The sequence below is a fragment of the Peromyscus maniculatus genome, chromosome 8 (assembly GCF_049852395.1).
Source record: "Peromyscus maniculatus bairdii isolate BWxNUB_F1_BW_parent chromosome 8, HU_Pman_BW_mat_3.1, whole genome shotgun sequence".
Lineage (NCBI taxonomy): Eukaryota > Metazoa > Chordata > Mammalia > Rodentia > Cricetidae > Peromyscus > Peromyscus maniculatus.
The window spans coordinates 81,588,800-81,657,674 of NC_134859.1; the positions used below are offsets into that span (position 1 = coordinate 81,588,800).

The window sequence follows — 68,875 nt, forward strand, 5'->3', positions numbered from 1 at the left end:
TCCCCCGAGGACTGTGATCAACCTGGTAGACTCAGTCCAGGGAGGTCCAGTCCCTTCCTTCCAGACTGAGCCAAGTGTCCCTGCATAAGCTCCAGGTTTCAAACAGCCAACTCATGCAATGAGCACAGGACTTGGTCCCACTGCCTAGATGCCTCCCAAACAGATCAAGCCAATCAACTGTCTCACCTATTCAGAGGGCCTGATCCAGCTGGGGGCCCCTCAGCCTTTGGTTCATAGTTCATGTGTTTCCATTCATTTGGCTATTTTTTTCAATAATTGAGTAAAACCGAAATTTATTATAAGCCACAGTCGTCCTAGGGACCTCCATGCTATATATATAGCCTCCATGGTTCTATGGGTTGTGGTCTGATTGTTCTTTATTTTATATCTAGAATACACTTATGAGTGAGTACATACCATGACTGTCTTTCTGGGTTTGGGTTACCTCACTCAGGATGATTTTTTCTAGTTCCATCCATTTGCCTGCAAATTTCATGCTTTCATTGTTTTTTTCTGCTGAGTAGTACTCCATTGTGTATATGTACCACATTTTTTCCATCCATTCTTCCGTTGATGGGCATCTAGGTTGTTTCCAAGTTCTGGCTATTACAAATAGTGCTGCTATGAACATAGCTGAGCATGTATCTTTATGGTATGAATCAGCATTCCTTGGGTATATGCCCAAGAGTGGGATGGCTGGGTCTTGAGGTAGTTTGATTCCTAATTTTCTGAGAAACCGCCATACTGATTTCCACAGTGGTTGTACAAGTTTACATTCCCACCAACAGTGGAGGAGTGTTCCCTTTGCTCCACATCCTCTCCAACATTGACTGTCATTGGTGTTTTTGATCGTAGCCATTCTGACAGGTGTAAGGTGGTATTTCAGAATCGTTTTGATTTGCATTTCTCTGATGATTAAGGATGTTGAGCATTTCTTTAAATGTCTTTCAGCCATTTGTAGTTCTTGTTTTGTGAATTCTGTTTAGCTCTTTAGCCCATTTTTTAATTGGACTGTTCAGTATTTTGATGTCTAGTTTCTTGAGTTCTTTATATACTGTGGAGATCAATCCTCTGTCAGATGTGGGGTTGGTGAAGATCTTTTCCCATTCTGTTGGCTGTCTTTTTTGTCTTATTGACTGTGTCTTTTGCCCTGCAAAAGCTTCTCAGTTTTGAGAGGTCCCATTTATTAATTGTTGTGCTCAGGGTCTGTGCTGTTGGTGTTTTATTTAGGAAATGGTCTCCGGTGCCAATGCGTTCAAGAGTGCTTCCTACTTTCTTTTCTATTAAGTTTAGTGTAACTGAATTTATGTTCAGGTCTTTGATCCACTTGGACTTGAGTTTTGTGCATGGTGACAGATATGGATCTATTTGTAATCTTTTACATATTGACATCCAGTTATGCCAGCACCATTTGTTGAAGATACTTTCTTTTTTCCATTGTCTAGTTTTGGCTCCTTTGTCAAAAACCAGGTGTTCATATGTACATGGATTAATGTCAGGGTCTTCAGTTCCATTCCATTGGTCCGTATGTCGGTTTTTATACCAGTACCAAGCTGTTTTTATTACTATAGCTCTATAGTAGAGTTTGAGGTCAGGGATGGTGATGCCTCCAAGGGTTGCTTTATCGTATAGGATTCTTTTAGCTATCCTGGGTCTTTTGTTTTTCCATATGAAGTTGAGTATTTTTCTTTCCAAGTCTGTGAAGAATTGTGTTGGGATTTTGATGGGGATTGCATTGAATCTGTAGATTGCTTTTGGTAAGATTGCCATTTTTACTATGTTAATCCTACCTATCCATGAGCATGGGAGATCCTTCCATTTTCTGATATCTTCTTCAATTTCTTTCTTTAGAGATTTAAAGTTCTTATCAAAAAGGTCCTTCACTTGTTTAGTTAGTGTTATCCCAAGGTATTTTATATTATTTGTGGCTATTGTAAAGGGTGATTTTTCTCTGACTTCTTTCTCAGCCCTTTTATCATTTGTGTATAGGAGGGCTACTGATTTTTTTGAGTTGATCTTGTATCCTGCCACTTTACTGAAGGAGTTTATCAGCTGTAGGAATTCCCTGGTAGAGTTTTTGGGGTCACTTATGTATACTATCATATCATCTGCAAATAGTGAAAGTTTGACTTCTTCCTTGCCAATTTGTATCCCTTTGATCTCCTTTTGTTGTCTTATTGCTCTAGCTAGAACTTCTAGTACTATATTGAATAAATATGGGGAGAGTGGACAGCCTTGTCTTGTTCCTGAATTTGGTGGTATTGCTTTGAGTTTCTCTCCATTTAATTTGATGTTTGCTGTTGGCTTGCTATAAATTGCTTTTATTATGTTTAGAAATGTTCCTTGTATTCCTGATCTTTCTAAGACCTTTATCATGAAGGGGTGTTGGATTTTGTCAAAGGCTTTTTCAGCATCTAAGGAGATGATCATGTGGTTTTTTCTTTCAGTTTGTTTATATGGTGTATTACATTGACTGATTTTCGTATGTTGAGCCATTCTTGCATCCCTGGGATGAATCCTACTTGGTCGTGATGGATGATTGTTTTGATGTATTCTTGGATTCGGATGTAAGTGTGCTTGGTGTGTGTGTGCATGTATGTGAGCATGTGTGTGCCTGTGGGGGGGTGAGTGTGTGAGTGTGTGTGTGCATGTAAGTGTGTATGTGTGTGATGGGGGCATGCCGTGGTGTGCTCGTGGAGACCAGAGGACATCTTTGTGGAACCAGCTGCTGTCTCCTTCGCCAGTGTTCCTGGGCTCAAACTTGGGTCGTCAGGCTTGTGCCTCTGCCTGCCGAGCACCTCACCAGCCCTGAGTATCACAGGATCACATGCCAGTACGCACGCGTGTGCGCGCACACACACACACACACACACACACACACACACACACACACACACTACACATTTGCACAGAGGCTGGCTTCAAACTTACGGTGCAGCCCAAGATAAACTTGAACTACTTATCCTCCTGTCTCTTCCTCCTCACTACTAGGATTAAGGTCAGGCCCCACCGTGCCTGGTGCTTAGTGACTTGGAACCCTAACTGGATTGAACTGTGTGGTGGTTTGACTATGAATGGCCCCCATAGGCTCATATATTCATGCTTAGTCACCAGGGAATGGCACTATTTGAAAGGATTAGAAGAATTAGGAGGTGTGGCCTTATTGGAGAAAGTGTGTCATGGGTGGGGGTGGAGGGTGGGGGGTGGGAGGTGGACTTTGAACTTTCAAAAGCCCATGCCAGGCCTAGGTTCTCTCTCTCTCTCTCTCTCTCTCTCTCTCTCTCTCTCTCTCTCTCTCTCTCTCTCTCTTCTCTCTCTCTTTCTCTCCCTCCCTCTCTGCCTATGGATCAGGATGTAGCTCTCAGCTACTGCTCCAGCACCTGCCTACATGTTGCCTTGCTCGGGGCCATGATGATGATACTGGACTAAACCCCTGAAACTATAAATGATCCCCCAATTAAATGCGTCCTTTTCTAAGAGTTGCCTTGGTCATGGTGTCTCTTCACAGCAGCAGAACAGTGACTAAGACAGACTGCATACACATACACATCTCTTTCCCAATAATGCATTTAGCAACCTGGGATCCCACCTTCCTCTAGCTGAATGCATGCTCTTCTCCAAACAAAGCGATTGGGTTACTCCAGTTTATAGCTTCCTAATAACCCTTAGTATTTCCTTTTGTATGTGTGTATGGCCAAACACATCCTAAGGGAAATAGACCAATCCAACCTAGACTGGTTTTGAGTGCATTCACAGTAAGGCAACCTGTCTTCTTAAATTTGTGGATGATCCCTTATTTACCATCTCATGCCTGTAATATAATCAGGCATGATATGATTCAAATTAGATGCACCGTGAGATTACATAATGAAGGCTTATGTAATCTAAACCTATCTATCAAAGTAGAAAAGCCGCCTGTGTTCTGCCTCTAACAAGCTAACTTGCTCTGCTCATGGACCCACCAAAGCACGTCGGGAGCAGTCCTCTCACGCAGAGCCTACTGCTGTCTGGAAGAGAACTTTGCTTCTGAAAAAAAAAATCCTCAGCTGGGTGTGGATGCACGCCTCTGATCCCAACACTCCAGAGGCAGAGGCAGGTGGATCTCCACCCCGTTCTCTTGGAACTGGGCCCTAACATCTCTTGTCCCATTTGCCTTTGCCTCTGTACCCTTACCTAACATCATGGGCCAGGAAAAAAGAGACTACAGAGAGAAATTTGTGTCTGTTAAACAGAAGAGAATTCAATTACCTCCAGGATGGCTCACCAAATGTTCCTGGTGGCCTTTAGACTTTATGCTTCCAGGTTCTTGGCTTCTTGTTCAAAGACCTGAAGAAACACACACACACACACACACACACACACACACACACACACACACACACACACACACACTGACAAAGCAGTGAGGATTTTTTTTTTTTGAGACAGGTTCCTCTGTGTAGCCTTGGCTGTCCTGGAACTAGCTCTGTAGACCAGGCTGGCCTCGAATTCATGGAGATCCCTCCTTTTGATGGATTGGCTTCTCACAACTTTTTCAGATATTTCATTGCTATATTCCAAGGACATGGTTCCCCAGACTAGAACATTACCTACATTCAAATACTTAATGTCTCTGTCTCTTTTTGTAACATAAGCTGATACAATCCTTTTCTAGTTACAGAGATTCTCCTTCAGATTGGATTGAGCATATGAAATATTTTTAAATGTATTTATATTTTATGTGCATTGATGTTTTGCCTGCATGTATGTCTGTGTGAGGGTGTTGGGTCCCTGGAACTGGAGTTACAGACAGCTGTGAGCTGCCCTGTGGGTGCTGGGAATTGAACCCAGGTCTTCTGGGAGAGCAGTCTGGGCTCTTAACTGCTGAGCCATCTCTCCAGCCCTGCATATGAAATATTTTATGGATTGAGCTTTTCCCACTTCCTACCCAGACTCTAAGGAAGAAGGCTCCATGACACCGTGCCGCTTCCTCGACTTACTTGATTGGGCATGTGGCCTGCCAGGACTCTGCTCTTAGAATGCTGGTGATGAGGCATCGCTCCCAGCCGCAGCCACCACTTCTCCCTCGGTTCTCATTCAAGCAGAAAGACAGCACATGCGCCAGTGCCTTTCACAAGGCGCCCATTGGAAGGAGGCCAGGCTCTCTAATTAGAGAGTGTCTAAAAGCCACCCTTTACACCCAGGAACACTCCACCTGGAAAGAGGACATAGACTATGGAGGGACTCTGTTCAAAGACAAAGTGGGAGTAGAAAGAGACATCACGATGCCTATCCAAGGCTAAAGCTGGAGACATCCAAAGGGAGCTATCCTTGGAATCTTCAGCTTCATCCTACGCTTCTCTCCAAGGTTGGTTCAGTAGTTTTCCATTATCCTTTCCTCTCCATTGCAGGTCATTCTGGAGAACTCCCCTTCCATTCTCCTGGACTCCCAAGTGTATCCTTAATCAATAACAAAAATTTGACCCAGACAACCTTAGAAAATAGCATACCATATTTTATTTAATTATTTATTTATTTAATGTACACTGATGTTTTACCTGTATATATTTTGTGTAAGGGTGTCAGATCCCCCTGGCATTGGAGGTACAGACAGTTGTGGGCTGCCATGTGGGTGCTGGGAATTGAACCTGGGTCCTCTGGAAGAGCAGCCAGTGCTCTTAACTTCTGAGCCATCTCTCCAGCCCTGGAATATCATATTTTATTGGAACACCTCCTAGCTACAATACATATGGGAGTATGGAGAGAGATGGACTCCTAAATGGCAGTTTCTGTATATGAAACAGAAACTATTATTTGTGTGGACTGTCAGCTCCTTTGGGGTAGGAGAAAAATAGGCTGAGATGAAAGGATGCAAGAGTCCATCTGTGTGGCTGAGGATAGATGATTTTCCTCCAGGAGCTAGGCACAGGATCTCCACGAATGCTCTCATCTCCTCAAGTCCATCATGAAAATAACGATGCTAATTTATATTTACCTCGTTGTCCTTTTCAGCTTCCCAGGTGCTGAGCACACCATCTTGCTTGGGATGGGAGGGGTGTGCAACATCAAAGTTTTGTTAAATGAATATGGACTTGCACAGACTTCTGTTAATCCTTAGATTCCCCAAGGGAAGTTTTATTTTTTTATTTTTATTATAACGTTTTAAATTTTTATTACATGTATTTATTTATCTGTGTGTTTACGTGTGTGCCATGCTTTGCCATGGCATGTATGTGGAGGCCAGAGGACAACTTGGGTATAGCTAGTCTTTCTCTGTCTGTCTGCCAGCTCCCAAACACAACACAGAGACTTATTATTAATTATAAAAGCTTGGCTCATAGCTTAGGTTTGTTTTTAGTTAACTCCTATAACATAAATTAACCCATTTCTATTCATCTATGTGCTGCTCTGAGGCTCATTTTCCTCACATAAGTACTTCCCAGCCTGCTTTCCTGCTCACTGTGAGTCTCTGGTGTCTTCACCCTTCTTCCCAGTGTCCTCTGTGCCTGGAAATCCTGCCTAACTATTGGCCGTTCAGTTTTTATTAAGCCAATCAGAGTGACGCATCTTCACAGTGTACAAAAAGATTCCGCAACACTTGGGGCAGTCAGTTCTTTTTCTCTACCATGTGGGATCCAGAGATGAAACTCAGGTTATTGGGTTGAGCAGGAGCACCCCAACCCACTGAGGCATCATCTCACTGGCCCTGGTATCCCAGGCTGGCCTCAAATTCCCCATGTTGAGGAGGATAATCTTGAACTTTGGATCCTCCTGCTTCCATTTCCCAAGGGCTGGGATTACAGAGCATATTACAGCATGTTTGGCTTATGTCGTGCTGAGAATCCAACCCAGGGCTTCATGCAATACTAGGTAAGTACTTTGCCAGCCTAACCCCTGTGCCGCCGGCCCACACCCCCCCCCCCCCCACTTCCTGGGGTAAGTTTAAATTTTCAAGTTCAAGATGAACAAAGTGGCCTCAGGAGACGAGTCAGCAGAAGGCATTTGCCACGCAAGCCTGAGGACCAAAGCTTGGATTCCCCCCAGAAACCAACATCAAATCAGGTGGGTATGCTTCCAGCTTCTGATCCTAGAATGTGGGAAGCGGAGCCAGGAAACTTCTGGAGCAAACTGCCTAGCCAGACTAGCTGTCCTGAGAACTCTGAGTTCTGTGAGAGACCCTCCTTCAGTATATTGGGTGAGTGATCAAGAAAAACAACCAATGTCAACCTTGGGCCTCCACACATGCACACGTGAGCATGTAAGCTCCACACATGTGAGCATGCATTGCATGCACAGACGCCACACACATGGTAAAAGTACTTCATTCATTCAACAGGAGCTTGCTTTTTGGTTTTTAATTATATATTTATCTATTATGTGTGTGTACATACACATGTGCATGCCATGGCATACGGATGGAGATCAAGATGGAGCTCCGGGGAGTCCGTTCTCTCCTACTATATGGGCCCGAGGGACTGAACTGAGATGGGGCTAAAGGCTGAAGCAGTGAGGAGAGGAAGTTTATAGAAACCAGATATAGTAGAATACTAGAAGTTTTGGAGGACACACTCAGATTTGGCTCCTAGCCCAGAGGAAAGGGATGATCTCATAAATTTGCATGCAAACCCGGCTCCTGTAACGCCCAGTCTCTGGTCTCTGCTTCAGCCGCCCCTGGACTGCCACGTCTAGCAACTCAACGTCTCCGGGCGGAGGCGGCGCCCCGCAGCTGCAGTGCAGCAGCCTGAGCGGCAGAGGGCGCGCCGGCGCACCCTAGGGCCGCTCTGGCCCAGCCCTTCTCAGTGGTCGCGGAAGGTGACGTGGACACGGAAGTGGTCGTCGTCGCGGCGGCACCGGTGGGAGCAGGGCCCTGGGCTGGGAGTGCGGCGGGCGAGCGGACGGGCGGCGGAGGCCTCGCAGCGGCGGCGGCGGCGGCTTAAGGCGCAGTCGTGGTCCGTTGGGTGCCAATCCGCCGAGCCCGCGAGCGGCTGCTCAGCCCTCTCTCCTGCCCGTCGGAACCCGGGAGCAGGGACCCGCTTCGCCGGCGTCATCATGACCAAGGCCGGTAGCAAGGGCGGGAACCTCCGCGACAAGCTGGACGGCAATGAGCTGGACCTGAGCCTCAGCGACCTGAATGAGGTCCCCGTCAAGGAGCTGGTCAGTACGACCCCACGAGCCCCGGGAGCCCACCTATACTCCTGACGCCGGCCCCTCGCGGGCAGGCCCTTCTCCCAAGCCTCAGTTTCCCCATCTTGTAAAAACTAGGTCTCCGGGGAGGCTGCGGTCGGCCCCAGTGTTCTTAGTGCGATGTACACGTGTCACTTTGGCACAGTTCCAGAAGATAGGGACGCTCTGCCTACCCGACCCCCTGGGCTCTTTAGAGGCCAGGAGTGAATTTACCCTCGTTTTGGAAGCGCTCACAACGTCCAGCTTCCTGCTGGGCCTTAAAGTGGGAACCCGCGAGAGCGGTGGCTGGATGTGTTCGAGGATGAATGAATGACCTGGTCCCGGGAAGTAGGCCTTCAGATAGACCTGGGTGTGGCGCCGAACCCAGCTTTTCTAAGAAGCCTGCAATCCCAGCTGGCTGTCGCAGCCCGGAGGCTACCCTCCTCGAAGAAAGTGAAATCACTCGGAAAGACTGGCAAGGTCTCATCCCAGCTGCTCTGAAACTGTCGGGAATCGCGCTTTACCCTCCACCCTCATGCACCCCCACCCCTGTCCCGAAGTCTAAGGTCCCGGGGACATCCACACCTAGTTTGTTGCCAGTATGGAGCTATATCCTCCCTCTGTGGGTTTCCATCTCCGTGCTCCCTAGCCCTAACGTCCCGTGTTGTCCTCAGTTTGGATGACCTACACTTTCTTTATTGCCGTTAAGGGACCGCATTTGCCCTTGTCATTTGGCCTAGTCGTTCCTCCACTGTGGCTGTGTAGTATGGTGGTTTGAATGGCGTGCCCAGTTCATATCCCAGCTCCATTGCTCAATAACTGAATGTCCTTGGCAAGTTAACCAACCAACCTTTATGTCTAGATTTCTTCGTTTACAAAATGGTGTTAACGGCTCCCATCTCATACATTTATAAGTATTCAAATCATAATGTCAAATACCTGGAAGGTAGCAAATGTCAATAGATAGAGCTGATGTTTTTTCACTCTGTGATATCCAGAAGTTTTTTTTAGGTGGTCATTTGGACGGTTCAGGTTGGCCTAGGATCCTTAACTGAATGTTCGACTCCTTTCCCACTCTAGGAAGACGGCCAGACTTGTTTGAGCCTGGCCCTAGGACCAGAAACCACATCCTCCAGGCATGTGGTCATTATAGCACTTGAAGAAAGGGTCAGTTTTGCAGAGCCTCTCTAGTCCTGGACACCATTGGAAAGTAGAGGCAGGCTGTGAGGGCCCTGCTCCCACTCTGGTGCTCCCTAGCTGGAGCCCTCCTGAAAGAAGGCACTCAGTACGCATACATGTTGGTGGGTTGATGACTGAATGAATGTGTAAGTCAAACTGTAGAGCTTTATTAGACCCAGTTCCTGCCCTGAAACCTAATAACAGGGCATTAGAGAAGACTTTTCGAGCGCCCTGGGGGTTTTTAAGGGTCAGTTTTCCGAACTTGGACATTCTATGGTCAGACCCCTCCTCTTGCGGTCTTCCCTAGGTCTTAGTTGACTGGCATTTTCCTTCTTATCCCCAAGAACATTATACTTTTCATGCCTTTCCCTCCTCAGGGTCTCACTATGATGCCGAGGGTAGTCTTTGACTTGACATCCTCTTGCCTTCTGAACACTGGGATTTCAGGCATGTGCCACCCCGCCCCCATCCCTATATTTTTTTTAAGGCCTTTGTAATTGTGGGAACATTCTCTGGAAAGTGCTTCACTAGCAGATGTCACGGAATCATTCCAGTTGTTAGTTTGTCATGTTTTTCTCATCTCTTTCTAGGCTGCACTCCCAAAGGCCACCGTATTGGATCTGTCCTGCAATAAACTGAGCTCTCTTCCGGTAAGACTGGCAAATACCAGTGAGTCTTGGAGCCCTGAACGTTCTTCATGTTGCTGGGGGTGAAGGGTGGCATAATGTACAATTTCAGGGTAGGTCTGCGGACAGGATCCAGCTAAATCTGAGGGTGTTGGTGGGGACCGGTGGAAGAGGGTGGTTTGTCTCAGAAGCACATTCTTTAGAACCGCGGGCGCGGCAGGGCATGGAAAGGTGAAGTCAGCAGGATGCTGCCGAGGAGTCACTTGCTGGGCTCATCTTGTTACTGCTTTGTTTTAGTCTTGAAAAAAGTAGTTTACCTCTCTTGCATAAAGGAGCTAGAGACCACTGTGTCTGTTTGCTCTGTATTCTGTGCAAAAGGGAGCCCTCGTGAGCCCTCGTCCCTTGCATCCTGTTTTGTCTTGTCTTAGGTAGCCCAGGCTGGCCTTGAAACCCCTGACCTTGCTGCTTCCACCTCCTGCATGTTGGGACTGTAGGTGTGTGCCACTGTGCCTGGCTTGTTTTGGGGTTTGTTTTTGTTTTGAGACTGTAGACACTGTGTGGCCCAGCCTGACTTCAAACCCGAGCAGTCTTCTCCTGTTCGCTTCCCAAGAGCTGGGACTTCAGGCCTGAGTTCCCACGCTGGGGCCACGCATTGTTTGATGAGGAACAAGAAAGACTGTGGTTTGGTGGGACTAGTTACTTGAGATTGGCTTTTCTTGTCATGGAGCATACATACCCAATGTACATCAAGTCCTTTTGATGCTTTTGGAATTTCCCCCCTTTTTTTGCATAGAAAACAATGTGTCATCATAACATTTTAAACATAAATAATGGTATCCTGCTCATATGCATGCTTCCCACTCTTCCCCCGTCATTCTTCTTGCTTTGATTTTTCTTGGAGAACTTCTTCCGGTTCTCTTTTTTCTGGAGACAGGGTTTCTCTGTGTACCTCAGGATGGCCTCAGACTCCTGAGTGCTGGGATTACCGGTGTAATAACACCCAGCTGCTGCTTCACCCATGTGGGCATTGGATTCCTTCAGCCTCTCCTCTCCTGAGCAAGGCCACCCTCCTCTAGCGGTGCTCCTCTGTCATCAGGCTGTCCCTCGCTGTCAGTGTTGCGTCTTGCACCCTGTACCATGGCCAGTCATGCCTTGCTGGATTCCAGGGTAGCCTCTTGTTGGCTCAAGTCTCAGGGGAGGGGTTGAGAAGTTAGCAGTTTCTACATTGGCTCATTAGGCCAGCCCTCTCAGAGTTCTCTTGGGCTTCTCCTGTTGTCAACAGCATCTTCTTCCCACAGCTCATTAAAAATGGTTTCTATTCCAGGAAGTATTGTGTATCTAATTAAAGAAGGGTAGCAGCTCCTTGCAGCTTCACAGCTGCTATCCACTGCGCCCCATAGTCACTCAGCACCCCTTAAGTCCTCTCGTCAGTGGGTCTGTTCTGTTGTCTGTCCTAAGGACTTTTCTCTCGTGTTCAGCATGTGCCCACTGGTGTTGATGAGACCCCACAGAGCAAGAACAGTGCCTCATTAGCTGAGCTGGATTGTCACTGTCACATGGATGCTTAGCGAAGGTTAATGTCAGGGATTTTTTTTCCTGTGCTAAGAATGAGCCTGGTTTGAGTAGGGCAGGTTCTAGGCATTTAGTTACTTATCCTGATACTCACTGAGCACCTGTGCTAGGTGTCACAAAAAACAGAGACTAAGACTTAGTATTCAAGTACTGGCCGTTTTTATAAAAACAGGTATATGTATGTTTCTTATCTTTTGGAAGGATATTGGGGGAGGGAATTGAACCCAGGGCCTCATGGATAAGCTATGCCATTTCTGTGTGTGTGGTGCTAGGAATTGAACTTTGGGCTCTGCATATGCTGGGCAAGCACTCCACCACTGAGCTATCCTGTAGTCCCATTTGTTGTTTGAGATGAGGTTTTGTTATTCTGCCCAGGCTGGCTCCAACTGTACCAGCCTCCCGCGTACCTGGGAGGACAAGTGAGTACTACCATGTGCAGTGAGAAATCTAATGAAAGATGAAGAAGGGCACCGTGGGGGGACAGGAAAGGCCCTGTGTCACTCCAGCAGCAGGGTGGAAGATGAGCTCGTTCGACAAGATGAAAATGTTTCGAGACAGAGCTTTTCTGTGTAACAGCCCTGGCTGTCCTGGAACTCACTCTGTAGACCAGACTGGCCTCAGACTCACAGAGATCCTCCTGCCTCTGCTTCCTGAGTGGGTTATATGCATTTCTAATGCAGATTTTGTGCTATGCTGTCTTCCAAGCTTGTCTAGGTAATTACTGTAATAGTATGTGGTCTTTCCACTGTCATCTGAAGAGAAGGAGCTGGTAGACGTTGGGATTTACACAGAGATACTCTTGACTTGCGAGTTCCTACACCTTTATACCAAAGTGTGTGAGCCCTGGGCCTAAGTCTTCTTTCTCTGGGTCCTAGTCGGATTTCTGTGGCCTCACACATCTGGTGAAGCTGGACCTCAGCAAGAACAAACTGCAGCAACTGCCCGCAGACTTTGGTCGCCTGGTCAACCTTCAGCATTTGGATCTCCTCAACAACAGGCTGGTCACCCTGCCTGTCAGCTTTGCTCAGCTCAAGGTAATATGCACCAGGGTTGCCCAGCCAAGTGTGGTCAAGGGCTCAGGGCCTATGGGAGCATGACCCTGAGCAGAAGAGGGGACCAGAAATGCCACCTGGTTGGCCCTGCCTCAGCTGGCTGTTCTCTTAGTTTTCTTCTAGCTCCTTTTGTTCCACTTTGAGGGAGTTTTTGTGAACTCAGGCTTAGCCAGCCTCTTCCTGTCTCTGTAGAACCTGAAGTGGCTGGATCTGAAAGACAACCCCCTGGATCCTGTCCTGGCCAAGGTGGCAGGAGATTGCTTGGATGAGAAGCAGTGTAAGCAGTGTGCAAACAAGGTAGGTGTGACGCTCCCGGGGGCTTGCTCCCATTCCCCGGGGACTTGCCTCTCCCTCTTCTGTTTATCCTCCCGGGGTACCAGCAGCTCCGTGTCATTAAAGCACCAGGGCTCGGTGAGACGAGTCTGCCAGGGAGAGTCTGTGTTGCTGCAGTTACTTAGTGTTTATTATTATTTCAAAAGCTTTAGGTATGTGCCTGCATGAGTTTATGTGTACCATATACTTGCAGGTGCTCACATAGGCCATGTAAGAGAGGGCGTTGGACCCAGAGTTACAAGCACTTGTGAGCTGCCTGATATGGATGCTGGGAACTGAGCCCAGCTCCTGCAAGAGCAGCAGAAGCTCCTAACTGCTGAGCCCTGGTGCATTATTTTACAAGTAGTGGGGCCATTTTCTCCACTGCATACTTTGTTTCTTCAGAAACCATTCGGCTCCAGTCTGGCATTGTGTTGACAGTTGCTTTAGTTATTAGCTTAGTTTTTAAATGTTATCTTTTTTTTCAAGAGTTTATTTTTGTTTTATGTGTGTATGTGTTTTGCCTGCATGTATATGCAGCACATGCAGCCCTGGTGCCGGAAGAGCCAGCAAAAGGTGTTGCATTGGACTTAAAACCAGTTGTAAGACGCCTGAATTAGATGCTGAACCCAGCTCCTCTGCAAGAGCAGGTAGTGCTCTTAACTGCTGAGTCATCTCGCCAGCCTCTTTATTTACTAGGTTTTAAATCTATGCATTTGTGTGTGGCGGCCAGAGGACGACATTGGTTACATCCTCAGGAATGCTGTTCACATCTTGAGAAAGGGGCTGTCCTTGACCCATTAGGCGAGATTGGCTGTCCAGTGAGATGCAGAGACCCTCTTGTTCCCACCTCGGTGCACTGGGATTACAGGTGTGTGCCACCAAACCCGGTGTCCTCACTGAGTGCTGGGGGTCAAACCCAGGTCCACGTGCTTACAGGGCAGCCTTTCCACTACCTAAACCATCTCTCGGCTTCAGCAGTGTTTTACTAGGACAGAGTCCTGTGCCCTGGCTTTAGTAGGGTTAAAGCTATGACTTTTCTGAGGCAGCGATTTGGCCAATAAAGAAGTTAGGATTGAAGGCCAGCAAGGTGGGCCGATGGGTAAAGGCACTCAGTGTCGAGTCCGATGACCTGAGTCCCATCCCCAGGACCCAGTGGTGGAGGGCAAGAACTGACTCCCGAGTTGGCCTCTCGCCTCCACATGCACACCTCCCCCTCCCCTCACACAGTTATAAACCTTTGAAAGGGTTAAGAGGCAGGAGGGAGGACGGAGACGGCCGAGCGGTGGAGGAGAGCACATGCTCTTCTTGCAGAACACTCGGGTTTGACTTCCAGCACCCACGCTGGCCTTGACCTCAGAGATCCGCCTGCCTCTGCCTCCTGAGTGCTGGGATTAAAGGTGTGCGCCACCATGCCCAGCTTTAGATCTTTTGAAAAGGGGGTTAAGGTGGTGTAGAAGTTTATAGCTCATGTCCTGACAAGAGAGTGAGGAACCAGAGACATTTGTGCAAGACAGACCTTCCCGGTGCCCAGTTTCCTTGATGATCCCTTACCTTGCTCATTGAGAGCAGCACTGTGCCCTCAATAATGCTCACTCTGGCAGTGAAACACCATTTCAGCTGAGCACCAAAGGGCTTACTATGTCTGGGTACTGTGGGAACAAGATAGACTTAGCTGTATTTCAGTTAATATAAGCTAAATGTATGGGAGGGGTCTCCTCTGTGAGCCTCAAAAGCAATGGCCTTCCCCCCTCCAGCCCCACCCCCATCTACTCAGGGTTTATATAATCTCACCATCATTGTTACAAGAAACCAAGCTGAAAGGTAACAACCAGGCAAGGCAACATAGGAAGCCAACGCTCACATGGTCCGTGAATCCTGTTGTGAAAACTTGGTGTTAATGAGCAATCTCAGTTCTGGAGACTCATAATGGCCACTGCTTCTCTGCCCTACATGCTTTACACACGTGTCTTACAGTCTTTATGACCTGGGAAGTGGCTGTTTCCCTTTTTTCTGACCTGTGAAATCTCAGTGTACATGCACCATTCATCTCTCCATGCAGCAGATAATGTCAGATAGTATGGAATTGATCATCCAGAGGGGACTGTGGTAGGGTGCTTGTCTTGTGTGCATGAAGCTCTGAGTCTGAGATCTCTAGGGCAGCATAAAACCGAGTATGGTGGTGCAAGGCCATAATCCCAGCACTTGTGATAAGGCAGGAGGATCAGTAATTCAAACTCATTCTTGGCTATGTAGTGTGTTTGAAGCCAGTCTGATTGATACCCATTGATATTTCATAGCTTATGACCATAGAAGTAGTTTGCATTTAGTGTGGAGGCCCCTCTGCTCACACATTTCTTCCAGACATGCTCCAGGTAGTGCAGTGCATTGTGGATGGTAACTAAAGCCACGGTCCTTGGCAGGACTGGCATGGCTGCCCCGGGCTGCAGCCCCTTCAGGTGTTTTAGAGGAGTGGCTTGGGGAGTCAAAAGAAGGTCGGAAGTTTCTAGAACAGCATCTGCCCCTAGGAACTTCCTTTAGGGGAGTCTCTTTCATTTCTGAGCTGCCTGTGTTTTCAGATCGTTTCTGACGGGACCTTGAGCCAGGGTAAGAACGTACATGTCAGAGCTGGCCGCACACTTGCTTAGTTAGTATCCAGTTTGGAGTGGGACCGGAGCTTTGGACTCTTGGGCTCTCCTCACCATCGTGGTCGCCCAGCCTCCAGTGCCTGCAGTTCTTGTTGGGTAGCCATTTTCATAAATTGGATTCCCTTGGGAGGTGCTGGTAGGTCCAAGTCCTGGGTTAGCAGTTAGTGGCTTCAAACCAGGCTGAGGGAGAGGGTTCTGCAGGCTGTCTGTGGAACCCTTCTTGGGATGAGTGTGTGTGAGCTTGAGGTTTCCAAGAACTGAGTTATGCTGGAGTACTCAGATCTGTCCCGAGGGTCCTTCTGCTGTGTTACTTTAGTTCAAGTTTTCCTTGTCCTCTTTATCCATGCAGTAAAAATGACGTGATTAGCAGCAGTGTTTATTGAGTGCCCAGAGCAAGTTACCACAGTAGGCCAGAGAAGCATATGTTACCTTTGGCTTCCAGATCAGAAAACTTGCTGAGATCACACAGTATGATAGAGTTTAGATTGCTAGGAGCTCTGAGTTACACCCATGAAACACCAGCTTCTAAAATTACAGGACTAACAAAATAAAACAAAAACAAAAGCCAGGTGGTGGGGCAGACCTGTAATCCCAGCACTGCAGAGGCAGGTGAATCTTTGTGAGTTCAAGGCCACCTGATCTATAGAGCTAGTTCTAGGATAGCCAGGGCTACACAGAGAAACCCTGTCTTGAGGGAAAAAAAAATTATAGGACTGAAGGGGATGGGTAGCTCAGTAGTGGAGCATGTGTTTAATATGTAGAAGCTCTACAAAAACAAATAAATAGAAATGAGAAAAGGATTTTGGCTCCTCCTCTGTGTCCACAGTGAGAACATTTGTGACTCTTTCAGTTAGAGGTCGTCATCCATGAATTGAACCTGGGGATTTGGGGCCCTGGGTACTGATTACAGTGGGCAGTGTTTGGGCCTTTCTCTTGAGCTGTCTTCTGCTCAGCGGGTCAGTGCTCGGATCTCAGCTGTGCTACTTTGTGCTGTGTGCTCAGTCTGTCTGGATTTTCTTCCTTTTGTAATAGAAAGCCCGGCAGTCAGTCAGGTGGGTCTAGGGCCTTCACAGTCACACCTAGCCTAGGAACACACAGCACACCTGCCGGTGGCTTAGCTGGTGTGCTGGCTCATGCCTGTCAGGACTGCACAAGTGCAGGGCTAGCCTGGGAGACTGACTGCTCATTACTTTATCTCAAGAAACCCAAACCAACAAGAAACCAGAGGGAATCACAGTGTGTGAACAGGAACAGGCTAAGGGCCTGTGTTAGCCAAAGGAGAGGGGTCAGGAGAACATGGTGAAGGAATGCTGTCTCCCTGGGGACAACAGGGAGCCACTGGATGAATTATGTGAACTGTGAGGGTCATGTGAATGACAGAACTTTTCATAGATTCTAGTTGGTGTTGTGTTTTACCGGAAGCTTTTTCCTGACAGTCTTATTTATGAACTGGACTCATGTGACTCTTCTGCAATGAAGGATTTAAGATACAAAGATAGGATTATCTCCATTGGTTCTGTCCCACCTTCGGGTCTAGGATTCTGAAATGAACAGTTTCTCTCTCTCTTTTTTTTTTTCTTCAAAAATTTATTTATTATGTACACAGTATTCTGTCTGCATGTATGTCTGCTAAGAGGGCACCAGATCTCATTACAGATGGTTGTGAGCCACCATGTGGTTGCTGGGAATTGAACTCAGGACCTCTGGAAGAGTAGCCATTGCTCTTAACCTCTGAGCCATCTCTCCAGCCCAGAACAGTCTCTTTCTTGAGTCCTGAACAGACATGAGCTGTGAAGACTGCTATCTGCGTAGCTCAGAGCCTCTTCTCTCCTGCAGGTGTTACAGCACATGAAGGCCGTGCAAGCAGATCAGGAACGAGAGCGGCAGCGCCGGCTGGAAGTGGAGCGAGGTGGGTGGCCATCCTCCTAGTCATCTTCCCTGCCTTAGTCAGCCAGCAGTCTTAGGCTTCCAGAACAGATCTCTAGGAGGGTGCTCAAGGGGGGCAGGGGCATAGGCAGTATAGTGGCCTCCCTGTCACCTGATACCTTTCTCCATCCAGGCTTCCCTATAGTGCTCCACAGTCAACAAGCAACTGCTTATCATGTCTCTGCTCTGAGGTGGCCATCCTCTGAGGGTGAAAGGACCCCTTCAGCATAGCTGGAGCCAGGCGTGTGGGCACATACCTCTAAGGTCACTATTTAGGAGGTTGAGGGAGGAAGGTCACTGAATTTAGTGACAGCCTAGACTGCAAAACAAGACCCTCATCTCAGAAGGCAAAACCCAAAATAAAGAACCAATGAGACAAAAACCCAGGTGAAGCCCCACAAACAAAACAAATCACTAGAGCAGACCCGTCTCTGTTTCCAAAGCCCCAGTATGAAACCTTCCCTCTAGGAGGACACTCCTTGGAGTTTTCAAGCCTGAGGTTGGGCAGATGTCTGTGATGCTTTCTGCTGTTCCCGGTCTGTTAGCTAGTCCTCTGTGTGACTCTTCACCGTCCCGTGGAACCACATGCCTGCTCTTCTGGCTTGTCTTCACGACTGTGCCATCTCCACATATCTTTTTTCTACCTCTCAGCTCAGGATCTTTTTGAAACAGGTTAGATGCTGCTGCGATGCGCTTCAAGCTTTCCATTGACCCTAGAGTGGCATCCCAAGTTAGTGAGGTGGGAGGTGGCCAGCAGGTCCACTGTGACCAAGGCCAGGCTCCTCCTCCACACAGAGGCAAGCATGCCGTTAAATTAGCATGTGCACACTTTCTTTGGCAGCACATAGACCACAGCTTAGCCATTCCTTTGCCTAGACACACTTAACTGAAGTTCCAGGATGGCCAGAGCTATAGAGAAGAGACCCCGTCTCTACAAACCAAACCAACTTCAACAACAGACAAGGAAATGAAGTTGGGGTGGGGATTAGGCAGGTGGAGGCAGGTCCGGGAGGAGTTAAGAGGAGTAGGGTGAATATGATCAAACTATTCTAGATGAAATTCTCAAAGAATTAATAAAAAATATTATGTCCTTATTTATTATGGGGTCTCATTATGTAGCCCTGGCTGGAGCTCACTATGTAGACCAGGGTGACCTCAAACTCAAAAAGATCTGCCTGCTTCTCTCTCTGGAATGCTGGGATTAAAGTTTTGCCCCACCATACCTGTCGTAAAATGTTATTTTTCCAAAGACAGCAAATAGACTGGAGAGCTGGTTCCGTGGTTATAAGCACTGGCTGCCCTTCTAGAACAACTGAGTTTCATTCCCAGCACCCTGTGGTGGCTCACAACCATTTGTTATTCAGTTCCAGGGGACCTGACACCCTCTGGCTTCCACAGGCATTGTGTGCACATGATGTACAGACATACATGCAGGCAAAACACCTATACACAGAAAGCTAAAGCTAAGCTTTAAAGAAAGAACACACTGCGGCCGTTAGAACTTGCCCGTTGTCTTCCTCTGCATTTTCGTCTTGACTGGCTGGCTGACTTCCAAGCGGCCGTGGGAGAAAGGGTGCGGACAGTATTGACTACTGGCAGTCCCTGAGCTCACCAGGCAGGAGTTACAACTGTTCTTGCTGCAGGCATGACTGCCATGGCAAGACAACTCACTCCTGCTATGTCCACTCCTTGCCAGCACCAGGTCCCAAGAAGCTGGGTGTGGCCTGTTCCTGGCATTCTCTGTGCCCAGCTGGAACACCGAGTGTTCACATGGAAAGGAACGGTGGGAAGCCACTGTCCCAGTGGGGCTACTGTTCAGCTCCGTTATGGATCTTCTAGGCTTTCAAGCCCTACAAGGGCATTAAGCCACCATTTTGTGGTGTTCTGACTTTGGAAACATGTATTTCAGGCTTCTAAATGACTAATTTGAAAATGCATTTTTAGAACCAATAATTTGGAAGTGGGATGCTTCATGTAAGCACACATGAGCTGTAAAGTCAACCTGAGCAAATGTTGTGTTGAGTAGATTCTTTGTGAATTAAGTTGGTGTAACTCTTTAGAAAGATTGTACTGACTAAAGCCCTGACATGAGCTCACCTCACCATCCTCCTCCCTGGTCCACGTTCAACCCACAGAACCAATACCTCCATTGTAGCTCTTTCTCCTTCTGTGCACTTTTGTTATTTTTGTTGGAGTCGTTCTCCGGAGGCTTACGATCCCCCACCCTCAGCCTTCTGATGATTTAGTTATTTACTGTGTGTGCCCATAGAACACACGTGGGGTAAGAGGACAACTTGTGAGAGTCTGCTCTCTCCTATATGGGACCTAGGGGTAAAACTCTGGTCATCAGGGGTTGGAGAGATGGCTCAGAGGTTAAGAGCACTGGCTGCTCTTCCAGAGGTCCTGAGTTCAATGCCCAGCACCCACCTGGTGCCTCACAACCATCTGTAATGAGATCTGATGCCCTCTTCGCTTGTAGCCAGGAGGAGTCTCTTAATAAGACTCAGTAAACCCTGAGAGAAACTGCATTTTTAAAGGGAAACTTACTTGGCCCTGGATGGTCTTTACCTCACTGTGTAGCTGAGGGTGACCTGGACCAGGTGATCCTCTGCCTCAGCTTCCTGAGTGCTGGGCGTACATTTTTCATAGATTTTCCCGGTATAGTCCAATCTACCCTCAAACTCATAATCCCACACACACCCTTCCGCATCTCCCACCCTGAGTGCTGGGATTATAGACCTGTGCTACTTAACTGTAACTGGATTCTCTCACCGTGTCTGTGAGCCATGGCATAAGGGAAAAGCGGACGAAGCCACACTTCATCCCTCGGGCGGCAGCTGCTGGGCTTGTGTGTGTGAGAGGAGTCACGCTCTTCATACTGTGTTGTAGAGGCAGAGAAGAAGCGGGAGGCCAAGCAGCAGGCTAAGGAGGCCAAGGAGCGCGAGCTGCGGAAGCGGGAGAAGGCAGAGGAGAAGGAGCGTCGGCGGAAGGAATACGATGCCCAGAAAGCTTCCAAGCGGGAGCAGGAGAAGAAGCCCAAGAAGGAGACAAATCAGGCCCCAAGTAGGTTTGCTTTTTGTCGACAGCACGCAGCAGGGGCGGAATGGTGGTTTGTACTCCTGTGCTTGCTCGTCCTTGCCTTGAGCAGGTCACCTAATGTCACTACTGCCTGTCTGCCGAAGATAGGGCTGTACCTGTTGGCCAGCAGGGGAAGGAGAAGTGAGAAACACTCATACAGTTCTTGCCTAAATTGGGCATGGTGGCACTTGGAGGTAGAGGCAGGAAGATTTCGACATTCAAGGCCGGCTTGGTCTGCAGGTCAAGTTCAGGACAGCTGGAGTGATGTAGTAAGGCCGTTTCCAAACCAACATAAACCAATTCCCCCACCTTTTTCTGCCTAAAATTCTCAAGCATTTTTTCATTATAAATGTAATGTGTGAAGCTGGGCATGTTGACACATATTCGTAACCTTAACACTAGGGAAATAGAGGCAGGAAGGTTGTAAGTTTGAGCCCAGACTAGGCTACAGTGAGAACTTATCTCAAAAACAAAAAAGGGAAATTAATATATGATCATGGGGCAGGGTGCATCTTAGCAAACAGCAGCCGCACATGACCGTCCCTCATTGGGAGTGGTCGAATTTGTAATGTGGTATGCTTTACCCTCTGAGCTTATCTTGTTTAGGGGGTAGGGTGGGGTTTGAGACAGGGTTTCTCTCTGTAGTCCTTGCTGTCTTGGAACTCATTTTGCAGATGAGGCTGGCCTTGAACCTGGAGATCTGCCTGCCTCTGCCTCCCAAGTGCTGGGATTAAAGCCATGCACTACCATGCCCGGCTCCTGAGCTTATGTTTTGAGAAAAGGTCTTGAAGTGTAGCCTAGGTTAGCTTGGAGTTTGTGATCCTCCTGCTTCAGCCTCCAGAGTGTTGCGATTAGAGGCATGAGCTACCACAACTGGCCGAGCTTTTCTTTTTTTAGAGATAGGCATTATTTTGCCACAGACTTTGTGCATAGTTTTTCCTTTGGAGACCGTTGCACCATAGCACAGACTATCCTCAAACTTCTTGTGATGTTTCAGGCTCCTGAGTGCTGGGATTATAGACCTGTGCCACCATACATAGTTTACACATACCATATAATAGTGACATTTGTGATGTTAGTAGTTTGGACCCATCCCCCTAAGTGGATGGCAGTCTATCCCTTCTGAACACCCCCATGAGCTTCCTGTGATCCTGAGGGCCCCAAACAATCTATCTCCCTGTTACCAAAGAGAATGGAAGACCCTGGGGACTGAGTTACAGAAGGCAACAGGATGAATCCCATCTTCAGATGTAGTGTGTAGTTCTTAGCGACCTTGGGGAAGACTACATTTTGGGCTCTGAATAGCAGGAGTCCTAAAACATCTGCTCGGGACTTGAGTGGATCTGCATGGATTATAGAGCTGCTTTCTACAAACTGACTTATTTTGTTCCTCCAGAATCTAAGTCTGGCTCTCGTCCTCGCAAGCCACCACCCCGGAAACACACACGCTCCTGGGTTGTGCTGAAGGTGTTGCTGCTCTTGCTGCTAATGTGTGTGGCAGGAGGGCTGGTTGCATGCCGGATGACAGGGCTGCAGCACCAGCCCCTCTGCAACAGCGTGAACACCGTCTACGACAATGCCGTCCAGGGCCTGCGCCATCATGAGATCCTCCAGTGGGTCCTCCAGACCGACTCCCAGCAGTGAGCTTGTCCTCAGCACCGCTGCCCCCCAGCCTTGGAGCTTGGATTCCTATGGAATTGGGTTCTGCTGGACACAACCTCTTTTTAGCGTCAGACCTACCTGCCATCATCAGATGGCTGCTGATTGGTACTTGAGACCTCCCCTTTGTAGGGCTTCTTTGTTCCTTAGTCAGGGTTCCCTGGTGGAATGAGAGGAAATGGAGAGGGGAGGAAGAGTCACCTGCATGCCTAAAGGAATAGGCTTAGGGCTGGGGAGAGAGAAGACCGAAGTTTTCTAGTCACACCAAGCTGTGCAAGGCAAGGTTCCTTTCTACTAAATGGTCAGCTGTCACTACATTTATACTTTTGTATGTCAGACCTTTTCTTTCATTCCTTCCTGGGTAACCAGGACAGATTGGAGGGCAGTGTCTTACTGGGGACTCGGAATACTTGGATAAATCTAGCCTAAGCTGGGAGGGTGGGGTAATGTTTCCTGAAAGATCTCAGACATCTCAACATTTTAGGAGGGTACAAAATGCCCGGCTGTGAAGGTGACTTCACTGCCATTGGTCCAATGTAACACTTTGAGGCAGAGCAGGGGAAGCTGTCCATGACTTGCCCACAGTGTTCTAGCTGGTCTAAAGCAGACCCACCTCTCACTCCAGTTCTCTTCCTCTCCCTGATGTCATTTGGCCTCCTTTATAATGCCCAAGAGAATGAACTCTCACTAGAATTGTCTTAGCCAGAGTGAGTCTTTCATAATAGACAAGGCCTGCCACCCACAAGTAGATCTTATAACGTCAGGGTCCTGGGAAGCTCCTGTGGAATTTTGCCTCAACTTCAATGGCTTCCACAAAATGGCAGTAGGCCAGTCTCCCCGCCTCAGTTTAGAGCATTAACTCCCTGGTGGTCTGGAAGCAGAGGCAGATCTCTGCAAAAGCTGCTTGGGGACACCTCCACTAGCACTTGTTATGGTGAAATACCTCAGAGGCAGCCTAGAAACTTGACTTCCAAGAAGCAGGTCTAGAGGTGATCTGGCCCTGTAACAGAAGGGAAGGCAGTAGAAAAGTGGGAGCCAAAGGGAAACAGTCACAGGGTGGTGCTGTAGAGTGGTACATATACACAATAAACGTTAGCACAAACCAGGGCAGCGCCACCCGCCTTCCTGCTGCTACCGAAAGCATTTCTGCTCCCCTTCCCCTTGTCTCTTCACAGCAGCTGGATGAAGATCAGAAACAACTGTGTCTCGGTGCTTATTTGCTAAAAACTCCCAATTGCGAGCTCCTTGACTCTCCCCTAAGGGACCAAGTTCTGTCATAGTTCAGAGAGCACCCTCGTGGCCCATCCGGATAGGCCTGTCACTCAACCGTCCTGACACTGGAAGAAAGGCCTTTGTTTTCTCCTCCCCCATAGCTCTGCCGTGTAGGTCCACATCTTACTCAGAATCACTACACATTCCTTTAGTCTTCCTCCAAGCTCCAGAGCCATTGGTACAAATGCTTTATTGATAAAGTACATACCACACAAGGTGACATCATGAAAACAGAAGTCAGCCGAGTCACAGTTCCCTGGCTGGTTGAGGCAGCTCAGTGGCTGAGCCTAGTCAAGCCAACCCGCAGGCAAGAGTTCACTCTGACTTCGAGATTTGATGCTTATTCTTTGGATTTCTACAATGATTAAATCCGTGTCTGAGTGGTCTGCCTATCTTTCTCCTCTGTGTTGTGGGGGTCGACTGGGGCAGCGTGGGATGGCTGGTTGTCCATGCATGGCATCTGGTTTGCAGGGGAGGACCCGTAAATGCTGGTGGAGGTAGATTCAAGTGTCTCAGCCTTCTCCGTTCCCACAAGGAGACTCAATCCCTAACTGTACCCAGGGCGTACTTCTGGCCCCTCTGTTGGTTGGGGAAACCCAGCCTGTTGCTGAGGGGTGTCAGTCAACACGGTCTAAGATGAGATCTGGTTGCAGTGTGGTCATCTGAAGGTAGATCCGCCTGGACAGTTCTGGCCCAACACGGCGGGAGGTGGCTGTCACACCTTCTCCACGGCGTACCTGTATGTCAGCCAGCAAATTCTGGCATTCTTGCTCGGAAAAACACCGCTGATATGCCTGGAAGTGGTAAATGACCCCTTAGTCCCATACCACCCATCCATGGCCATCCCTTGGTTCAAGAGCCAGGACAGGAGGGTAGTCGGGTCAGTCTGAGGCAGGGAACCTGTCTTCTCAGGCCAGACAACCCACACTGCTGACCGACATTCTTGGCCCCTCAGCAAAGCCTCCCCCAGGCCACCCATAGCGGTATACCTGCACCAGGAGCTGTGGTGAAGGATAGGCGTCCACAACGGCACTGGCCATTTCCAAACTGACTCGGTTCAGCTGCTGGATCTGCCTCCTCCAGACGAGCGCGAGTCCCCTACCAGCTGGGTCCACTCTCGTCCCTCCAGCCCAGTCTTTCTCCAGGCAGAAGGAAAAGCTGGTTTGATCCCGGAGCTTCCTGCAGGAGCACCATTGGGAACCTAAGTTCCTCTCCTACTTATTTGTCCCTCGACTGTGGACTGAAAAGTTCTCCAGTGACCGGGAGGTAGACTCAGTGTTACATCAGGCCAGTCTGAGTCTCCCTTTGTTCTCAAGCACAGTGTTGGTTGAAGGTTCCCTTAAAAATTGCATTGAGTTGGGGGGTGGGGTGGGGTGGGGCTGAGGATGATGGCTCAGCAGTTAAGAGCCCCTACTGCTCTCCCAGCACGCATGGCAGCTCCCTACCACCCCCTTCTGCCGTCCTTGGGCACTGCACACATGTCATGCACACATGCAGGAAAAACCTCCATATACATAAAAAGAAAAGAAAATCGCATCTGGGGCCTCAGGGCATGAGTGAGTGGGTAAATTGCTTGCTGCGTCTGGAACCCCAGACCTACAGAGGGGTTATGGGATATGGAGACAACCCTGGAGTCACAGGCCAGCTGTCCCTACATATGCAGTGGCAAAGGAGTTCCTGCATTTCCAGTAAGGGCCTGTACCTGAGGTTATTGCTCACACTCTCATACACGTACATACACACATATACACATGCAGAAAGATTAAAAAACATCCCCTGCCTGCATCTAGTCCTTTTCACTAGAGAAGGTATTGTGGTTTTTTCCCTGATGTTGAGGCACAGGGGACTGAGAATTGGGCAATTTGAAATCCTGTTCCTGATTCTCACTTGCTGGGGGCTTAGATGACTCAATTAGTTCTCAGTTCCCTCAATGTAAAATAAAGCACCTGGACAGGGCTGTCTCTGAGGTCCCTGAGTTTTCAGTTCTGACTAGGATCACTCAAAATCTGACCTGAATGAATCCTAGTAATCCAGCATCAACTTATACAATAGACTTATATCTAAGTTGAAGAGAGTATTTTTATAAAGGGCTGGAATTGAGGTCTTTATTTCATGTATGAGTATTTGCCTCCATGTATATGTGTATCACTTGCCTGGTGTCCTCACAGGCCAGAAGAGGGTGTTAGATCCCTTGGAACTTGACTTACAGACAGTTGTGAGCTGCCATGTGGATGCTGGGAACAGTCTGGGTCCTGTACAAGAGCAGCAAGTGTTCTTAAGCTCTAAGCCATCTCTCCAGCTCCCTAGATTTGAGGCTTTTGCCAAGAATCTCCAGCTTAAGTAGGCTTCTGCCTAAAAACAGACACTGGGCTGGTGGCAGTTTAGGAGAAAGGCATATTTTCTCTGGCTGCAAGAACCAAGGGAAAAAGCATGACCTGGTGTGGGCAGAGGGTGGAGGTGGGGAGGCTAGCCAGGTCACTCACTTGAAGGGAGCTTCAGCCACAGCCTTTGTAAATGCACAGGCGAAGTCAGCCAGCTCTTTCCAGCTCTGCACCATCCGAACCTGGGCTTCTGTGTGTAGCTGCAGATCCACCAAAGCCTAGGAACCCAAAGGCAACAATAAACAATAGACTAGAAGAGTGGAGAGGCTGTCGGAAGTCTTCTCAGTGTTCACTGAAGCCACACTCAACCTCTTGGCTCTATTTCTCCCTTTCCTTCTCAACCCAAGGCAGACAGAAGCGCTAGTGTGCCTTTTATTCGGTCTCAGTTGGAAACCTCGTTAGATAACCAGTGAGCACTCACCTGACCCGGGCAACAGGATTCCTTACCTCTTCCATGTCCACCCTGGACATCATGAGCCTTGTGCTAGACTCTTGTTTCTTCTGCTGCTTCTCTTTGGCCTGTTTATTTGCCGTTCCTGATTTTCTTCTCCTTGGAGGATTCTGAGCCCTGGAACAGCAGCCCCAAACTGAGCCAGGAAAGTGTTGCGAGACAACTGACCAGCATAGCCCATGCTTGGCAGGGTCACCATCTTGCAGAATACCTCGTAGCCAGGGTGAATAAGCTTCCCCTTGACAACCCACGAACTGCCCCTTTAAGGCCTATATCTATAGGGCATATCCATACCTGAAGCATTTCTCCTGGTCCACAATCACCAGTGACAATGCTTTCCCTGTCCTTGCTGTGACATCAGTTACAAAGCCCCGAAGTGTCTCCTTCCCTTTCTCAGTGCTGCCCGGACTTCCCTGCATAGTGACAGAAAGGCCATTAACATTGGCTCCTTGGGAAGAGGCTGGCACCATTCCATGCCTCAGTTCTACCCCCCGGGCCCACACACCTGCCCTAAGTTGTTGACCATGGACATGAAGGCCTCTGCCAGGAGCAACACCAGGATGGTCGGCTCTTCCTCCCAGTCTTTTCCATCCTGCAAAAGACCCGAGGACACAGCAAAGGGCAGGTCGGCAGCTGTGGCAGCGGTGGGTGGGCCGGATCTGGGTGAATGGCCCTGTGGAATAGCCTTTTCTTCTCGGATGATGTCATGGTGGCAAGAAAAACCACCTGTGATCCGGTGGCTCCCCCTCAACTGTTTGTTCAGGGCTGGTGCATTGCATCTCAGAGACAGACTGTGAACAGGGGGTTTAAGGTGATCCAGTGGCTAAAAGTACTTGCCACACAAGCCCGGTGACGGGAGTTCGATGCCTGGAACCCACGTAAAAGTGGAAGGAGCGAAGTGATGCCACAAAGCTGTCCTCCGACCTCCACACATGCACCACGGTGCGCGCGTGCGCGCGCGCGCGCGCACACACACACACACACACACACACACACACACACACACACATACTCACACACAAAACCATAACACATTTTAAAGCTGAGAGTGGTGGCGCACACCTTTAATCCCAGCTCTCAGGAGGCATTGGTACTCAAGGCCAGCCTGGGCTACATAGAGAGTTCCAGGGCACTCAGGGTTACACAGAGAGACCCTGTCTCAAAAATAAATTAAACTAAATTAAAAAAGGAGACTAAGAAAGGATTGCCAGGTGTGGTGACGCATGCCTTTAATTTCAGCACTTGGGAGACAGAGGCAGGCGGATTTGAGTTTAAGGCCAGCCAGGGCTACATACAGAGACCCTATCTAGGAACAAAAAAGGAGGGGGCATTGGTGCTGGGTATGGAGCTCAACACTAGAGTGTTTACTTAGTACACACGAAGCCCTGCGCTCCATCCCCAGCAGCACCAGGGAAAAAAGATGAAAAAAAAAAAAAACCTTCATCGGACCAAGGGCTCAGTCAAAGCCAAGGTGCTTCAGGGCCAACCACCCCAGGGCCAACCACCCCACAGTAACAGGGTGCTGAAGAGCGACTGGAGCAAGACCTGGGCAGTTTTCTCACGGTCCCTAGAACCCAAATGCAAGACTCCTAACATAGCAGGGTACAAGTTGGGGGGCTCTGGGGTCGAGTTCCAGCTGTGACCCGGAAGCAGGCATTCAGCTTTTCTGATCCCATGTCTCTATCTGGGAAGTGTGGAGATTTCAGCCTTCAGGACAGCTGTGATCGGAACACGAGAGAACGTGCAAAGTGTCTTCAGAGACAAACTGCTCTGTCAAGATAAGAGGTTTTGTTGTTTGTTTCTGAAACAGGGTCTCAATATATAGTGGCCTGATCATTATATACAAACCCGGCTGCTTTCAAACTCAAGAGATGCACCTGCTTCTGTCTCCGAAGTGCTGGAATTAAAGGCGTGTGCCACCATGCCCAGCTATGGATATAGTTTTGCTAATAATACAAGTTAAATGTGTAGGTGACTGTCTTAAGTTACCGAGAGAGCTGTGAGGGACAAACGAGAGGGAGACGAACATCTTAATGTTTCGTTTCTAAACTCTTGAAGGGTGGAGTGTCTGGATTCACAGATAGGGAGAATGGTGGGAACAGTCAGTACAGCACCGTGAGACGCCGGGCTGGAGGATGAATATGTGCCCTAAGCCTACCAGATGCTAGTGCCAGGATACCTCACCTAGACCCTCCAACAGGGGAAAGTGATGTTACCAGTGGCCTCACACCACAACAGGCAACTGAAGTACAAAGACGCGTGGTAAACTGCAGAGTCCGGCAGTTGAGCCAGGATCTAAACACAGTTGCTCCAGTCCCCAAGTCCAGTTAGAGAACTGGGGAAGACACACAGATTCTCTTCCCTGTCCCACTCTGCCTAACTGTGTCCAGACATCACAGGATCATCCCCAGGCCCCTGGGCTCCCAGCTAGGAACCTGAGTGGTACACTGGAGGGAAGAGAATGAACTCTGCCCGCTCATTTCCCCGGCTTGCCCGTCATAGTGGCGGCCCTCTCACTCTTCTGGATTCTGCTTGCCACTTCCTCCCCTCATCCCTTCAGACTTGGGGACAGTAACAGCTGTGTCACACAGCCTCAACCAGGGGCAGTGCGGCAGTCCTAGAGGGTGAAGGGGCAGGAGAGTCTCCAGCCAGAAGCTCGTACCTCTACCAGCTCCGTCCTCCTCCTCCAAGTGATACTTCGAGGCACGGCCTGGGCTTCAATCACGCAGCTGCACTCCATAGACTGCAATGCTCCCAGGAGCTGGCCCCCACCTTCCATCTGTAAAAGCTCTGCAATAGATTGGAAGGGACTGGTCACGGGGGGAGTCCAGGACACGGACAGCCGGGCTCAGGGGGGAGCTGGAATATGGGAGAACCTGGGTCCAGCACCACCACAATATGCTTCAGGCATTCCTCCGGCCTCCGGGCTTGCAGCCTATGGACCGTCGCTGTCTTCTTTTTCTTCTCATGCAGCCTTGGGGTGTTTTCCTTCCTGCTTGCTTGGCTTGGCTGCCAGCATCCCTGAGAGCCTCTTCTCTGGACCTTCTGACTGCGCTTGGTTCTCTTCTGAGGTAGAGGGATGTCGGGAATTGTTTTAGTTACTGCCAACTCGCTGCGGGTAGACTGGTGATCTGGGAGCTGATGGCACAGACGGTCTAAGACCGAGTCCCCGTCATTTGCTGGGCTCTTCTCTAGGGCACTGCGCAGAGGAACAGCAGCAGGGATCTTTGGAAATGGGTGCTTTTTCCAGTCACATGGTCCACTTGTATTATTTTGATGATCCAAAACAGTTTTAAGTGAGGAGCCAGAGTGTCCAGGGCTCAGCTGCTCGTGTGTCAGAAACTTACGTGTGATCCTCTCGGCCAGGGGGACAAATACATCTTCATCCTCACTTCCGCTGCTTAGCACTCTGACTGGCTCTGCCTGTGTGGGAGCTTCAGCTGCATCTAGGATAAATAGTGGATCTTCCAAGCCTGGTGACAGAGGACAGGAGGCCTCGGAATCTGAGGTGACCACCGCTACGTTCTCCCTCTGAGGCTGATTCCTGTCAGCTGAAGGTGGTTCCTTCTTCAGAAAGGCAAATGTGGGCAGTTCCTCAGAATCACTCTCCGTGGAAAGCAGGGAGAGGGACGGCTTTCTTAGAGCCATCTCTAACACACGCTATCCAATTAATTGCCTAAAAGGAGAGAGCAGACATCTATGAGACCATCCAAGCTGGTCCACTAGAGGTGGCCAAGCATTATGAAGATAAATACGTTAAGAGAATCAGGGAAATAGGTCATGCTCCAACACATTCAATCCGGAACTCAAAATGGACACACTGGTACGCCAACAGGATCCCCTCTTCAAAACCTTTCTAGGTCATGGTGAGTTATAAAAAAAAATATAGTTACTATTACAAAACTTTAATGGGAATACTAACAAAACACAATACTAGCCCCTTGCTGATCTCTGCATTCAACACAGTTTTCTGTTTTGTCTTTTTGAGAGAGTCTCACGTAGCTCAGGCTTGAATTCATGTAGCTGAGAATGTCTGTGAACTGATCTCTCTGCCTCTCACTCACAAATGCTAGGATTACAAGTATGCACAATAATTCCTGGTTTGACATGGAGATCATTAAAAATGTTCTAAAAATATTTGTGTTTGTGTGTGGGCGTGTGCATACCCCAGCCCATATCTGGCAATCAGAGGACTTGCAGGAAGTTGGTTTTGTCTTTCCACAATGTGAGCCCTGGGGATTGAAACCATGTCATCAGGCTTGGCAGCAAGCACCTGAGTCATCTCTCTGGCCCCTAACATGGAGATCTCTACAAAAACACACAAAACAAAATAAAAACCATGCTGGTGCTGGAGATTGCGGTTAAGAGTTTGTACTGCTCTTACAGAGGACCAAGTCCAGTTCCCGGCACCCACCCTGGACAGCTCTTACAACCACCTGTAATTTCAGCTCCAGGAAGATCTAACGCCCTCTTCTGGCCTCCAGACACATCAAATAAAAACCAGTGAACTTTAAAAAAACATAGGTTAAGAAGATGGCTCAACAAGCAAAGATGCATGTCACCTAGGCTGCTAACCTGAGTTCAGTCCCCAGAACTGACATGGTGGAAGGAGAACTGATGCCCAAAAGTTGTCCTCTGATCTCCACATGCATGCATGAGTGTGCTTGTGTGCATACACCTACACACAATGAAGAAAAAATAATAATTCACATAATTACTTTTTATTTTAATTCACATTTATAAGTCCCAGAAATAGTATATATTATTTAAAATATAATTTAGGAGTTGGAATAGTAGTTCAGTGGTAGAGTGCTTTCTTAGCATGTATAGAATCAAGCATGGGTTTAATCCCCATCATTACACTTAGCAGGTAAACAAATAAATCACTCATACAGATTAATAGGGTCTAGTATGTTTGTATTGTTAACCATTACCATCATCTAGTTCCAGAAAGCTTTTATCACCACCAAAAGAAATCCTATTAAAAACTGGGCAAGCTGGTGCACAACTGCAATGCCCCCTCTTGGGAGGAAGATACAGGAGGATACTTTGAGTTCAAGAACAGCCTACATGCCGGGCAGTGGTGGCGCACGCCTTTAATCCCAGCACTCGGGAGGCAGAGTCAGGTGGATCTCTGAGTTCAAGGCCAGCCTGGGCTACCAAGTGAGTTCCAGGAAAGGCGCAAAGCTACACAGAGAAAGTCTGTCTCGAAAAACAAACAAACAAACAAAGGTCCTTCTGTGGCAGTACTGTGCTCCAGCAATGCCTTCCTTTGTGTAACTGAATCTATTCCATTGTGTGGATAGGCCACAATTTGTTTAAGCATTTATTGCTTGATGGACAGTTTGCTTCCCTTTCTTGGCTATAATAAATAATGCTGCTACAAATATTCACATGCAAATATTTTATTTTATTTTATATTTTTATTTTTTGGTTTTTCGAGACAGGCTTTCTCTGTGTAGTTTTGGTGCCTGTCCTGGATCTCGCTCTGTAGACCAGGCTGGCCTCGACTCAGAGATCCACCTGCCTCTGACTCCCGAGTGCTGGGATACAAGGCGTGCGCCTAGGATAACCCTTGAAACCTTCTTGGAACTCAGTTTCTTTAACACAATACTTACCAATAACTTAGGTTTGTAGGAATTAAATGAAATTGTGCATCTACAACCAGCTTAGCACAGAATCTGGCTGAGCCTCATCCTGGTCCCTCCCTAGGCTCCGGGTGACTCCCGCAGTGGGACAAACGTCCATGCCGGCCATCTCCCCGCCTCTGAGGCCAGCGGGCCATGGCAGAAGCCCCCGGAGGTACCTGCCACAAACCCCAGGAGATCTGCGCTCACCTGCTACTGCTCCCGCCACTTTTTGAACTGTACGCAGGATCCGGAAGTAGAGCTCCTAGTAGCGGAAGCAGATTTCCCAGCCCGGAAGCGAATGCGAAGGAAACATGGCGTCGGCAGTTCTTGCGCTGAGGACAAGGGCAGCAGGTAGCTCAGTGCTGTGGCTGTTGTGGGGCGAGGCAGCAGGGAGGTTGGGAGATGGAAACTGGATCTCATGGCGAACCCTGGATGCCAAAGCAGAGAGGGGATCGCGACCCGTGGAGGCCGACTGTCTCCGGTCACGTGACCCGTGGTGGGCGGTGCTGCCGGAGGCTGGGCGTGCAGGGCGAGAGCGTTACTCTGCATCTCATTATGTGAATCCCTTCGTTTATGGAGAAGAATAAGTTCAAGAAAGTCAATCGAGTCGTTATTCAGGACTTAGCTTCTTTTTTTTTTTTTTTTTTTTCTCACTGTGTAGTTTGCGTCTTAGTGCTGAGTTTTCAGGCGTATGTGACCATGACCAACGCTCAGGTCTGGTGAGACGCTGTTGAGATTATCAGCATAAACGTGATTACAGCCCCTTGTAAATTCAGTAGGTAAGGCAATAAATACACACGTAAATAACTTAGTCGGAGTTGTGATAAATGCTGTGAAGAGTCTTAGAATAGGTCCTCAAGGAAGTCTTTTGAAGAGATAAAACTATTAAGACTTAAAAGAGACAGACATAACCCTCTTGTAGAGAGAAAGCAAGAAAGTGACTTAATCTAGTCTTATATTTTGACTAGCAAGTTAAGAGGAGACGGGCTGGATGCAAATAAATAAACAGAAATGAAAATGAAACCAGGTGGGACCAGAAATGGTGGTGCTTGTAATCCCTGCACTTAGGAGCCTGAGGCAGGAGGATTACCTCAGGTCTAAGGCCAACCTGGATCACAGTCTCAAAAGCTATAAATAAATAAAATAACCAATATGGCAAACCAGCCGGAAAACTGGAATAGTAGCCATGCTATAGGATAATTTGGCCAAGATATTAGTGGTGATGGTAGTGAACTTGGAAGGAAGGAGATGAATAGGACATTGGTTCTGAAGATGGACTCCACAGGTCTTACTGGTCTGTAAAATGAGGGAAGAGAAGTAACCTGCAGGTTCCCCTTGTTTTTCACAAGAGCAAAGATAAATGAAACAATGTAGATGAAGCAAAAGTCAGTCACCCATAAGTCAGTGACTACAGCCAGGCAATACATGTCTGTAACAACAGTTTTTATGTGAGGCTGAGGCCAGAGGATTGCAAGTTCAAGGCCTGCTTGGGCTACAGGGGAAAAAAAAGTGGATGTTTAAAGTTAGCAAGATTCCAGTGCTGGACATTGAACATGCCTCTCTAAGTTCTCTTTCCTTTCTTTATTTTTATTTCCATTTTTTATTTATTGTTTGTTTTTGAGACAGGGTCTCACTATGTAGCCCTGGCTGTCCTGGAACTCACTCTGTAGACCAGATGGCCTTGAACTTACAGAGATCCGCCTAGCTCTGCCTCCTGAGTGCTGAGATCAAAGACATTCTTGTGCCATTCTGCCTGGCCCGCTCTGTAGGTTCTCATCTCTAGTTTCTGCTTTCATGAGAATTTGAGAAACATAGGTAACTTACACTATGAGCTTATGCTTCAAACACCCATAAAGCTTCTCTACGCGTACTGATACGATCCTATAATTTTGTTTAGAGACCTAGAAACAGACTGCCAACTGCCCGTGTGTTAGCCTGAATTTTATATGTATGCATATATATATGTGTGCCATGTTGTGTGCCTGGTACCCACAGAGGTCAGAAAAAGCCATTGGATCCCCTGGAACTGGAGTTACAGATGCTTGTGAACCACTGCATGAGTGCAAGAAATTGAACTGAGGTCTTCTGCAAGAACAGTCAGTGCTGTTAACCTCTGAGCTGTCTCTACAGCCCCATTAGTATGCTTTTTATGTGGCAGGAATCTTAAAGGTACTTATTAATAAAATCAAACCCGAGGCCAGTTATTGGGGTCCATGCTGGTAGATCAGAGAGACAGAACAAGCCACAGCTATCTCACCTCGCCGGATCCTCAGCTGGTCTTGTCTCCTCAGACTGGAGGCCTCTGAGTCCTCATCCAGAATGGGTCTCAGCTGAATTACTGCTCAAAAGCCTGAATGCTTAACCAGCCAAAATCTTAACCAGCCAAATGCTTCTAGTTTCTGGTCCTCACGCCTTATATATCTCTCTGCTTTCTACCACCACTCCCTGGGCTTAAAGGCTGGCTTTCTGGGATTAAAGGCGTGAGTCACCATGCCTGGCTATTTCCAATGTGGCCTTGAACTCACAGAGATCCAGAGGGATTTCTATCTCTGGAATGCTAGGATTAAAGGTGTGAGTGCCACCATTTTCTAGCCTTTGTATCTAGTGGCTGTCTGTTCTCTGACCCCAGATAAATTTATTAGAATACACAATATTTTGGGGAACACAATACCACCACATTTTTAGATAATGTTTTTTTTTAAATAATTTGTTTATTTTTATTTTATGTGCATTGGTGTTTTGCCTGCATGTATGTCTGTCTGAGGGTCCCCTGGAACTGGAGTTACAGACAGTGGTGAGCTACCATGTGAGTGCTGGGAATTGAACACGGTTCCTCTGGAAGAGCAGTCAGTGCTCTTAACCCCTGAGCCATCTTTCCAGCCCCCGATAATTTTTTTAAAGTATTTTTATTCTTTGAGAATTTTATTTTTAGGTACAATGTATTTTGACCACGTCTACCCCCTTCAACATCATTTATTTAAAATAAATGTTGAGCACTTTGGGGTGAGTGGAGAGGTCAGAGTTGTGCTGATCTTGGTTGAACATCTGCTGATGGGCTGTGGGAAGAAAGGACCTTTTTGAAATGACCAGCTGCCTGTCAGAGCCACCCTGACAGGCTGTTCTTCTGGTGTGCAGTTGACAGGTGTTCAGTGGGTGAGTGGGTAGCTCTGAAAGGGGTAAGTGAGGGAAGCCGAAGGCTCTTTCCATGTGCCATGGTCCGGCCTTTCCCTAGGGCATGGGACTGAATTTTTGAAGCAGGCCGCTCTCTGATGTCCACTCCTGTCTCCATACTCAGCAGGACTGAATGTGTCAGGAGCCAGAGTACATGATGTTTATTTTTTTCTCCATTTAAGCTCATTGCCTGCCCTCCCTGACTCACAGATACACACACACACACACACACACACACACACACACACACACACACACACACACACACACCACCCCACACCATGCTTACCTCTTGGCCATTCCAAGGATGAATTGCTCTCTGCCCAGGCATTCTCTGAATACCATACACTTAGCATTCTTGTTTCCTTCACACCTTTCATCCTGTTCATCTCCCTTGCTGCTTCTCAGCTTAGCAAATGATCCACAGAGGCAAAGAAAGTGCATCGTTTTGGGAGCCCCTCTGAGCAGTGTTTCTGTTTTCTCTGCACTTAAACAGCCCTGTTGAGCCCCGAGGCAGCTCCAGCTCTGGCCGTCAGATTTGCATCCAAGAAGACAGGCGGCAGCTCGAAGAACCTTGGTGGGAAATCGCGAGGCAAACACTATGGCATCAAGAAAATGGAGGGTGAGGGTGTGCTTGGTTCTGTTTTCCAGCTGCGTCCCGTGATGCTGCCCTGCTCTTTCTTAGACAAACTGAACCACCACGAAGCGCCTCACTCTGTACTCTTGAAGTTCACCATAGCATTGGCTCCATATTGAAGGGGCAGATGAGATCTAGGGAGGGGTAGGGGCCCCATTAATTTCTGGTTTCTTAGCCATGCAACCAAAAAGAGGCTGCTGGATGAGGGGGTCAGGCGCTCTTTTGTAGGACCATCTTGGAGGTGTTGTCCGGGAGCAGGCTTGGAGGTTGGTGGCCGTCCTGTGCTGTTGTGATTTCTTCTTAGCATTGTGCCGTGCTTCTGTGAACACTGGTGCAGTCAGCTCACCTGTGGACTTCTCTTTTAGGTCACTATGTTCATGCTGGTAACATCCTTGGCACTCAGCGTCAGTTTCGATGGCACCCAGGCGCCCATGTGAGTTGCTCTGTGCCCTTCCCCCTTCTCATTCCTGGGGCGGCCTTTTCATGTTCATGCCTTTTGTCCTCAGCCCGTCCCTCTGAGGTGGATGTCATCTCTATTTTATGGTTGAATGCCAGAGGCTCAGAGAGTGGTGGAACTCTAGTTAAAGCTGAGATTTGCCTAACATTAGATCATAGCATGTCCTAGGCCTCATTTTTCTCTTCCATAGAAAATGCAAGTGGGTTATATAATGATCTGATATATGGGGCATTTGCAGCTGCCTAAGGACCTAGAAACAATGTGCTTAAAATACAGTTATCTTCTAAAGTGGCATACTTCTTACTGATACATTTACTTTTCAGTGTTTTTATCAATTTGTAATTTTAAGACATTTCCCCTCTTATGACTCAAAGGGAAGAAATATTTTTTATTCTATTAGAATCAGATTCAATAAATACTTTTTCTTCAGTTAAAAACAACATCAAAGGAGCTGGGAGATGGCTCAGCAGTTAAGGGAACCTAGATTCAATTCCCAGCACCCACACGATGATTCACAACCATCTGTAACTCCAGTTCTAGGGGATCTGATGCCCTCTCTTTCCTCAATGGTAGCAGGCGTGCAAGTGGTACACAGACATACATGCAGGCAAAACACTCACATAAAATAAAAATTGTAAACATCAAGTCCAGCATAGTGGTGTATGCCTTCAACCCAGCACTCAAGTCAAAGGCAGGCGGATCTCTTGAGTTCCAGGCCAGCTAAGACTATAGAGTGAGAACCTATTAGCAATCCCCACTCTCAACCCCCTCCCACAAAACAACATTGATGTGAATTCTTCACCCAAATAATAACAGTGGAAGCTGATATGTTTGAGCTAAGTATGCTCCAAGTTCTTCATGGTCCATTCCCTCCATCCTTAAGATGACCCTGGGAAGTAGGGAGTTAATCCACATTTTGCAGACATAGGAAAGTAACTTGCTGAAGATCACATAGTATTTAGCAGAGCTAGGATTTGAACTGTATTATTATAATTATTATTTTGTTGTTTATTTGTTTAGAAAGGGTTTCCTATATTGCCTAAGCTGGCCTTGAATTTTCCATCCTCCTGTTGCAGCCACCTGAGTGTTGGGATTACAGCCGGTGCCACCTCTCCTGGCTTATAGACTCATGCTTTTAATCAGAGAGAGACAACAGATGGTACGGACTGCTTGTGTATGGCTTACCACACATCCGGTTTTTGTTGTTTTTGAGACAAGGTCTCCTTGCTATGTACCTCTGGCTGGCCTGGAACTTTCCATGTTTCCTAAGCTAGTCTTAAAATTACAGTGATCCCCTTCTAAGTCCTGGCAAATATTGCCATGCCTAACTTACTTTCTTTTTTTTTTTTTAAGATTTATTTATTTATTCTGTATACAGCATGTATGCCTGCAGAACAGAAGAGGGCACCAGATCTCATTACAGATGGTTGTGAGCTACCATGTGGTTGCTGGGAATTGAACTCAGGACCTCTGGAAGAACAACAGTCAGTGCTCTTAACCTCTTAGCCATCTCTCCAGCCCCTTTTTCTTTTCTTAAGAAATATCTGTCTGTCTGTCTATGCCTGTATCTTCCTATCTTCCTCTATCTATTTATCTATCTATCTATCTATCTATCTATCTATCTATCTATCTATCTATCTATCATCTATCTGTGTGTGTGTGTGTGTGTGTGTGTGTGTGTGTGTGTGTGTGTGTGTGTGTGTGTGTATTCTAGGCCAGAAAAGTGTTGGATTATTTGGAACTGAAGTTCCAGGCAGTTGTGAGCTGCTGTGGGTGCCAGGAACTCACCTCAGGTCCTCTGGAAGAACAAGTGCTTCTAGCCACTGAGTCATCTCTCCAGCCCATCCGGTTTTACTATACATCAAATTTCTTTCTTTCTTTTTTTTTTAAAAAATATACATCTAATTTCAAGTTGTAAAAGAAAAAAAAAGTATAGGCAGTTTAAAAATCTGTATTAAGGGGCTGGTGAAGTGGCTCAGAGGTTAAGAGTAGTGGCTACTCTTGCAGAAGTTTTGAGTTCAATTCCCAAGAACCACATGGTGGCTCACAACCATCGATAATGAGATCTGGTGCCCTCTTCTGGCCTGCAGGCAACATGTAGGAGAAATACTGTATACATAATAAATAAATAAATCTTTTAAAAAAATCTGTATTAAATTATTTATTAAAACACTTTGTATTATCTGAAGAGGGGGTTGGGAATATATCTAATGCACTAAGTAAGAAATGAGTATAATGCTAACCTCAGGACTTAGCTGTGAGCACTTACTGTGTAAGCGCTGTGTGTATTCGCCGATGTCATTGCTGTTTTATTAGCATATGCAGGACCCCACAATCTTGATCTGTATTTCCATGAACCTAAACTTTATAACTGTAAACAGAGCATGCTCTCAGGGGCAGTGAGCTGTGGCTCCTTTGTGGGCCTGGCTTGGGGATCTGTCCGGGCGCTTCTGCCGAGCTGTGTTGACATTACTGCTATTACCCGTGTTTTCTTTTCCCTCCTCTCCTCCGGAGCTGGTGAAGGAGCAGAGGCAGAGAAGTGCCAAGCAGGAAAGAGAGACCTGAGAGGGACTTCCCAGAGCCTGCCCTTCTGCTCCAGACTTGGCTCTGAAGGAGAATCTGGCCTGAGGCCATGGGGCAGAGCACCTGCCGAATTCCAGCTGACCAGCTCTGTGTGTTGCAGGTGGGACTTGGGAAGAACAAGTGCCTCTATGCCCTGGAGGAAGGGGTAGTCCGCTACACGAAAGAGGTCTACGTGCCCAATCCCAAAAACGCGGAGGCTGTGGATCTGGTCACCAGTCTGCCCAAGGGTGCTGTGCTCTACAAGACTTTCGTCCACGTGGTTCCTGCCAAACCGGAGGGAACCTTCAAACTGGTAGCCATGCTTTGAAGTCCTTCTGACTGGATGGAGCCTGGGTCACAGGACCATGTGATAGTGGAGGTCAAGGGTCAGGGTGAGGGCAAGGTCCCCACAGAACAGACCTGTGGATGGTGACTCTGCGGGAGCCTTTGTGCTGTGACTGCTGGAAACCCTTCACAAGCTCCAACAGGAGCATCAATAAAGCTAGCTGGAGTCCTGCATCTGTGCCATCTGGGGACAAGGCCACGTGGGCTGCTTCCTGCTCGTTTCCTAGCCATGCTTGCGTGTACACTAAAGGAAAAGAAGAAGAGACCTCCAGAGCAAGAACTGAGGAAGGGACCTGGTTCTAAGGAGATTTATTGACACCACCCCTGAGAGGAAGTGAGGGGGGCTTACGTTCTAGAGCAGTGGTTCTCAACCTGGGGGCGCCCTGACCCCTTTGGAGATTGAATGAGTTTTTCACAGGGGTCGCCTAGGACCATCCTGCATAGCAGACATTTACATTACAATTCATAACACTAGCAAAATCACAGTTATGAAGTAGCAACAAAAATAATGTTATGGTGTGTGTGTGTGTGTGTGGGTCACCACAACAGGAGGAACTGTGTTAAAGGATCGAAGTGTTTAGAACTTCAGATTCTAGAGTGTCACTGCTGCTTCCTCCTTGGGTCCCTTGAGGGTCCAGGGGCTGGCCCGGGAGGTGGGGGAGTAGAGGAAGCAGCTAGCCATGTGGTTCACATGCTAGAGCCTGAGATGGCTACATGGTACTTGTGGGACAGTAGGCTCAGCCACGCCCTCCTGCCCTAGAATAGAAGGCTCCTTCCAGTGGTGAGCCAGGGTAGGAGGCAAACGGCTTCTTCTAGCCCGTCAAACGCAGTGAACCACATTAACTTCTGGTTCTTGATGTATTTCAAACTAGAAACAGCAGCAGAGTCTGGTTTGGGGGATACTCAGTGAAGGCCCAGGCAGGCCTCTATTGTCAGCCCAGCCCATACCTCGGAGGTCTGACGTCTAGTAGAAGGACCAACACAGCAGGTGTTACTTTGACACTGGAGATGGGTGGTAGTGGCTGCAGTCCCAGAGGATGCAAAGTCCAGTGACTTCTAAACACCCCCTGTCTGCACACGGCATCCAGAGATGGGATGCACAGTCACCTTCCTACTGTGGAGTTCTGCTTTGAACTTGCTGCTTGGTACTTTCAGAGAATGATCCTAGACTCCCCACATCCTGCAGATCCTTGGCAAACATGGCCTGGGGTCTATAGGGAGTCACTTTGGTGTCCTGTGTATAGAGTCGCAGGTACTGAGGTCAGCTGGGCTAGTGGGGGAGGGGTGGGAGGCCAGTTAGGCCTGTCTCAAGAGAACCAAAGCTGTCCTTTCCAGGCCCCTGAAGAGATGGAAAAGGGGCAGGACGGGACGCTGCTCCCTGAGGGAAAGCAAGCCATCTTTGGTGGGAATGCAAGCAGTGTTCTTGAGGCCTCCAATAGCTTGGTGGCCGTTGAAAGAATCAGAGGACAAAGGTTTTAGCTTTCTCTCCTCCCCCGTGTACGTTCATACCCCTTACACTGTTTCCCTGTCACACTTCCCTTGTAGGCCTTCCTGGCCTGGGGTCTCCGCACAGAAGCCAAGTGCGGCTTTCAAGCCCTGGGGTTTCGTAGCCTTTTCCTTGTCCTGCCCAATGGGCACTGAGCAGACACTTAAGAGTGATAGGGGAAAAGCTGAGTTCTCCAGGGCACCTAAGACTTGAAGGGCTAAATAGTTAGGGCCCCAAGCACTATGCAGTCTGCTGGTGAAATCTGCCCTGGTCATTTTGTCAAACCGTCGGGCACATAGGCTGACTGCCGCGGGATTTACTGATGGGTCCCTGGGCAGCCTCGTACAGAAGCTCTCTCTGGGGACACCATTGTGATCAAGACAAGCACAGGGAACAAGGGAGTCATGCACCAGTTACCCAGCTTCCTTGCTCTGTCTGACCAATGAGCCTAAGGCTCAGGGCATAATGTTCCTGCCTCTCCCAGCTTCTTTCCCTCCTTTGTATTCTAGCCACATCAGGCCCCTTTGCCTGGCTGCAGGAGGCTAGCACGTACTTCACTTAGAGGAGGCAAGACAAGGATCTTCATCTGCATTTTCCTGGGGGAACCTCTGTGGGTGCAGGAGTAGGGAGGAGCTAAGCCTCAGCATCCAAGGCTAGCCTGGGGTACAAGGTTAGCCTGTAAGGGAGGAGAGTCCTGACGCTATCCCATTATCCAGCTGGTCATTCCTGTTTCTTCTGCTAAGTCCAGGCCCCCAGCATGTCTGGGAAGCACTCAGGTGAGGAAGAGTCCACTCCTTTCTGGCCACCAGCTCATTGTGTCCCTCTCTGTCAGCTCTGATGGTCTTTGGAGGGTCAGGCTGAACAGCAGTTTCTGTTCTCAGCCCTCCATCTCGAGTCGGGTGCTCAGAGTTGGAAGTTCAGAGCCTAGAGCTGCAGTTCAAATTTATTTTGCTTCCTACATAGCTGCTATATGGTGCCCTGTCCTTAGGAGGAGACCTGGCAGTGTTGGGGTTGCCCCCTCCTGCCCAACAGAAACCTGCTCTGGCTTTCCAGAGCTGGGGAGCTAGGGAGCTAGGAAGAGTCCTTGTCTTCATGGAGGGTTCTCTGCAGTTTATTTACCAGTGGTGAGGAAGGGGCCTGGCCAGGATGTTATAAACTCTTCTGCTGCGGCTGCTGCTCTGAGCTGGAGGGGAACTGGGCTGGAGGAGGCAGTGCTCAGCGGATCACAAAGGCTCCTTCCCTAAGGAACAGTTGCTTCCGTTAGGCGGGAAGACAGGGCCCTTCAGTCAGCACCTATTCACAAAAGCCAAGAGCAGCTTAGTGTGCCTGTAACCCCAGTGTGGGAGCCAGAGCCAGAGATCCCCAAGGCTTGGGGGCGAGCCAGCCCAGCTGAAAAAACCCCAAGCTCCAGGTTCAGTAAGAGAGCTGTCTCGCTGGGCGGTGGTGGCGCATGCCTTTAATCCCAGCACCAGGTAGATCTCTGTGAGTTCGAGGCCAGTCTAGTCTACAGAGCAAGACAGGACAGGAACCAAAATTACAGAGAAACCCTGTCTCAAAAAAAAAAAAAAAAAAAAAAAAAAACACCAACCAGAAAAATAAAAGATCCTGTCTCAGAAGGGTAAGGCAGAAACTAGTCGAGTGGGATACCGGGCACTATCCTCTGGTCGACACCCCCCCCCACACACACACATACACAACACGTACATACACACATAAAAAACCAAAAAATCAGTGCTGAGGACTGTTGTGCTATAGGCTGGTTAACTGGCCTGGCTGGGCTCCAGTGTGCAATCCACCGTGACAGCTTGACTGACTGTGCCTCATCTGCCGAATCCAGTCGGTAATTTTTTTGTTCCTGACCCAAGAGTTGATATCGGTAAACTGAAACAAAATGTTGGGCGGCGGTGGTGGCACACACCTTTAATCCCAGCACTCCTTAGGCAGAGGCAGGCTGATCTGAGATCGAGGCCAGCCTGGTCTACAGAGTGAGTCCCAGGACAGCCAAGGCTACACAGAAAAACTGTCTTGAAAAACCAAGATAATAAGTAATAAGACAAACAAAAAAACCACTCTCCCCATCTGGAGAGCTAGATCAGTGTCAAATATTCAAGTGGGCGTCAGAGACAGCAACCATCTTCTCTGACCAAAATACCCTTCTCTGTGTGTGTGCTCCTGCCCTCAGCACTTCCCAACTGGCCAGCCACACCCTGTGACAACAGTGACAGAGTGCCTCTGGGGGCTCCTCACCGAGTGCCGAGTGCCGCACCATCAGCTTTGACCTGGGGCTCATCATTTCTCAGCTCTCAGTTTGTTTTCTGTCTTGCTGCCTGAAGCCTCCAACACTGTGACCAGCCCACCCTGGTACTGCTGTAGATGGTCAGGAGCGCCCTCTCTTGGCAACGGGGAAAGGCTGCAGCCTGGGCAATCGGCCACTTACTCCCCGAGCTAAGCCAAGCTGAGCTCTGCCCAGTGTGGCTGCTGATGAAGTGATTTTCAGGTTCCCCACACCTTCATTCTGACTCCCATATGATGTAAGGCGTGGAGGACCAATACTGAGCCCTTACTGACGACAGGAGGAGAATCAGGGAGAGCTTGAGAAAGGCAAGGCAAGTGAGTAATGTAGACATCATTCACTCAGGTCCTAGGGCAGTGGTTCAATCCCTGCCCCTGGCCGTAAAGGGACAAGCTACAGAACTATCCAGTAGGCCATAACCACAACCACCTCTACTACTGGGCAGGCTACAAAGGGAGGGCTTGAGTAGTAGCAAGAAAGCTGTAGCCTTGGGGGATGAATGGGCCTTAGCGATGCTGAAGACCCCTGGGCCACATTGACTGCAATCTGGCCCAGTGGTCAGGTGGAGTGCCTGGTGGGGTGTTTTAGAACTAAATGCCCTTAATGCCGGCCTGCTGGGTAGCAATGAGGAATCTAAGCCTCCTAGAGCCCATTTTCCGGCAGAAAGAAGGCTGCACTGGAGAGCCATCCGGCTTCTGGCTGGATTTGTCAACTGTTCCTGCTTCAGGGACCGTCACTATTTCAAGGCTACTTTGATAGCTAAGACTTCTAGAAAGCCCAGGGATCAGCCACAGCTCCCTCAGACACAGGAGGAAATGTAGAGCCTCAGTATGCTGGCCAGTCTGTCAACTTGACACATGCTAGGAGCATCTGGAAAGAAGGTACCTCAACTGAGAAAAGGCCTCCATTGATGATTGTTGTCAGGGGGTCCCACCACTGTGGGGAGTACCAAGTGGTCCTGGGAGGCATAAGAACGGTAGCTGATCATGAGACTGGGGAACAAGCCAGTAGGCAGCATTCTTCCCAAGGCCTGTGTTGAGTGCCTGCCTCCAGGTTTCTGCCCTGGCTTCCCTTTATGATGGACTATAAGCTGTAAGATGAAATAAATCCTGCCCCTCTCCGTGCTTTTGGTCGTAGTCTTTATCATGGCAACAGAATGCAAACCAGGACATTCAGCTTGGAGAGATAAGAGATATATTTCCTCTGTTGCATATTTCAGACTTCACACTGAGCTTCAGGCACAATGCAACTTCAAGTTCTTCTGAGTGCCCCGACAGTCTTCCTCTGCCGCCAGTGGGGCTCCGTCTTCCAGGGCACACCTGGGAAACTGCACGGATCTCAGCAGGCTCGCATGTCCTGCATTTGCTAGGGCAAGGTGTGCTGGAAAGCCTGAGAACCAGCCCCACCCCTGTCCAGGGGTCCCCTGGCTACCAGAGGAGCCGCTGTCCCATAAAGCCCAGCTCCACAGTATCCCCCAAATCACCTGTTCTCCGGCCTCGGACCCTGGCGGGACACCTGTGCCTCTCAGCCTCGGCTGTGAGCAGCGTAGGCCCAGGCTGGGGACGGAGGCTCTGGAGGGTGAGGCAGACAAAACCTCTCCAGAGCGGGAGCCGATGGGCTCGGTGGTGCTCCCCATGGCCACAGCCCACTTCCTGGGCCTGCTCTGAGCCCTATTGCACATCTTCCTCCCCCTGCCACTCACTGGGAATTTAAAAAAGTACAAACTAGAGGAGGCAGAGGAAGCGCCTCCCCATGGTTCCCGTGGACCTCTGGTCTCTTGCAGAGCCGTTAGGCGTAGTGAGCACTACACCCACCATCCCTGCCCTCACTGCAGGTTCCTGACGGCTCAAATGGGCACACTGCCTGGGCCTCTGGTTCTCGTCTGTGGGAGAGATGTCCCTCCATTGTCTGTAAGGTGCAATTAATTCCCCGGGCTCCTCCGGGTTGTGCTGGCTGGGGCCCTGCTACCTGAGTCGCCCATCAGCTTTGACAGGCCCCAGCTCCGATTTAGGGTCAGGAGACAGAGAGCTCCAACTGGTCAGTCTGCAGAGCTCCAGGGAGGGACAAGCAGAAGGGCCTATGGCACACAATCCTGCCACAGACCAGAAACTGCTCAGCTCCCCGTCTGTCCAGGCCTCAAGTGCAGGACCCGTGAGCTCTGTGTGCCTCCGGGCAGTCTCCTCCATGGTCTCTGGCTGAGGCAAGTTCAGGATGCCACTTAGGCCCTGGAAACTCTGCTCCATGTATTCATTGTGGGGTGGTCCCGCGTGCAGCCAGCTGGCATCATCTGGGGGTACAAAACAAACAGTTAAGCATGCCCCTCAGTCCCATGGAGGCCAGACTATAGGAGTCAGGGCTGAACACAGCACTTCCCATCCTAACCTTACCATGGGGTCTCCTCGGACAGAGTGGACTGGGGCTAAGCTAAGGAACTTTCTGTGCCTATAAAATCATCAGTTGTGCTGGGCGGTGGTGGTGCACACCTTTATTCCCAGCCCTCTGGAGGCAAGTGGATCTCTGAGTTCAAGGCCAGCCTCCTCTACAGAGCTAGTTCCAGGACAGCCAAGGTTGTTACACAGTGAAACTCTGTCTCACAAAACAAACAAACAAAAGGTCATCAGTTGTATAAAATCCAAGTGGTAGCTGAGCCTGGTGACTCACAGTTATAACTAATAAATAGGAGACCAAGGCAGGAGGATTGCAAGAGTTCAAAGCCAGAGTGGGCTATACAGTGAGTTCCAGGTAGCCTGGGCTCCATTGTAAGACAGTATCTCAGTAAATAAATAAGCAAAACAAAAAAAGTATTTTTTTTAAGTATTTTAAAAAATCCTAAATTCCCAATTTTAGGATTTTTTTTAAAGCTGAGGTCAGAAGCCAGGGCCTTACTGAGCTAAATCCCCTACCCCTAACTTTAGACTCATGTTGAACAAGGCACTTTAGGAAATAAGGCTGCTCTGGTCTGTGCCATCCACAGCCTTCCTGACAACCACAGGAGCCGCCAGCGCCCTGGGCAGCCTGTTCTTTACACTGGGCTGACTTGCCTGGCCTGCCTCCTTCCCACAGCCTCTGTACCTTCTTCATCCTCTCACGCAGACACGTGCCAACCTTTACCTTGGCTCAGAACACGCTCTACCTTTGTCCTTTGAGGTCTAGTCCCGGGCCTGCCTGCAGAGCTGACTTCTCAGCCTGCTGTCTCCTTCATCCAATGGGGAAGGCGTCTGCCTGCCCCGTATCTGCCCCAGCCCCTTGTCCTCATCTCTTTGGGTTACTCCTGCTCTTCCTTCTTGTGACAGGGTGCCTTAGGGAAAGGAACAAGCTACCCACGCGACACCACTTCTCACCACTCTGAGCCAGCATCCATTCCAGCACCTTCAGAGGTAACCCCTGTAGGAGTGTGCTCAGCTTCCAGCTGCCCCTGGCCTGTCCCCTTAGCCTCGGCCAAATCACCAGGGGGCCATGTGAATCTGGCTATCCCAAGCTACATGGGACCTGAGGGTCTCAAGGCCCTAATCCGGCTCTGCTGCACTGGGAGCATTAGGTATGGAGGAGCATCAGAGACAGGACAGGATGAGGGACAAGATGCCTTAGAATACAGCACCCAAATCCCCGGTGAGACCTGAGGCATTTTCTGGGCACTGTGAAGGAAAGCCCCACATTCTTCTAGTCGTTTTCTGTTTTTCACTAAATCTAGCTGGAGTGACTTTTGTCCCAGTCACCCAGGGGTCTCCCATACTTGTGCCGTCCTTACTTAACAAATGAAAATGTTGAGTAATTCCCAGAGCTCAGGGCCCGCTTACAAGGGCAGAGCCACATTCCCAAGTGCAGTCTGCCCGACTCTCAGGCTTCCCTTTCCCCACCACCACAAACAGGAGTGGAAGACAAAGCCCTGCCTTCTCCCCTTAGACTCAGCCGTGGGGTCGGCACCCTGGACAATCCTGTTCTATCTGGGATCTGGGCATCACTGGAGGACGACATCCTTACCTTTCCTGAGAGGTAGTTTGCGGTTGAAGGTCAATGGCAGCACAAGGAAGCGGGTCTCACCCAGGGGTTCCCAGAACTGAAGCAATCGAACAGTCCAGGCTCCTGGCCGCAGCGGCCGGCTCAGTGGGGGCTTGTACTGCGTGACTTCAGTGTCCGCGTCTACCGTGATGTCATAGGATGTGGCCACAACGTACGTCGGGTCAATCCAGACCACGGTGGCCGTGAGGTTGGGGCCCCGGGCCCAGCGCTGCATGGCAACAGGCTCATCCAGTGGTCCCAGCAGGCCCCCAAAGTTCCGGAAGAGACGTTCTTTGGGGTCCCACTCAGTGCCAACCTGTAGGGAGGGAGGCCGCTGGGCAGAAGCCGAGGAGAAGTTCTTCCTCTATCTCATCTCGTGCCGCCTCTCATGGTGTCACCTCAGGTCAGTCACTACCTCTTTCAGGGCCTCGGTTTCCCTATCTTCAAACTGAAGGGGTGAGTCTAGAACTGAAGCATCTCTCCCAGCTCTGAGGTTTATTCCAGGCTGCCACCTGAACCATTCTGCAATGGTGGGGCCCATAAAGGCAGACCACCCCCCACAAAGCCAGAACCTCTAGGAAAGGACACCCCAAGCTCATCTGGACTGTCCAAGGCCCAGGAATCTTTGCACTTGAGGAGATCAGGACTGACAGTTCCGTCCCTACTCCCTGTGCCATCTGAGAGGACCCCTTAGTGTGTGCCTGCGAGGGTGGGACAGGTACATCTGTGTGTGTGTGGCATCACCAAGGCTGCCGTTATTGGGAAAGCACAGCCCAGAGAGCCCAGCCCATGAAGGTCTGATGGAGTCCTTACCCCTCCCTTGGTGTCTGTCCCTCTCTTCCCACTCCCTGCGTCTTGCTGGGGGTCAGGAGAAAGCAAGGGGGGAGGACCTGTCCCACCTCCAGACTCTGGAGCCGGCTGGCCTGGTCACTGCGCCCCAACAGTTTCAGCGACCCCTGGGGCATCAGCCACATCTCAAGCGTCTCTGCTGGCCCCTGGGCTGAGGGCTGCACCGCCTGCGTCACCAGGTAGCCCTGGAAATGGTCGTCATAGAAATACAGGTGCACGCTGGACGGCAACCCCCTGGGCTCAAACCTAGGAAGGTTTCAGCAGGGAGAAAAGGAGATGCCATCAGCACACCTGACACCACCTAGAGTCCCAGCGAGTCCTAGAGTATTGGGAAGCCCCAGCGCCAGGTATTTCTTGGGCCCCAAATCTCATGCCCCACGTGGTCCTGGTTTTTCTTTACCTTGCTTAAAAAAATTTTTTTTCCTTCACGGACTCACTCTGGGCAGGGCTGTCCCTGACTTGTGCCTCCCTTTAGGAGGGGGGGGACTTACCTGCAGAGTGCAGTGGCCAGTGGGGGTACAGCAGTGGCAGCATGACGCAGGCTGAGCCGGGCAAAGGCTGTGTAAGCGGTGAGTAGGACATCACTGAGCCCACTGGGGCCATCCGCCACGTCATAGGTGTTCTCCCAGTAGGCCTTGAGGGCCGGTGTGTTGGGTGGGTAGCTGCCGTACAGGTGGAGGTCCAAAATTTCCAGGACTTCCTGGTTCACAGTCGACTCAAACTTCCGGGCAAAGAAGGTGGGTCTGGAGACTTGCTGGGGAGGAAGAGACCAAGAAGATGAAGGGCTCTGCGCGCCCCAGAACACAGGGGTCGCCCCCTCAGCACTTCCTAGCACGGTCTCTCTGACTCTTCCACCTGCTGCTGCTGCCGCCGCCGCCGCCGCCCAGGTCCAAGGGGCTAGCTGCTCCAGGCGGAAACCCACCCTGCCCTTCTGACCCAGAAAGCTTGTGGGGGAACGCTGGGGCGCAGGCTTCCTGGGGCCAAGGGAGAGCACCTGGAGCCGCAGGAAGTCCTGCGGTTTGAAGTCGTTGGGAGAGCAGCCACACCAGTCCACGATGTGTTTGTACTGGCACTTGCAGCCCAGCTTACGGTTCCAGTTGGTGACGCGCAGGTTGTTGTCCACCAGGCTCTCGCAGGCCGGGCTGTTCTCCAGCACTGTGTGGAAGAAGGACTGCAGATGGCGGGAGAGGGGGGGAGGGTGAACCACGGGCCCTTCAACCAGCGCCCGCCCCGGCCTCTGTGCCTACCTGTCACCCACCTCGGCTGGAAGCAACGTGTACGTATAGAACTGGCGAAGCTGCGCCACGAGGGGGTCATCCGTATACACCACGTATTCCACAAAGCTGCGCGTCAGCACGAACCAGTCGGAGCCACCATCCACCACGATGCCTGCCGGGATCTGCCGTTCACCCAGGCGCCACATGTGAGAATCACACTCATGGAAAAGCCGGTCCAGGCCTTGCTTCTTGATGAACCTGAGGGAGGCAGGCAGAAAGGCCATGCCTGAAGGTCCCAGAGAAAGGAGCCCAAGCCTTTCTACCCGGCAACCAGCCTTCACTTACGACTGGGTTAGGGGCTTTACAACCCAGGGCTGGGGCCCTCAGGTGCCCTTGTGTGGGAGGCATTGAGCAAGACGTCAGGGCCTCCTTCCCCACCTGTCTCACCTGGAATTGTCTCGCCCATGTGACTTGAGGAAATTCTTGTCCCGGTTCTTGGATAAGAATGCCACCAGCTCCTCATTTGTCCTGGGGAGGGAAGGGAATTTGTGCAGCTCAGTCCCTGTCCCAGAGCAGATGCCCTCTAGAACGAATGACCTTCACCTCCTGGACCTTCCCTTCTCACAGGAGCTATTATGTTGTGTGCCTGACCCCTGTCTGACCCTTGTGGGACCCAAACAAGATCAAGATGCCATCCGTCCTCTACCTCTGCAATCTGACCCAGCACTCCAAGTCCAAGCCTCTGGCTCTTCCTCCCTATTTCTTATTTATTTATTTATTTATTTATTTATTTATTTATTTATTTATTTATTTATTTATTTATTTATTTATTTATTTATTTATTTTGTATACAGTGTTCCGGCCAGAAGAGGGCACCAGAACTCATTCTAGATGATTGTGAACCACCATGTGGTTGCTGGGAATTGAACTCAGGACCCTCTGGGAGAGCAGTCAGTGCTCTTAACCTCTGAGCCATCTCTCCAGCACTCCCATTTCTTATTAATCCCAATCATCAGACCACCTTTTACCGGCCCCACACGCCAATTCACGACTGGGGTCAAGGGACCATGTCTGGGCTGTGGAGACTTTCAGAATGAGATGGCGGACAAAAATGGACCCTCCAACCCTGACGCCACAGATGGGACTCCATTCCCACCCGTCCTCACACCTGGTTGGATAGTCGGTGGCACTCAGGTTGATGAAGAAGTCCCAGGCCCAGCCAGGAATCTCCAGCAGGTCCTTCATGCTCCGCAGGTACATCCTCAGAAGGCTGGCCCCGCCCCAGATGGTGACCATGCGCCAAGGCGTCACCCGCACATTGTCATAGTGCTGGGCCAGCTCCACCACCTCCCGGTACAGGTAGTTGGAACGCTGAGGGAGAAGGGATGCTCAGCAGATGGAGCTGGCACCAAGGTTGTAGCCCCCACCCACCTGGGGACAGAGCACAAGGGACTCAGAAGAGAGAGCAAGAGGCAGGACTCTAGCTCCTCATCGGCCACACCATCTTAGGCTCGACCAGTCTGGATCTCAACTTGCCTTCCTCTAGGTAGCTGAGCCGACCTTCCTAGGCTACCTGTCTACAGCCTTCAGAGTCTCTGCTCTGTTAACCAGCTCCTCTGGGTCTTCCCAGCCCACAAGTACCTTGTCCACATGGATATAAAAGAAGTGCTGCTCGTGGTAGACAGCCTTGAGAAGACGCTTCAGCTGGCGGATGGCACGACCATGAACCACCAGCATGTAGACAATGCGTACCGGAGGGCCACCAACAGGCTGCTGAGCCCGAATCTCTTCCCACTGGATGCCAGGACTCATCTTGCCTGAGTGGAGTAGACAGGGACATTAGTGAGATGAGGAGAAGGCTGCCTGCCTGCCTCCCGACAGAAGAAGCCTGGACTCGGAGCCCTGGTCCCAGCTGCCCCTCTGCCAACTGGCAGGTACATTTAACAAGACTTCAGACAAGGAGGGCCATCTGGGAAATGAGCATGAAGATCTGGGCCACACCACTTCCTACCCGTTTCTGGGAAGGGCCAGAGTACCCTAGTCCCTCACCTGCCAGCTGGCAGTGACGGGGCACAGCCTTGGGCATGAGGTTCCCAGCTTGGTGCAGGCACACCACGTTGGCGATCTCCTGTTGGCACTGCTTGGTGCTGGCCCGGGCCAGGGCTGACAGCGCGTCCTTGCCCACAATCTCGCACTTTGGAGTGAAGCTGTTGTCCGTGGGCTGGGGGGCACCCTCCACGCTCCCTGTGTCTCCGTGGGGCGGGAAGCCGGCGGCCGCCATCAGTGCCTCCCCAGCTGCTGCTCCACTCAGGTTCTGGCGGCCCGGTGCCTCGGGAGGCGGGGCAGGCGGGACCCGTCGGCTGGCTCTGTGACGGCTGGTTACCGCCCGCACCACCTTGGCCACAGGCACACCTGGGCTCTCGGCACGGCCCCGCCAGCGCCCATGCCTCTTACCAGCACTGCCCCTACGCCCTGCGGAGCTGTCTGTGTCCTTAGAGCCCTCACCGGGGTCCAGCGGCCGCGGCTTCCTCTGCCGTCCTTTCTGTAAGGGACACACAGATCACAGTTAGCAGTCGCTCGCCTCTTCCTCTTCCTCAAGTTCCATCCTGGCCAGGGTTACCCTGAACTCTAGAAGCTCCCTGCCACCTTTTACAGGAAAAGTCCCGCTCACTCAGTAGCTCTGCACGAACAGGGCCAGCTGGCTGAGGCTCTCACCTCAGGCCATCGCACCTCACGTGCCCCTCCAGATCGAAGATCACATAGCACTTCCTTTGCCTGCTCCGGGCTCTGGCCACTTTCTCTCCAGCAGATTTTAAAGTACACGTCCATGCCTTCTCCAATAGAAGGGTATACAGAGCCTGCAGGGGACCACGGAGTGCCCCCCCCCCCACTGAGACTCATGCCTCTCACAAGGGCTGGCTGGGAAGACAACATTAACCTCCGTCTGCATCCAAAGCATTGGTTGTTGCACTACAGCTCTTCACGTGGGAAGACTGAGGCTACAGCAGGGGAGTGGCTCAGAAGGGAGGAGTCGTCATGAAGCCTGAGACCCTAACACTGGATGGGTCTCCCAGGAGGCTGAGGCAGGGTGCGTTGCTGAAGGTACCCTGTGAATAACAGGGGCGCAAGCAGGAGCCAGCAAAGGAAGGCTTCTGTCAGACAAGCCCGGAGAGCGGCAGGAGGCTCCGGAGCCCCCCAAACGCAGCCAAGCTGTGGTCGGCCCAGTGGGCCCTCCTGCATCAGGACTGCCTGTGGCGGGCACGTGAGGTCTCGCTGGCTGCAGGCCCACAGCTGGAGGCTGCCAACCTCTGCACTTGTGGCAGGCTCTCTCAAGGGGACTCCATGCTACCTGCTACCCCAAATGGCCTGGGTCAGCTCAACTCACCCTCCTCTCCGCTCCCCACTCCCCTTCCTCGCTTGTTCTTTCAGATCGGCTCGAGTCCCCAGGTGGAGAGCCATTTCATCTGCCCCAGAGTGGGGGGCAGTGGAGGTACACTGAGCTCTGAGACCCCGGATGTTCCTCTAGCAGTCAGTGGCCATGTCAGGCCATCTTCCCAGGGTCTGACAGACTAGCTGGTACATGGAAGACATTTGACTAATGCCTGTGAGTGGGAAGGGACAGAGGCAAGGGGTGTCCTAGGTGTGCTCTGGCCTGCCCTGCCACCAAACTTCTCTGAGCACAGTCCCTCAGCTGTGAGGGTGAGGATCAGATGAGACATCGACTGTGAAACTGTACCACAGAGGCCAGCTCCCTTGGCTGTCCCTTCCCTCTGGGCATCCTGAGAGAGTCCTGCCTCTCCTCCAGCGCTCTTGTTCAGCATGCTGAGTCCTACAGACACACACTTCTCTGTAATCCCGCTTCCTGCGTGGCTTACAGGGGGCACCTGGGTCCTCCCCATCCACCGCCACTCATCAGTCTCCTGGCTCCCAGGGCAGCCCCGGGGCCTGTCCTGCACTCCAGCTGACTCCAGCCTTTGCTTTCCGGGGAGCTCATTCAGCCTGGCACTTTCTACATACCATCCTTATTTATACCGCCCACATCTCAGATTTATCTCTTTGGACTGGAAAGCTCCCTTGAACCTTCAGGCATGGAACAAGCAGCCTCCCCGGCATCTTCCTTGGGAACTCAGAACCCCAAGTCCAAGTGCAAATGCCTCCTGTTCCTCCTCCCCCTCCCACTCCAGTCTTCACATCTCAGTGAGTGATGTGAGCGACAACCTTTTGTGGCTCTAACCAAATGTGCTGGGAGTCCAGTTTTTTTCTTTGGAGGAGACAGGTGGCTCTGAGGATGAGGTCAAGAACCTCCTGATGCTAAGCAAATGCTCTCCCACTATGCTACAGCCCCCAGCCCTGACGGCAACTTTGATTCTTCTCTTTGCCTTATACCCCACATCCAATCCATCGTGAATGCGTGAGAATACAGAGAATCTCACTATCTCCCCACTGCCCTCAGCCTGATCTCCCGATGCCCCGGCTCATGCGCTTGTCCCTTCCTGTCTTTCCTCATCACAGCCACCAGTGTTTCTTTTAGAACTTTTGAACACTTATTTACGTATTTATTTATTTATTATTTTTATGTGTAGCGGTATTTTGCCTGCATGCATGTCTGTGCACCACATGTGTGTAATGCCCGGTGGAGGCCAAAAGAAGGCAATGGATTCCCCTGGGACTGGAAATACAAACAGTTGTGAGCTGCCATGTGGGTTGCTGGGAATTGAACCCGGGGTCCTCTGGAAGAGCAGCCAGTGCTCTTAACTGCGGAGCCATCTCTCCAGGCCCTCCTTTTAGAATTTACATGCCCGTGACCAGACCTAGCCGGTGGCCTCTCCTCTCAGGCTCTATACTAGCTGTCCCTCACCACCACCCTGCCCCCGTCGACGGATCCCTTTGCCTCATTCTCTCCACCACACACCTGGCATGCCTGGCTCAGGTTCTGCCTTGGCTGTGCCCTCAGTCTAGGTGCCCTCCGTAGATACCCCACAGCTCATCCTTTGCCTCTTCAACTCTTTGCTCGGGTTGGGTTTCTCAGCAAGGCTTGCCTGGACCAAAACCTCTAGCCTCCCTGAGCTCATTTTATTTTCTCCACAGAAATCTGAGGATCTTGGGCCAACAGGACGGCTTGGCCGGTAAGGGCACCTACTACCAAGTCTGACAACCTGAGCTGGATCTCACATGGTAGAAGCAAAGAAATGAGGCCCACAAACTGCCCTTTGACCTCCATATGCGTGCCAAGGCCCAAGCGTACCCACCCACACCCACATATCCATCCATAACACAACAATACATTTGCCTAAGAAACGCGCCGATCTCTCCCACCATCCTAACATGAATTGATTTATTCCATGCCCTTCTGTCTGTCTCTCCCATGGCTGTAAGCACTGCCGGGGGAGTTCAGCTTGTGTGCTCACTGGCATATTCATAGAGTCCAGAAGAGTATGTCGTCACGATCATAAACACTCAGTTCAGTAATGTTCAAATGAATGACCAGAGAGGTCCTGGTGTAAGTACAGTGTGCACAAAGGCTGGTATCCTCTTCATTATTACTGGGAACTGAGATGGAAATAGTCAGCGTGAGGCCAAGGCTCAGGCTGTCAGACATGGTGGACTCAGGGTGGAGTCCAGTGTTCGGTTCCCCTGCCCTTGTCCAGAGGAACAGGGAAGAGCCTGGGCGCTACCTTCAGGCCACAATCCTACCCCTACTCCACAGTACTTCCCAGGCTTCTCTCATGGCTACTCAATAAGTGTAGGGATGGATGGCCATCCTTGTCTGGGATGTGGGCGTAGTCGGCAGACCCCGTTCCATGCTCATACTGGGGAGGGCACCCTGGGCTGGCCAACCTACAGAGTAGTGGCATCTGACCCAGCCACACAGCGAGCACAAGAAGGCATCCCCAAGACTGGGAGGGAAGTGATGGCAAAGAGGTATGAGTTCCAGGGGTCGAAGCCTGTATCCGTGACTCAGGAGGCTGGTCAGGAGGGTAGGGCAGGAGGGCACAGAGCCAGGCTGGCTGTGGTGGGGGACAGGATGTGGGAGGAAATGGGCATGGTGGTGGCCTGCACTGCAGCAGGGCGCTGGCTGACCCTGAGAAGGACAATCCCAGAGGAGGCTAGGGACCAGAAGACAGCGATGAGGAAACAGAAAGGCCCTGGTGGGCAGCCAGCCCCCACTCCTGAACCCTCTCAGGCAGGTCCCAGAGCCTCACGCTACGTCTCTTAACAGGCTGCCTTCAATAGCCTCTGAGACCAGCGTGGTCCTCTGGCTGGATGCATTCCTGCCTCAGAGCCCCCCTCCTCCCTGGTAAGGGGGCATATAAAGTCCTCTGCCGCCTCCCGACTGAAAATCCTTGAACCCTCCCTGAGCCATGAAGAAAGCGAACACAGAGATGCTCACCCCCACCCACCCCCACCTCGGACTTCTCAGACTGCATTTAAAACAAGCGGTGAAAGGATGCTCGTGAAAGCTTTGAATAGCGTCAAGTGGCTCTTTGGGGGTTAGTGATCATCCCAGGTATCCACTCTCCACCCCTCCACAGGCAGCAGAGTGCTTTCCTTAAATGCACATTGGCTCCTGCTGTGGAACCTTCCCACTGCACTTACAATAAAACCCACTCAAGTCCCTTACTGTGGTCTCTTTGGCCATACAGGATGGAACCATCTTTAGGGAAAGTGCCCCACCCTCTATCCATTCCCCGAGGATCCCCAGCTCAGCCCACTCTCCTGAGAACCTTCTGCTCAAACTCTCCTGCCCACCTCTTCCTGGAGGAAGCCTTTCCCAGCCTCCTGATCTGATCCAGCCCCCTTGTTATTCTAGCTTCCTCTCTCTGGCTGGCTCTCGCTGTAGACTGTCTGCCCTGTAGGTCAGGACCTCATCTATTCTTTATTTCTGTATTCCTAGTATGATCCCAGTGCCTGATAGGAGAGAATTGAGTATGTGCTGACTGACTGACCGACTGACTGACTGACATATGTCCCAGGGTACAGTGTTGAGACCATGTGCGATGTCCCGACAGCTTAGCAGGTGCTGAGAATTCCTGCAAGCATTCACAGGGACTACTTCATTTTGTAGTTTTCATTGCCCAAAAAACAGTGCTACCACTACCCCCAAAGAAGAAGTGGCTGGAGGCGGTCCACCTGACAGCAGAGCCAGGACAAGGCTGTGAAGAGCGTAGTCTTTCTTGTGTGCTGACCTCAAGCGCTACACTATATAGCTCCTTCACAACCCCAGTCTGGTGAGGTGGCTGCCAGACTCCTTCACACCACAATATTTAGGCCATCCGGGACCTTCCTCCATTCTGGTCCAGGATTCCTTTCTCAGCTTCAGCAAGGTATGTGTGGGGTGTGTGTGTATGTGTGGGGTGTGTGTGTGTGTGTGTGTGCCGTGAGGGTGAGACCTCAGATTCTCTCACCTCTCTCCAGTTCTCCATCCCCAGCTATGGGCAGGGCAACAGGGGCTCAGCCCGTTCATTGACTCAAACCCCCAGCCACTGAGCCATCCACTTCTGAGAAGACTCAGGTGCCCGACATGCTTTTCCCCACCAGCCTCCCCCTCACACAGACCAGGCTCCTCATCTGCCTCTGTGGCCCACTCCCTCTGAGATGTCCCAGTTGCCCACAGAGACTTCATCTGACTGAAACTTTCTCCTCTCTTTGTGCACACAGACCAAGCTCACTCCCTACACCAAGTCACAGAGCCAGCTTCCCCATGACTGACTGTCCTCAGCTCCTTTTGGAGTCATGGTCCCAAGTCTCTCTGTCCCTGTTCCCCTCACCACCCCAGTGTCTTGATTCTCCCCGAAACCCAGAAGGGCAGTTCTTCTCCCAGTCTCCACATCAGGTATTTGGGACTGACCAGGTGCAGGGGGAAAAGGCTTCCAGGCTCCATGCCTTCACCCTGCCAGGTGAAGCCCAAAAGGATATGACAACAGAGCCCTGGAGACACAGGGACATGGGGGCCAGAAGCAGGAACCCCTGACCACTGGCCGCGGCTTAGGGCTTTGATTTGGCAAATCCTCTCCTCCTTTCCAGAAGGGACCCAGACCCTACTGGACCCCTCCTAACCACACTGCCAGGAGGGTGTCTGAGACTGCAACTCAAGCACCATCAAGAGGAAGAAAAAGCCTGGAGTCAGGGTCTGGGGCTCTAATCTGCAGCTGCTGTTCCCAATACCCCAGAGCCAGAGATGGCTTCCTGCTCCTTTGAAGTCCTGAGGCCAACTCCACAGCTCACCTTCCATTCCCATGCCCTCCCGAAGATTCACCCAGGTTCTTCCCTGGCCACGCCTTGAGGACTCTTCAGTTTTTTCCCTTGGGGGTCACTCCCGTTCACTCTTATTCCCGGGCATATACACTTTGTCACAGGCCATAATTCCACCCCGAGTTCCACTTCGTCGCCACTCGCTGCTTCTCAGGCGCAGCTGAACATAGATGCCCGGGGTCCCTCGGCCCCCACTCCTCCGCCCACGGCGCGTACACCCCCGCCCCCTCCCAACTTTAGAAAGTTTGGCCTGAGGCTTCCCACCTTCGAGCAGGCTAGGGCCCAGTCGTTCCTCCCAGCCCCGATCCCCGCGTCTGACCTTCATCGCTCCCCGGGACGGAGACCACCCCACTATGACCCGCTCTTCCCTCCGCGGCCCCCAGTCCACCAGGCGCCCCGGCCTCCGGGTCACGCACTGCTCCCGCACGCAGCCCGCCAGGCCGGCCTGGGAAAGGAGCGTTGGGGGGACGGAGGTCGGGCTCCAGGAGGCTGCCTGCGCCCCGCACGCACGCGGCCCATGCCCCACTTGCCTGGCCGGGGCCGCCCGCAGCCCCGCCAGGACCCCGCGCGCCCCCGCGCCCGGCCTGCCCGCCCGCACGGCCGTCGGAGCACCTCTCCCGGCTCGTCCTCCTCCAGGCCGCTGAAGCTCCACACCACCAGGCCCTGCAGCAGCAGGATGGCCAGCGCGGTGGCGATCGCCAGCTTGTAGCGCCGCACCAGCTTCTGCACCCGCGCGCTCGCCACCATCTTCCTGCCCGGGACGCGGGGCGCGCGTCCGGCCCTGCAAACCGGCCGCGGGCGTGCGCATAGGCGCGGGGCCGAGAGCCCACACACACTCCGCCCACATAGGCGGACCTGGGGCGGGGCCCTAAGCTCCACCCTCTCGCGGGCTGGGCGCGGGGCAGTGGGCCGGCCTTCCGCTCTTGTCTCCTAGGAGGGATCTTGGTGCTCCGGGTCCCTTCCACGACTCCAAGCGTGTCTGCGTGTGAGATCACCACCTCCTGGCCCCAAAAGCATTGTCCTGGGGTCCGGAGAGTCTGCGATCTGATAGCTCTGGTGTCAGGGCATGGTGTGTGTGTGTGTGAAGGGGGACTCAGAGGGTCTCCAACTCTGGGAAATGCTGCCACTCTCAGGTGTGTGAGTACCACCTACCCTGCTTAAAACCTGAAGGCCGTCCCTGAAGACAAAGCATATAGCCCCTTGTCCGGCTCCCACGCTCTTCACAAAGCTGGTTTGCCATCCTGCCCCTCCATCCAAAGCATCCTCAGGCCTCTGCTGGAGTCGTGATTCTCAACTTCTAGTTTCTAGCCAGAATCTCCTGGAAGATGATAAAAAACAGCTATAGTTCCCACTCCTGGAGTTTAGAATACCTGAGAATTAGAATCTTCAACAAGTTCCTCTGCTGCTGCTGCTGCTGCCGCTGCTGCTGACCTGGAACCACACTTGGAGACCCACCAGACCTTGGCGTATGCTGTTCTCTCTCCTTGGCAGCCACGCCCACCCGCAATCCCCATCAGTGGCAAATTCGTTTGCGCTTCCCCTGCACCCTTTGAAGCCTTGGCCCGCAGCTTCAAAGCTCAGGAAATGTTAGGAGGGAGCTGAGAAAGTCCACCCAGTTGATCATACTACTTTCTGGCATGTTCAAAAGCAGCACCCGATTATAATCACACCCGGGGCCTCACCTGAACCCAGCAGACCGCGTGGAAGGTAAAGCGGTGCCTGCCAGAGCAAGGTGACCAGAGACAACAAAACCCACGGAGGAAATGCTTCACGTTTTAAGTAAACAAGCAAGCAAGATGTTTGACCCAGTTGTCTTGCTCTGTTGCTCAGCTGGTCTCCTGCTTTAAACTCCTAGGTAGCTAGGAGTAAACTCGTAAAGTATTTATTATCTATGATAGCCTTTCATCCTTGACCCTCCGACCTTTGCCTCCTCAGTGAAGACAGACGTTTTGTGTTTGTTTGTTTGTTTTTTGTTTGCTTGTCTGGTTGATGTTGTTTTGTTTTGTTTTCTGAGTCTCACGTATCCCAGGCTGGTGGTGAATTCAAAATATGACTGAGGATGACTTTGAACTTCTGATCTTCGTGCCTCCACATCCAGAGTGCTAGGATTACAGGTCCAAGGCATCATAAGGGATTTATACAACCATGGAATGGGAGGGTGATAAGGTTATAAGGAAGATTTTCTGAAACATTGTAAGAGATGGCTCAGTGATACCAGAATTTAATTCCCAGCACCCACGTAAAAAGCCTGGAGGGGTGGAATTTGGTTGTAAACTCAGAACTGGGGAGGTAGATAGATGGATCTCTGGGACTCCCCAGCCTGGAGTTCATCTTAAAATCACAAAGTGGCAGACTCCTGAGAAACAGACTAAGTTAACCTGGTCTGCATGCACATCTGCACATATGACTCCACCTACACACATACACATACACACACACACACACACACACACACACACACACATTTTAAAAAATGATATAAATTAAATTAATAAAAAAAAATCAACAGTTCTTGGAAAGGAGATTATTTCAAAAGAAAAAAGTCCAAACAATTTAGAGACAAAAGGCAGAGTGGTTGGGGAATTGCCAGAGATGGTGGGTGGAGCGGTTCAGTCACTTGATGGGTCTCAGTACACTTTCATTAATCCTCTCCCAGTTTGAGCATTGTTAACAGTGGAAATTGTAAACAATGTTTCAGATGACACTTTGGCTACTTAGGAGAATTTAAGAGTTCAAGGATTTGGGAAAACATCAGTTGACATGCCAGCAATTGATATGTTAATTAAATATCGACCTGTGTGCTCATTAAATCAGATCCTAGAGACTGCTACCTGCCGATATTTTCCCCCCACGAGGAAAACAACTTTCTCTCCCTTGAGTCTAGAAGCAGTATAGAGTCACGAGAGCATTTACTGTCAAAAGTAAAAATCCCTTGCAACCTCCAAAGTACTTACCATTCACATTGCACTTTCCTGGCTCTGCCAGCCGGCACACCTGGCTTTGTTTTCGTTGTGTCTTTTCTGAGCCAAGGTTTCATGAAGCCCATGCTGGCCTCAAACTCTCTATGTAGCCCAGAATTACCTTGAACATTTGATTCTCCTGCCTCCACCTCCCAAATGTCAGAATTACAAATGTGTCATATCACAGACAGATTTCATTTTCATTTTTTTGAAGGAGTCATTATCTTTCATGGGGGGTGTTATTATTATTATTATTATTATTATTATTTTTAGCTAGATGATATTACAAACATTTTTCTACATTTTTCTTTCTTTCCCTAATGTAAATCCCTAAAGATTCCCCTTAGTTGTGTAGAATAGGTTAACTAATTCATCTTTTTTCTTTTCTGTTATTTATTCTTACAGTTCTGAGAATCTAATTCGGAGCCTTACACCTCACACTTGCTACGGAAGGGCTGTACCACCGAGCTAGAGTTAGCCCTACTTCAGTCTTTTTTAATGGTTGCATAATAGTCTGCCCCTGGGGCATTAACTAGGTTCCCAAGTCTTGCCTGCGCCACACTCTGTAATAAGCATGTTTCCAGGTCTGTCCCTATGACTGATGCTTTTATATCTATGATAGTTTTGTGGGAAATAGATTACCAGAGAAGCAGGATTTTTTTTTTTTAACTAAATGTTTCTATTAACTAGCTTGGGATATAGTGTAGTGGTTGAGTACTTACCTAGCACATTTAAGGCTCTGGGTCCAATCCCCCAGGACTGGAGAAAAAAGGCGTCTATATTTTGAGGGGCTGGTTGGTAGTTAAGAGCTCTTGCTACTCTTGCAGAGGGCCAGGTTCAGTTTCCAGAACCCAGGATGGCTTAAGACTATCTGTAACTCCAGCACCAGGAGATCTGACGCCCTCTGCTGGCCTCCTTGGGCACTACACACATGTGTTGTGTGTTTGCATCCAAGCAAAACACTCATACACATAAAATAAAAATCTATTCATTTTGCGTTTTCTTGAGACAGGGTTCCTCTGTGTAGCCCTGGCTGTCCTGGAACTTGATCTGTAGATCAGGCTGACCTCAAACTCAACAGAGTTCTGCCTCCCAAGCACTGAGATTAAAGGTGTGTGCCACCACTGCCCCGCTAAAAAAGAAAAAGATTTTAAAAACAAAAACAAAAGGATATTAAAAATGCTTCTGTGGAACTATAGTTATACATACAGAACTTTATACAAATCATGAGTGCACAGCTTGATAAATATTATAAAATGAACACATTCATGGAAGAGCCTTTAGGTTATAAACCATAACATTATCAGCACTATAGAGCCTCCTGCTAGTTTCATCCAAAGCCAATGAAACCTGGGAAAATGCACAAAATATGGATCCACTCATATAAAACTCAAAACCAGATAGGCCTGACTGATGACAAAATCAAGTTGTTATAGCTCTTGCTTTGGGGAAGGGAGAAAGATGACAGTGAGCAATTCATGACCACATATGCATGTGTGTCTCAGTCAGTGTTCCATCGCAGTGAAGAGACACCGTGACCAAGGCAATTCTTACAAAAGAAAGCATTTAATTTGGGGTTCACAATTCAGGTGCAGTAGAGTCCATGACCATCATGGTAGGAAACAGAGAACCTTGGTGCTGGAACAATAGCTGAGAGCTTTACATCCTGATCAGCAGGCAGCGGGGCAGAGAGGAGAGAGAGAGAGAGAGAGAGAGAGAGAGAGAGAGAGAGAGAGAGAGAGAGAGAGAGAGAATGAGAGAGAGAGAGAATCAGGGCTTGGCATTGGCTCCTGAAACCTCAAAGCCCACCCCTAGCGACACACCTCCTCCAACAAGGACACACCTCTTAATCCTTCCCAAACAGTTCCACTAACTGGTGACCAAACATTCAAACATATGACCCTATGGGGACCATTCAAACCACCAAAGTATGTGAGCTTTGTCTATTTTGAACATTATCTAATGGCATCAGGTATGTGATTGTGTCTGGGGGGTAGATGGGTACCTCTACATTGTATCCATTGCAACTTTGCTAGGGAAAGAGGGGTTTTAAGTTTTGATACATATTTGCCAGATTTCTTGCCAAAATTGCAGTGCCATTTACATTTAACAGTGTCTGGCAGTATTATTTTCCTGCCTCCCCTCCAGCAGCAGGGGTTATTCTGTTTTTAATTTTAGCTAATCTGATAGGTGAGAAGTGACCTCATTGTTTTTTAATTTATAATTCTCTTCTGGACACTCTTGTTAATTGGTTCTGCCCCTCTTAGAACTGGTTATTTGTGGATGTGGAATTATTTCATTCCTATTATATTCTTTGTCTTTTCATGTGTGTGTGTGTGTGTGTGTGTGTGTGTGTGTGTGTGTGTGTGTGTGTGTATTGAGACAGGATGTCATGTGTCCCAGGCTGACCTTAAACTCACTATAATATATATATAAATAAATAAATATATATATATATATATATATATATATATATATATATATATATATATGGAGGATGAGCTTGAACTTATGATTTCCCTGCCTCTATCTTCCAAGTGCTAGGGTTAAAGGTGTGTATCACCATGCCTGGTTTGATTCAGTCCTGGGGATGGAACCCGGGGCTTTGTGCATACTGAGCAAGTGTTCCACTCACTGCGCTACAGTCCCAGCCCCTTTTCTTCTCACTTTTAAAAGTCTGTCCACTTAAAACGTAGTTTTCCTTAACTCAACCATTGCACTTTGGTTTTCAGGTCCAATCCAGAGGCTGCAGCTGGAATTCTTCTGGCTGCCCAACTCTCTGTCCCTTGTGGTGTACTAGGTAGTGGGAGAGGAGACCCAGGTATAATAACATATATGAAGATGTCGTATTGAAACCTATTACTTTTATGTTCGAAATAATAATCATAAGCAATTATTATTTTTGATGCTACGGATTGAACTCAAGCCTCAAGCATGCTAAGCACACGGTCAGCCATGAAGCTGGTTTCCCAGCCCAGGCTACCTTTTCTTTTTTCTTCTCTGTGCATTGATGTTTTGTCTGCATGTATGAGGATGCTAGAACGGGAGTCACAGACAGTTGTGAGCTGCCATGTGGGTGCTAGGAATTGAACCCAGGTTCTGGAAGAGCAGTCAGTGCTCTTAACCATTGAGCTATCTATCCAGCCCCCAGGTTACCTTTTCTAACAGGGTCTAAACATCCCGCCTCTCACTCACAATCTTGCTGCCTTAGATTGCCTTCTGGGTGTTGGCATTACAGGCATGGGCTCCTGCCCCTTTCAATTGTAGTATAAATTGTATTAGATTTGAGAACTTTTTAAAGCATTTTTTTTTTTACATTTATTTAGTGTGTACATGTGAAGGTCAAGGACAACCTGCCAGAGAGGGTCCTCTTTTGTACCGTAAGTGTTCCAGGCTTGAACTCAGGCCATCAGCTTGGTGGCAAGTACCTTTATCTGCTGAGTCACCCCAATGGCCCTGGTTGATGAGTATCTTAGCTAGGGTTTTTCCATCCATGTTTATAATGGAGCCAGTCCAGAGGCTGCAAATTGGTGACCAGTGAGACTTGTTTGTGTGACAAATTTTTGAGTGTTGGAATTTGAATTTCTAGAGACACATTCTCTAGTCCCTCTCCCTTCCCAGTCATCTCACATCCAGTCAAAGGCACCCATTCTGTCACTTTCTGGCTTTTAATGACGTTTGACCTTACTCCTCTGGTTGGTCTATGGTTTTCTTCCTTCATTTTTTTTTCTTTCTTTTTATCTTAGGCAGAGAGATTTAAGACAGTCTTACTCTGTAAGGCAGATTGGGCTGGAACTCACTATGTAGCCCAGGTTAACTTGCAGCAATCCTCCTGCCTCAGAGTTCTTGGATTACAAGCATGAACTGTTATGTCTGACTACCTCACTTTTTAAAAAGTCTTCTAAAAAAATCTGGGGACTTACACGTGCTAGTTAAGTACTTCACCACTTAGCTGTACCTTCACTCTCTTGTTTTTACTCTTTAGTAGATGTAAGGATTGAGTTATCCTAGTTTACAGCACAAATCCAGGACGATTCTTTGTTTCTTTTGTGGATTGATACTCTTTTTTATTATTATTACCCTTATATGACATTTTCTGGTTTATTTATTTATTTTATTATTTTTTCGGAGCTGAGGACTGAACCCAGAGCCTTGCACTTGCTAGAGAAGCGCTCTACCACTGAGCTAAATCTCCAACCCCTTCTGGTTTATTTTGCAGGTGTGTCTGCTCATGTGCCACAGCACACAGGTGGAGGTCAGTTGTGTGTGTTGTAGGAGTTGGTTTCTTTGCTTCCGCCATGAGGGTCTCTAGGATAGAACTCCGGTCATCTGTCAAGCTTGGTGGTGGGCTCCTTTATCCTCTGAGCCACCCCACCGTCCCTTCTTCATCTGTTTTTAAGACAGGATCTCACTTAGCCCAAGCTGACCTTAAACTCACTATGTAGTCAAAGATGACCTTGAACTCCTGCTCCTCCTGCCTCCACTTCCTGAGTGCTGGGGTCACAGATGTGTGCCACCACACCACAGTTCATAGGATGCTGGGAACTGAGCCTAGAGTTTCTTCATGCGTGGTAGGTAGTAGCAAGCACTCAGCCAACTGAGCTACATCCCTAGGGCTTTTTGGTCCGGTGCTAAACCCAGGGCATCACACATTCTAAATGCTCTCTGGTTTCTGTCACTGGGCTATCCCCCCACCCTCACCCCACCCTTTTTATTCTCTTTGAAATAACTCGCATATCAATGGATACTGCTGTTCCTTGTGTACATGGAAACCCTTGCCACTTAGTCCAGGCACCGTGTGGGATCTAATCTTTCCATCATTTCTGTCTCCCTGTCCGGGGTATTGTCTGTTCAGATCTGTGTGTTTCTCTTTTGGGTAAACATTGTAATCGATGAATATTTTTCTACAGAAGATCCACACACTCCACTGCAGCTCAGGTCTTTATTCTGTGGTTATTTTGTTTGTATGTACTGTTCTGAAAAATGAAAGTCTGCAGTTCTTCCATTCTGCCTTTAGCCAGCTGAGAACCTATTTTAGCCTTTAGCTAAGGGTATTTTAGCCTTCTTTTTGGTCCTCTGAGTCTCTGTCTGTCTCTGTCTCTGTCTAGATATCTTTCCCTCTCTCCATCTGTCTTCCACCCCTTCATTGAATTATCTAGCCAGGTATAGTGATTGGCTCATACTTGTAGTGCCAGCACTCAGAAGCTGAGACGAGAGGATCGCTGTGAGTTTAAGGCTAGGTTGGGTTATACAGTGAGTGCCAAGCCAGAGTGACCCTGTCTAAAAGCAAGCAAGCAAGCAAACAAACAAACAAACAAATGTGCCTTTGGTGGCTAGGTACAGTTGACAAAGGGCTATAAACGGAGTACTAGAGTGGAACATTCTGTGCCTGTAAGCCATCTTACTGTAAGCCACACTGAGTCACTATAGAAAGCTGGTCTATAATTATAAGTCCCCTGATTGGGCATTCCCATCAATAAGCAGCCTGCTAAGCCCATACAACATGTCCATTACTGGGACTGGACGGCAGAGTTGGAATCTCAGGGCTTAGATGTTTCGAACTCTTAACTTCCTCCAGCCAGTACGTTTCCATTGTGAAAAACAGAAACTTTGTCTCAAAATGACTTAAATATTCATGCGGGGAAGGTTGGGGATTCCATGCTCTGACACAGCTGCTTTCCCTCAGTATACACAGATGCTCCCTCTGTGTCAGCTGCTTTCCCTCAGTATACACAGATATTCCCTCAGTGTCAGCTGCTTTTCCTCAGTATACACAGATGCTCCCTCAGTGTCAGCTGCTTTCCCTCAGTATACACAGATGCTCCCTCAGTGTCAGCTGCTTTTCCTCAGTATACACAGCTGCTCCCTCAGTATCAGCTGCTTTCCCTCAGTATACACAGATGCTCCCTCAGTGTCAGCTGCTTTCCCTCAGTATACACAGATGCTCCCTCAGTGTCAGCTGCTTTCCCTCCGTATACACAGATGCTCCCTCAGTATCAGCTGCTTTCCCTCAGTATACACAGCTGCTCCCTCAGTGTCAGCTGCTTTTCCTCAGTATACACAGATGCTCCCTCAGTGTCAGCTGCTTTTCCTCAGTATACACAGATGCTCCCTCAGTGTCAGCTGCTTTCCCTCAGTATACACAGCTGCTCCCTCAGTGTCAGCTACTTTTCCTGTTGCTTTGATAAACCACCTGACCAGAGGCAACTTCAGAGAGAAAGCGTTTCTACTCACCATCTGAGGGACACAGCCTGTCTTGGCAGGGAGGAATGGTGGGAGGAGTCAAGGCAGCTGGCCCCACCCATTATATCCAGTCAGAGGGAAGGGGTTCTCCGCTCCTTTCTCCTTTTCACTCAGTCCAGGACCCCAGCCCCTGAGATGGTGCTACCCACATTCAGGGTGGATCTTCCTTCCTTTGTTAAACCTTTCAGAAAATGCCTTCATTGACACACAGCTGTGTTTACCTGATGATTCTAAACAATGTCACATTGACAAAGAAGGTTAACACTCTTGCTACTGTTAGCGCATAACAATGGGAGACAAAGTTTCCAAGGTATGAATGCCAACAAAAAACAAAACCAAAACATATCACTGGGTAAACACCTGGTAGATACAAAGAACTAGAAAGCAGAGTGTGAATAGAGCCAAACCCTGTGGACTGATGGGAACTAAAATGTCAACTAGGGAACAGGGCAAAGGGACTGGTAATGCAGCCGTTCACTGTAGGGGAAGGCTAAACATAGAACAAAAGGAAAACAGCCTGGCAGCTGAGCAGACTGTAGGAGCTATGGCAGAAGCTGTGGGCCGAGGGATGTGGAGGACAGAAACATCTTCCTGCGGCGCGCTCCTCGGCCAGCGAGGAAGAACGACCACCATGCGAGGATCCTTCTCAGAACACACTTTATTGGAGCGCCTCTTGATTAAGGGAGAGCGGGAGGTGAGGGGCCCCGAGGACTAAACTGCAGCTGCTTATATAGGGAATCAGGCAAACGTGCCGTACTGTGATTGGGTCCCGCCAGAATGCTAGCACGGGGAGCCACGGGATAGGCTGAGGACATAAGGCCAATTACCATACTCGTGCATCATAGCCAAATATGGAGTTGTTTACAGCTAGGCTACCTGGAAGCCAGCGCCATCTTAGAATGGCGGCTCCCTACATCTTCCTAACTGTGCTGTCTTGAAAGAGAATGGCTCCCATGGGCTCATTTATTTGAATATTTGGTCCCAAGTTTGTGAACTATTTGGGAAGGATTAGGAGGTGTGACTTCACTGGAGGAGGTGTGTGACTGGGGGTGGGCTTTGAGGTTTCAAAAGCAGATCCATTTCCAGTTAGCTTGCTCTTGCCTCCCTACCACCCCGCCCCCCAGCTTGAGGCTAAGGATATAAACTCTCCGCTCCTGCTCCAGCGCCATGCCTGTCTTCCTGCTGCCATAATCCCTGCCATAATGGTCATGGACTATAACCCTCTGAGATTGTAAGCCCCATATCTTAGTTAGGGTTTCTATTGCTGTGAAGAGACACCATGACTACAGCAAATCTTACAAAGGAAAACATTTAATTGGGATGGCAGCTTACAGTTTCAGAAGTTTGGTCCATTATCATCATGGTGGGGAGCATGGTGGCGTGCAGGCAGTCATGGTGCTGGAGAAGGAGCTGCTACATGTTGATATACAGGCAACAAGAAGTAGGCTGGGAGTAGTTTGAACACAGGAGACATCAAAGCCCACCCCCACAGTGGCACACTTCCTCCAACGAGGCCACACCTCCTAACAGTGCCACTCCCATGGGGGCCATTTTTTTTCAAACCACCACATCCCAAATAAGCTTTTACTTCTCTGGGTTGCCTTGGTCATGCAATCTCTTCACACCAATAGAAAAGTAACTAAGATGCTAACCAAGATTGGCCCAAGTCTTCCTCCAGCTGAGTCACTGGATCTGCAATCCTCCAGTGTCAGTAACGAGCACAGCACAAGTTCTGTGCTAGGGTGTAGCAGTGGCAAACAGAAAACTAAACCCACCAGGTTAGAGAGAGAAAGAGAGAGAGAGAGAGAGAGAGAGAGAGAGAGAAAACAGCACAATGCAAAGCCCAAACACCCATCCAAAACAAGTCTGAGACCCCAGATTCCAAGACATGTGAAGGTGCTGAATACTAAAAAATTTAAAAGCAAACAGAAATACAGCCAACCAACTAACAGATTGTGGATTCATCTGCCAAAGACTTGAAAATAAGAATGTTTAAAGAAACAAGTGAAGAAACCATTTGTCGAACAGGAAACTATGGTAGACTTTGTTTTGTTCTGTGGTGCTGGGGATAGAATCCAGGTGTTTGTACAAGCTAAAGAAGTATTGTGTCTCTGAGCTACACCCCATCCCCAAGGAAACTATGAAGTGTGCTCAAGAAAATGGCATGAGCACAGAGACGTCAGATGTAAACAGCTGTAAGCCCCAAGAAAATGTTACACACACACACACACACACACACACACACACACACACGCTCGCACACGTAGTCAGAAAGACGGCACAGTGGGTAAAGATGGTTGCTACCAAGCCTGACAACCTGAATTTGATGCCCCCAACCCACATAGTGGAAAACTCATTGCAGCATACATAAACATAAACTGAATAAGTAAATATATGAATAGTTGATAAATACGTGTTTAAAGATATTTAAAGCTGGGCAGTGGTAGCGCATGCCTTTAATCCCAGCACTTAGGA

At 49.6% G+C, this 68,875-nt stretch overlaps 4 protein-coding genes across 5 annotated transcripts; 2 read left to right on the forward strand and 2 right to left on the reverse strand.

The window, feature by feature from the left end:
* The first annotated feature begins 5,753 nt into the window (after window positions 1–5,753).
* On the forward strand, window positions 5,754–23,852 carry Lrrc59 (leucine rich repeat containing 59). Its single transcript, XM_006971947.4, has 7 exons — window positions 5,754–8,133; window positions 9,912–9,971; window positions 12,395–12,553; window positions 12,764–12,868; window positions 17,368–17,440; window positions 20,347–20,520; window positions 21,932–23,852. The coding sequence occupies exons 1-7, from the start codon at window positions 8,029–8,031 to the stop codon at window positions 22,177–22,179; spliced, it is 924 nt and encodes a 307-aa protein (XP_006972009.1). The 5' UTR covers window positions 5,754–8,028; the 3' UTR covers window positions 22,180–23,852.
* Eme1 (essential meiotic structure-specific endonuclease 1) lies at window positions 23,640–32,241 on the reverse strand. Its single transcript, XM_006971946.4, has 9 exons — window positions 32,136–32,241; window positions 29,175–29,974; window positions 28,961–29,088; window positions 26,804–26,890; window positions 26,593–26,711; window positions 26,295–26,415; window positions 25,950–26,065; window positions 24,456–24,645; window positions 23,640–24,260 (listed from the first exon to the last, which is right to left on the reverse strand). The coding sequence occupies exons 2-9, from the start codon at window positions 29,944–29,946 to the stop codon at window positions 24,084–24,086; spliced, it is 1,710 nt and encodes a 569-aa protein (XP_006972008.1). The 5' UTR covers window positions 29,947–29,974; window positions 32,136–32,241; the 3' UTR covers window positions 23,640–24,083.
* Mrpl27 (mitochondrial ribosomal protein L27) lies at window positions 32,183–39,274 on the forward strand. The gene is made up of 4 exons (XM_006971945.4): window positions 32,183–32,279; window positions 35,596–35,721; window positions 36,102–36,169; window positions 38,877–39,274. Exons 1-4 carry the CDS (start codon window positions 32,240–32,242, stop codon window positions 39,081–39,083), a joined length of 441 nt encoding a protein of 146 aa, XP_006972007.1. The 5' UTR covers window positions 32,183–32,239; the 3' UTR covers window positions 39,084–39,274.
* Window positions 39,275–44,056: 4,782 nt separating this feature from the next.
* On the reverse strand, window positions 44,057–58,053 carry Xylt2 (xylosyltransferase 2). Of its 2 annotated transcripts, none has more exons than XM_006971944.4 (11): window positions 57,810–58,053; window positions 50,994–51,486; window positions 50,586–50,761; window positions 50,113–50,315; window positions 49,392–49,472; window positions 48,986–49,202; window positions 48,722–48,898; window positions 48,219–48,481; window positions 47,778–47,973; window positions 46,861–47,194; window positions 44,057–45,166 (listed from the first exon to the last, which is right to left on the reverse strand). In XM_006971944.4, the coding sequence occupies exons 1-11, from the start codon at window positions 57,942–57,944 to the stop codon at window positions 44,844–44,846; spliced, it is 2,598 nt and encodes an 865-aa protein (XP_006972006.1). In that variant the 5' UTR covers window positions 57,945–58,053; the 3' UTR covers window positions 44,057–44,843. The 2 variants fall into 2 exon arrangements, with proteins under 2 accessions (XP_006972006.1, XP_076399303.1); XM_076543188.1 differs by lacking the exon at window positions 57,810–58,053 and adding an exon at window positions 51,660–51,804.
* Window positions 58,054–68,875: the final 10,822 nt, after the last annotated feature.

Excerpts from the sequence above, each read along its gene's own strand:
- Mrpl27 (XM_006971945.4), top strand. The coding sequence starts at position 32,240 with ATGGCGTCGGCAGTTCTTGCGCTGAGGACAAGGGCAGCAG. Across the intron at positions 32,280-35,595 it reads GCTGAGGACAAGGGCAGCAG|CCCTGTTGAGCCCCGAGGCA; the intron begins GTAGCTCAGTGC and ends GCACTTAAACAG. Across the intron at positions 36,170-38,876 it reads GATGGCACCCAGGCGCCCAT|GTGGGACTTGGGAAGAACAA; the intron begins GTGAGTTGCTCT and ends TGTGTGTTGCAG.
- Xylt2 (XM_006971944.4), bottom strand. The coding sequence starts at position 57,944 with ATGGTGGCGAGCGCGCGGGTGCAGAAGCTGGTGCGGCGCTACAAGCTG. Across the intron at positions 48,899-48,985 it reads ACACGTTGCTTCCAGCCGAG|TCCTTCTTCCACACAGTGCT; the intron begins GTGGGTGACAGG and ends CGCCATCTGCAG. Across the intron at positions 47,974-48,218 it reads CTGGCCACTGCACTCTGCAG|GTTTGAGCCCAGGGGGTTGC; the intron begins GTAAGTCCCCCC and ends AAACCTTCCTAG.
- Lrrc59 (XM_006971947.4), top strand. The coding sequence starts at position 8,029 with ATGACCAAGGCCGGTAGCAAGGGCGGGAACCTCCGCGACAAGCTGGAC. Across the intron at positions 8,134-9,911 it reads AGGTCCCCGTCAAGGAGCTG|GCTGCACTCCCAAAGGCCAC; the intron begins GTCAGTACGACC and ends ATCTCTTTCTAG. Across the intron at positions 17,441-20,346 it reads CCGGCTGGAAGTGGAGCGAG|AGGCAGAGAAGAAGCGGGAG; the intron begins GTGGGTGGCCAT and ends ACTGTGTTGTAG.
- Eme1 (XM_006971946.4), bottom strand. The coding sequence starts at position 29,946 with ATGGCTCTAAGAAAGCCGTCCCTCTCCCTGCTTTCCACGGAGAGTGAT. Across the intron at positions 29,089-29,174 it reads TGTGGTGGTGCTGGACCCAG|AGCTTTTACAGATGGAAGGT; the intron begins GTTCTCCCATAT and ends AATCTATTGCAG. Across the intron at positions 26,066-26,294 it reads CCAGGGTGGACATGGAAGAG|GCTTTGGTGGATCTGCAGCT; the intron begins GTAAGGAATCCT and ends TTGGGTTCCTAG.